Here is a 70,007-nt window from a genome sequence, read left to right as displayed (position 1 = left end):
CCTCCCACCCCCACGGGCGCACTCACGTCTCTGGCGCTGGGTGCAGGTCAGGCCTGGGACGAGGAGAGAAGAGCAGCCACGACAGAGCGTCCTTTTCACCGACGGGTCCCTGCGGGCGAGGGGAGGGTGGTCCGCGCGTCCGCCCTCCGTCCCGCCCGCCCCGCCCGCCGCCCGGCTCCGCGCCTCTCACCGCCGCAGGACGAGCCGCCGGGCGACCGTCCTCTCCGTGTGGCAGTAGAACCTCGCCAGCGCCTGGTTCTCGGGGTCCTGCGCGAGCACGCAGTGGGCGGCCTAGGGGAGTGGGAGGTCACGCGGGGCCTGCGGCACCGGTCCCCTGCCTGAGCGCCCCCTACGCGGACTCACCTGGTACAGGAAGCTGAGCCTCTGGAAGGCCTCGCGGTCCTTCACTGGGCCGGCCATCACTGTGTGCGCCGCGCGCGCCAGCGCCTGAGCAAGGAGGGCCGCGGGTCCCGCCCCTCGGGTAGGCCCGCCCCGGCGTCACCGCAAGGGCTCCTGGGAATTGTAGTTCCCGGGCCTGCCAAGCGCCACCCAAGGGCCTCACAGACCCATTGGTTTGGATTGCATTCTAAGCCAGTTTTCCTTTATGAGTTCTAGTCTTCAAGCCCATGATCAGTTATACTAGGTAGAGACTGGAGAGGCTGGTGGAACAGGAGAGGATCTCAAACTGCTATACATTTTCAGGACAGAAGACGGGTATGCAGCTAGCTTGGGGAGATGGCTGTGTGCTATTTATATCCAGATAGACCTTCTGCCCTACTCTTTGAAGCCAAAGGTGGATGCCTAGAAGATCTACAGATAGAAGGAACAGAAGTTATACATTACAAAAAAAATGTATCACTGGTACCAGTGGAAGTGAAATTGGAAAAGATCATGAGAGTAGTGGAGGGAAGGAACAGCGTTCTGGGCCCTCAGCACAGTTCTCTTCCACTTAACCAGACACATTTCCCGTTATGCAGTGCTAAACACACAGTAGGTGGTCCTCACCAACTCCTATTCTTAGGTAGTGGAGTACAGAAACCTGACAACAGCATCTCTTGCCCCTGAAACCACACTCCACCTCCAACACAGACAGACCTGGACCACAATCCCTCCTTCTGACCTATCTCCCATTTGTTTTGTTTGGCATCCTGTTTACACCTCTGCTTCATAGTTAATGACCACCAATTTTTGAGGTCAGAGTAGAGGGATGTGAGCTGGAGGGGCAGAACATGAATGGACCCTGAGACAGGGAAAGGACAGCCTAAGTCATGGGAGGGTGAAGCCTTTCTCCCTCTCAGACCCCATCAGGCTGGGTAGGGGACCAGGCCTCCAGCTCAGAGGAAGTGGCTGAAACCTCTTCCCGGATGAGTTTCACAAGTGTCCCTGACTCAAATGAAAGGAGTATGCTTAAAATGTAGATGCCCAGGCCTACAGACCTTGATCAATCACTCAGGGTGAGCCCAGGAACATGCATTTTCAACACCCAGTGATTCTTACACATCAACAGTGGTGGTCGTTAAATTACCACACAACACAGAGATCACTTCAGTGGATCCTTTGTTCCATATTGTTTTACCAATCAAAGCATCTTGCCACAAAGAACCACAGTCAAGGCACAAAGGTAAGAGAGTCTGGACAAAGTCCTGTTGAGGTGGTAGGAGGAACTGAAATGCCCTCACTAAACTGGTTTCTTGTCCCAACCTTCTGTGAACCCCATTACCCGAGCAGCAGATAGTCCAAGTCATTTCAGTATGGTTTGGCATGCATTGCTTTGCCTTTTGTGACAACATATGTAACCTACAGGTTATTTTGGCCTAACATTAAATGATTACATTCTCTGATAGGGGAAATGGCAAACGGCAAAGGATGGCAGCAAACAAGCAAAAGACTGGCTCTTGTGATCACTAGTTCCAGGCACAAGGAAGTTGCCCATCTGGTCCTTCCCTACACATACCACCCTCTTCTACCCTGTCCTCAGAGTAAGGAAGACTGCATTTCCTTTCTCCTTTCTGGCTTGGACACCTTAACCAGCTAATAAGGCTGACAACTTAGGAGTAACTATTTAGTAACATTCCTTAAGGCCAGAGCTTTGGATAGAAATAATTTTCTCTTTCCTTTAATACCTGACTCTCTCCTTTCCAAGTTCCCTTGGGAAAGCAGTAAAAGGGCAGACTGTCTTGCAGGATCTCTGGCACCTTGCCCCTAGAGCAAGGTGATAGACTTCTTGGAGACGATCAACTATACAGAGGCAGGCAATAAGCCAGCTCTGTTGAAGACGGAGACAGGGGCCTGGGTTCTCCTCTTCTTTCTTCTCACCGTCTCCTCCTCATATTGCTACCTCTGGTCAATGCAACTCACAATGGCAACCTTAATCTGGGAATAGAAGACCAAAGAAACTCCTTTCCCCTTCCCTAGTCTCTAGGAATCTGTTCCATTAGCCCCCTTCCCTGACCTTCTTTCTTACCTTCTTGATGCCCAGTCTCTGCCCTCAAAAAAACTCCTCATATCTTCTAGACCCATGAGAGCAACTGTCATTCATTTTTATTTCAATCTAGAGGTATTACATACCCTGTGCTCTTCCTCAAGAAACAGCTATTCTGGGTCAAAGTACCCCCAAAAAGAACGTATAGGGGTTTTCCTTCTCTGGTTTGAGCATGTCATATCCTCCCAGACTCTTTGTTTCTGGAAAAGCCTCTCCTTCCTTCCCAACCCATCCTGTGCAACAGAAAACCTGATGGGCTTCTGGGCAGAGAATCCCCTGGGAACCTGCTCCCCACTTGACAGGAGGAGACAGCTGTGCTCTCAGACCAGTCCTACCTACTCTCCCACATAAACCATTCTAGAAACCAAGGTGTTTCTCCCAGATGGTTCAGGACTGGAACCAGGCAGACACAAAGACGTTCCAGCAGGTCACAGGAAGGCAGGCCCATAGCTCTTGATCCTGCCTCATCCCAGTTATTCCCACATCCCTACCTGTCACTCCCAATCTGTTGGGGGCCTGATGGTGAGTGGTGCAGCATTCTTCCTTCCAGCCCGAATGCCTGGGTAGAAGAGGGGCCACAGTTTCTCAGTAAAAGTGTCAGTGAAGGTGTAGATATGGGAGCGGTCTGTGACATTGTAAAAAGACAGTGTGCCGGCCTCATAGTCTAGAAATATGCCCACCCGCTTGGGTTTCACCTTGATGTGCAAAGGAGTAAAAGGCGTGGTGGTGGCTGCATATTTGTCCCCGTTCCAGAGTCGCACCCGCCAGTAGCCAGTCTCAGGCAGTGGGGTCAGCTCGCCCTTCCGGCTCACAGAGTCCCGGCACACGCCCACTGCCCAGTGGGTCTTGTCGCCCACCTCCACCTCCCAGTAGTGTCGACCTGAGGTGAAACCCTCAGTAGCCAGGACACATGGGTAGAAGGTGAAACGCCGTGGTGTGTCAGGTAGATCCCGGAGTCTTGTCTCCACAAACTTGACGCTCTTACGATCTTCTGACAGGACTAGGTTAGGATGAGCAGTCTCAGGGTCCAGGGTCACATCCGCTGGCGGGAGAAGCCAGAGTGGGGAGCTAGATGAGGATGGGAATAGCTCAACGCCCCTGCCTCACTCTTCCAGCCTGCCTTACAGAGCCTGTTCCCTTAAAGGTCCCCCGAACACCATGGTTTGGTTAACTTTCTCCATCCATGGTGTCACCTAAGGGAGGGGAGGGAACACTGGCTTCACTTCTTACCCTGGCCCTAAAATAAGGGGATAATGCCCTCTTGCCTTCACAAGGGCTGGTGGTTTAGCCTCCTCCTGCCTGGTCTCTCCTCTTATTGCCTCTGACATCATCATCTGTCTCACTGTGCAGAGAAGAACCAGGCACAGTTCAAGGGTGAGAAGGAATGAAAAATGTGTGTTAAGGATACAGAGAAGACATCATCAGGGTCTAGAGATAAGGTGACCTGATATTTGTCTTCCTGGAACAGTCCTGATTTATGACTATCTTCTCTGAGTAAATATTAATGACATCCCCTTTCATTCTCAAGAGCGTACCACTTTTAGGCAAATTATTTAACCTTTCTGGGTTCCTATTCAGAAGTATGGGTCTAAGAGCAGATGATACCTGAGACTTTCACTGTGAGTTCTGTGACCTAGAGTGGCCCAAAGCCAGGTAAAGGGTGGGTATGGGCATGGGCATGGAAAGTGACAGCTGGGATAACTGAAGCCCAGATCAAGTAGGACCTAAAGCCTTTCTGCTCTCTGCTGATTCCCTCTGCTACTTTCCTTTTGGGAACAACTCACCAATTAGCTGTTTAAGGATTTTCCTTAGGGCAAAGTACTGTCGGGGGAAATTGCTGAAGTTCTTTTCAAGCTGTATGGATACTGAAGTCACCTCCATGGTCTTCACCTTTTCACATCTAGGAGGGACAGGGAGAAAGGGGAAGAAAGGGAGGGTCAGGAGAAGCTCCGTCCTCCCACTTTCTCCCTCCTTCCTGAGGACAAGCACTTGCATATTGCTTTCTTTTGCTAATCTAGGGAGAGTCATATGGTACCCTGGACAAATCCTTAAGAATGAATCTCAGAACTTTCCGGGGTTAGGGTTAGATTTCATGCAAGTTGGTGATTATCCTCCCCCCTCCCAACCCCTTTCTTCTTCCACCTTATTTGGACACAATTCCACATAAAGACACAAGCAGAATCAGGTTCTACATTATCTTGGTATCTTCCATAACAAGGAAGTCCTGATGCTCAAAGGGAAAATAAGGGGCTATTAATCCCAATGGTTTGCTCCCTAACTAGCTTCATGGATATAATAAACCTTTTCCCATATCCTACCCAGAAGCTGCATGACTGTCCATCCTCATTCCCCCAACTCCTTACTGTACCCTAAGTCTCTAAGCTAAGACCTAACTCACTTAAAGAGATGCAGGAATCACTTACTTTTCCAGGGTACTTTTGACATCCTAGAGGGAAGGAGAAAAGAAAGCAATATTGGTCCTGGTAGTCAAGGGTCCTACAGGCAAAAGGCTCCCCCTCCTCCCCAAAGTCCTAGATCTCTAAAATTGGAATAGGGCAAACTGAGGGTCACAATGCAAGAACTCCCGAAGGATCTAGATACATCTCTCCCAGCCTCATCCCCACTTTCAACTTCTGGTCATCATGAAGCTTGGCAATTTTTATCACTTCCAAATGATCTCTTGTATGTTTGTCTTTGCTCCTCAAGGACACTGGGAGCTCAATGCAGGGTACAGGGATTGTGTCTGCTCTTCACTCTGTCCCCCAAGTACCAACCACACACCTGTCTCCTTGAGGATCAGTAAGATAGCGCCAGATTGGTGGTATAGGAACAGGTCATACTTCCCACTATGGTTTGATATCCCCATCTGGTATTGATTAATAACATCAATAACTGTGTGCCAGTTCTGATTTGTGAATACTTGGGGTCCAGAAGACAAAGAAGACAAATCTCTGCCCCCCAGGATTTCCCAGTTTAATGTGGAAGGCAGAACACACATACATGAAAGGTCATAAGAATAAACACCAAGGAGTACATCAGCATGCGGATCAATGTACAACGGCGCCTCACTGATTCAAATGCTGTGGTCTGATCACTAAGGGAAGAAACATGTTTCCTACAGCCTTGCTAACACCATGCATCTGCTTAAGAGAACAAATGATTTCAAACATTATAGAAGCATTTACATATCAAAAACAATATATATATTTTTACACATAATTTCAAGTATCTTTCAAACTAGGTTTCTATTCTTTTTTAGCACTAGGTAAATCAAGTTCCAGGACTTAAAAGTAATTGTAACTGCATTTACACACTTTTTAATGCATAGTTTTTTCATGAATTCAAACTAGACTTCCCTCCTTTCAAAAGAGTGGATTTTTTTCTTTGGTACAAATTCAGCACATAATTGTTGACAAGACATAAGAACACAGAAATGATTAGAAGGAAATGGGAGATACCAGAGAAACCTTACTGTAGAAAAAGATCCTTTGAGTATGTCTAGAAGAAAGAACTGGGTTTAAAGAAGCAAAGCAGAGGAGTGAGCATCCTCGGCTGACAGAACGGCCTGTGCAAAGCTATACTGTGCCCGACCTGAGGGGCTACGCAGGGGCAAAGGTCGAACCTTAAGCATCTCGAAGCCTGACTGTAAGCATTTGCCCTCCACCTCGGCAGCCAAGTGGGCCAGGTCCCGGCGTTTGTCTCCAAGGTGAGCAGCATTTTCTCGGAGGCGCTGCAGAATGTCCTGTTCCTCCTCCTCCAGTCGTGAAAGCAACATCTGCTGCTCTTCGTCCAGCCGCCGATGAAGCTCTTCAAATTCCTTTAAGATCTGCTGCCTGCGACTCTCCACCAGTCTCTGAGAAAAGAGAGAGGGTGTTACATTCAGCAGGACCAGTGGGGCATAGGGCCCATTCCCCCACCTGCCATGTGTATGAATTAACACAGATTCTGGTGTCATTAAAAACAGCTTAATAGGACACTCATGTTTCTCTCCACTGCAGTTTCCTTCTATAAAGAATGGCTCTATCCCCGCCATCACTCTCACTGATGACTTGGGAGTGAAGACCACTGGGGAGATAAAAATCAATGTTTAAAAAAGTTTTAATTTTCTTTAATTATAGTAACCTCTAAAAAGCTGTGCTTTTATGTTTTAGGAAAAATAATGCAAGACATAAGAACTCAATAATATAATGAAAAACTATTTCAGATATGAGAAATATATGACCTATCTGATGATAAAGTTCTAGCTATTGTTAATTTGTTAAGAAAAAGAAAGTATAAATACTGGAAAATTAAGCAATAAGACTGTTATCATTTATATGTTGCAAGATATCTACCTCGTAAAAACATTACCAGACAGAACCAACTGGAAAAGTATCAGCATCAGTAAGATTTTAGTAATGGGCTGTTACAAATATATAGATTTCAGAGCTGCACCTATTAAGTAGTTACAAGTCACTTCAGAGAACTGGTAGTTGCCATTCCAGGAACAGGTTCCAAAGTTCCTCAGTGAGTTGCTTGAAATTTGAAGCATGCTTTCTCTCAGCAAGCACATAAACCTGAACCTTACCTTCCTGGAATTTGATAATACAGGATTCAAACACCAGCCATAACCCTTTCTGAGGATTATCAGCAAGCACACCCTCCTTCTGTACTTCCACTACTAGTGATCTCCCCAAATAAGACTTCTCTAAGCATCATGTGGCTGATGGGGAGGAATCAACCCAAGAGGGGAGCAAAGTGAGAAGCAGACACTAGGCCTGTGGAAGAAGGAAGTGGCTAGGGATTGAAAGGCAGGGCTGAGGGTAAACAGAGTGGGCCTGGGAGCCAGGGTGGGCCTCGAAAGCCTGCTGTTTCTGCATTTCAAGCTGGTTGCCAGGGGAGGCTGATTAGCTCCAGTGTGGAGTGTCTGATGCTCCATTTCACTGCTGCCTTCTCAGGCCCACATGGGAACAAAATAATTCCCACAACATGTACCCTTAGGTCAAGCACATCCTGGGTGTGTGTGTGTTTTGGGGGTGATGAATGGGTAGAATTTAAGATTCATAACTGTAATAAACAGGAAGCAAAATGGCTCTCCCTTGTGTAACCCATAACCCCTTCTTTTTTACTCTGTATTTGTAGTACAGTGGTTCTTAAGGAGGGTGTTACCTCCCTCTAGGGATATTCTGGAAATGGGGAGTGGGGGTGATTTTCTTGTTTGTGGTGACTGGGGATGCTCTTCCAATGTGAGACAACCCTGCAAAATGAACTGTCCGGCACCATTTTCTAATGTGCTACTGGATATTCAAAAACATAGGCCTGAACTTGAGTGTTATTTTACATATAAACACAGTGATTCGTATACACTTTTAATAATGCCTAAATTTTTCAGGAATAGCTGATTAAAACTATACTTTGTTTTTCTTAGAACTTTACCAAAAGTTATTTATCATTTTGAAAAATTATGTCACCAAGAGCTAAGTTGCTTGTGGTAGTTGAGTCCACATGACTACACAGCTGCCTCAGTCTGAACCTGTTCTTGTTGCATTGTGGGTGATGCCACAGGTAGGCGCAAGGACACAGCTACAATGTAGTCTTTCCGGGTGGTCATGTCCAAATATTACACAGCACATTTTTTTACACATTGCTTTTCTTCTCGTTGAATTATATTATACTATATTTGGACATGACCACCCGGAATTTTCAAAATTATGTAGATAATTTTATGAATAATTTTCATTTCAGCATGGTTAATTACAAATTATTAAAAGGGCATTACAATTTTATTTTTTAATCCTCACCCGAGGATATTTTTTCAAATATCTTCAGATAGAGTGGGAGGGGGCAAGAGAGGGAGAGTAAGTGGGAGAAAGAAACATCGATGTGAGAGAAATGCATCAATTGGCTACCTCCTGCATGACTCTGACCAGGGCCAGGGACGAACTGCAACCTAGGTTAAGTGCCACCCACAACTCTTTGGTTTGCAGGCCGACGCTGTAACCGCTAAGCCAAACTGGCCAGGGTGAAGGGCATTAAACACCACAGTTTTGTTTAAGTATTTAGAGGGTTTTAAAATTTTTATTCCCCTCTCTATCCTTTATCTTTAAGAAGAAGATCAACAGGAAGAGGAAGTTAATGACTGGGAAGAAGCTTCATTTTCACCTATTTTTAAGTTTCTCAGGAGCCCTCCAAAAGATCAAAGAACTTTTTTTTTTAAATTCACCTTTGCAATCAAAAGTAGTTCAATTAGCCCAGCCGGTGTGGCTCAGTGGTTGAGCGTCGACCCATGCACCAAGAGGTTGCTGGTTTGATTCCCAGTCAGGGCACATGCCCAGGTTGTGGGCCAGATCGCCAGAGGGGGGCATGTGGGAGAGGGCTAATCGATGTTCTCTCTCATCGATGTTTCTATTTCTCCCTTCCTCTCTCTCTCTAAAATCAATAAAGAAAAAAAAAAATTAGTTCAACTAAAAAAATTTCAGCCTGGCTGATTTGGCTCAGTGGTTAGAACATCGGCCTGCAGACCAAAGAGTCGAGGGTTCAATTCCAATCAAGGGCACGTACCTCGGTTGTGGTTCATACCCCGCCCTGGTCCGGCTGTGTGGGAGGCAACCAGTCGATGTGTCCTCTCATGTCAATGTTTCTTTCTCTCCACCCGCCCCCACTCCATCTGAAGATAAACAGACAAATATTCTCTGGTGAGGATTAAAAAAATAAAATTCAGACCTGGCTGGTGTGGGCTCAGGGATTAGAGTGTTGGCTCATGCACTGAAAGGTTGTGGGTTCGATGCTCGGTCAAGGACACGAACCTGGGTTGCAGGTTTGATCCTGGGCTCCGGCCAAGGCGGGTGCAGGAGGCAACCAGTCAATGCATCTCTCTCACATTGATGTTTCTTTCACTCCCCCTCCCTCCTTCCCATCCACTCACTCTAAAAATCAATGGAAAAAATATCCTTGGGTGAGTATTAACAACAAAAAATTCAAATGTTTGCTTTGTTAAAATGTATAAAGGACTAAGGTAACAATACTTGCTTTCTGTTGAAATGTCATTGTTAAGAAATTAGTGTTTCTACTATTTTCAAATATGTGTTTAATTTCTGGTGATCCCTATATCTCAACACCAAAAGCTCATTATTTCTTCTGGAATCCTTTAATGAGGTCAAATTTCTATGTTGTCTTTTCATGAACTTGCACCCATACTTTTCATACCATCTCATTATTTATTTTATTTACTTGTCTATATACTCAAGGAGGGCAGGGGCTGTTTTTGTTCACCATTGTTCCGCAGTGTCAAATACATGGTTTGACCTCAATTGGAAACTTAATATTTATTGATTCATGCAGAGCTAGCATCCCTAGTTTTGCTATAAATTGGTTGTACGATTTTAGACTACACTTGGACTATCCAAGTTTTGTCTCCACCTGTGTAAACTGGGAGTAATAACACCTACTTTACAAGGAACTAAGTTCACACTTGCCAAAGATGACCTCTAGGATTTCCTTCCCCTTTTCTGGCTTCTCTATGTTCCACTTGTGTCAACTCTAGCTGAATTCAGAATTCCAACCAGGGCAGAACCCTAAGACCTAATACAATTCTGTAAGCTTGTAATGTCATGAACACCCAATGAATTAGTGCACAGAATTCAATAAGTACTAGTTATTATTACTGTTACTATTAATACTTATTCACTGACTATTAGAAAAAATTAGATACCAAAACATCACGCTACAAATGTGTTATGAAAGAAATGTAAAAGTGTATGAAAATTAAGAAAGCTAATTTTTCAAGGGTCAGGAAAAACTGCATAGAAAGTGGCTTTCACGCTTGTGGTAGGACAGATAGGATCCTATCGGTAGAGGATGGGGAGGGGAAGAACATACTAGGAACATCACCCTGCATTCTTGAGCTTACTTGAATTAAGAGAATGTGGTCCTAAAGTCACTGGGCAGTTCTGGAAGCTCTCGGTCAGTTCCTTCTCCCTTCCTCCCCAGTGAACCTTCCCAACTCTTCTCTCCTCAATCCCGCTAAGAAATTCCAATCTCTGCACTCTCAGCAGAGCAGCCTCCTTCCCTGCTGTACAAAGAAAAGGAGACCAACAGGCACGAACTCCCTCAACTTGCCAGACGTAAGACATTCTGTCTGTCCATCACTTCTTCCATCTTTCTCCTCAGTACCTAATTCGTGACAAGTAATTTAAGTACAATATTTAATGACAAGCCTATGAAAATGCCATTGTTTCTGAGAGTACAGCATTTTTCTAATGAACCAGAACTGGTGGATTAAATGATGTGTGGCTAATGTTTGGTTAATTGCCTGCAGCGCAGCCCAAGTGGGACCGTCTGCCTTTACCTTGAGCTCTCCAGGCTTCTTCTCCTCAGAGGACTTACAGCGGGTAATCTCCTGTAGCTTCTGCTCCAGGGGCTCCAGGCACTTCTGCAGTTTTTCCTGAGGGGTCGGAAGTGGGAGAGGTGGCATCTGGGGTTGGCTGGCACAGCCTACATTCAGAGGTTAACCCATTTGTTTTAAACTATTTGTTTACATACTACCCGTCTCACCACCTCTTGATCCAAATCCCTTTCTTGCTTGTCATTTTCTATGTCAACTTCTTACAGGTCCCTCCTCCTGGCACCAGCCTGCCCCTATCACCTTCCTTGCTCAAACTGTCCTCTTACTGATCTCAGGGGTCCAGTGGTCACCAACCCTATCCATCTTCTAAATTGAGTAATGCCTATTACTGTCAATGTGACCTTCTGGACCCCGATGTCCCCTTTTAAATTTGTATTCCTATCCAACTCTAACCACTTGCAAATATAATAAAATCTTACTTATACTATGAATGACCTTAAATCCTGTTTCCAAGATTTCATTAACATAATTAAACAGAGTACTTGATAAAGTGCTAAGACATTAAAATCTCCGGTTTCTGTTACTAAATCATTTGCCCTGTGACCCAACGATTATTTAACCCAGATGTCATGTTATCCATTACCATTATCTGGGGAAGATGCAAATAACAGAGTGGCTCAGTTTCGTTTGGTGGCAATCAGTTTAAGTAGAAATGACACTATTCCCAATACCAATGGGAAGAGAAGGGGCATTCTGAGCAGCGGGGCAGAATGGGGAATCCAGATCACTTTTCAGTTCTTCCTAATGTTGATCTTTTCCATGTGGTCTCATTCATTTATAAAAATATGTTACAGCCCAAGACCACTCATACTCAAATGTGTTAGAAAGGTCAGAGAGAAATCTTAGCGCACTTCTCGCCATCACCCTTCTTCTGCTTGAGGGTAATTGGTCAAATGCACCACGTGCCCTCGAGTGCACAACTGCGAGGGACTATGGGTGAGAGCCAGATCCAGCCTCGCCCTCAGGAGCTTGTGATCCTCTACCCAGAGAGGCCCCTCCTCTGTGCTCCTCCCTTTTGCCCTACATTGACATCGTGTGTCTGGTTCCCCACCTTGTACTCCTGTGTGGCATCATCCAGTGGTGCGACGTTGTGGGCCCGATGGGTGTGGGAAATTGCACATATCAAACATACAGCCTCCTGGTCCTCATAGCAGAAAAGGCTGAGGGCCTCATGGTGCTGGGGGCAGAGACTCTCATCCCGAATCTTCCGTTTGACAGCCTGGAGCTGCTTGGCAATTTCCACCATACTGCCTAGTTGACGATTAGGCCGAAGACTACGGTAGCGAGAGGTCTTTCGACAGACAGGGCAAGGAAAGTCCCTCTCTAGGTCCTCCCACCAGCGGGTGATGCAAGCTTTGCAGAAGTTGTGCCCACACTCAATGATGACAGGCTCCTTCAGATATTCCAGGCACACAGAGCAACTCGCCTCCACCTGTAAGTTCTCCAGAGCTGCAGCTGTGGAGGCTGCGGAGGCCCCAGCCTCTAATAGACTTGTCTCTGCCATTATTTAACTTAGGGATAGGAAGAGGGTGGAGAAAAATGTTAGTTGGAGGTTTAACATTTTTTTTCCATCCCCGCCCCAATATTTACCCACATGTAAAATTCCTAATTCCAGATTTAGTCCCATGTTACTATTTTACATCTTGCTAGATTCAACCTCTTTTGTTTCTCCACTTCCAAAACTTGTGGCTCACAACCCCCAATCTCTTCTGTCTTTACCCTGCTTTCCCTTGTTAGAAACAGAGGCTCCCTTCGATTCCAGTCCAGCATGCACTTCTCCTGATCCAGGCCCATTCCACTCTATCCTAAAATTAATAGTTCTAAACCAATATATGTCTAGTTTGACATATATTTCTAATAGATGAGAAAGGAGGTTGGGAAATGCAAAGTGCCATAAAAGTCAAAGTATTAAGATTTCTTAAATTAGGTATATTTTAAAGTTTAATATTACAGAAGAATTTTATTACAATAGTCCACTGGAGCCTAAGACTGATTCTCTGCCACTGTTCTCTCACTCTTTCAAATGGTAATAAACAGAATTAGGGAAGGGTAACAACCTCTTCTTTCCAGGACAGTTTGATATTCTTCTTCCTTTTATCAGACTAGTCTAGAGGAAGTGTGCCCTCTTCTTGGAATGAGATTATTCACACAACATCCGATTTCTACTTGTGCATTTGGACATTTAGAACTGTTGAAAAGTGATAAATTCATGGCAACTATACTAAAGAGTGTATTACTGAGCCCAGGCCAATAACTTTTTGAAAAGAGGGCTGAAAGGTCTATTTTAAATATTCAGCAGTGACTGGAGTGTTATGAAATGGTTACTGATAACTAATTCCTTGGACGCACTGTGCCTTCAGCTAACAAGTACTGGAGTGGTTGGAAAGAAAAGTAAAGAGGCAATCAAAACCTCCCTTAAGAGAAGCCTCAAAAGAATTGGAAACGCATCCAAGAGATTTATAATGCAGAAGGCTAGTCCCCTAAAACAGCAAGTTTACCCATGAAATGGCTGATTTCTCTATGCCCATGACCTTTCCTGTCCACCCTCCCTCACCTCCAAGTGACCCAAAAGAAGAATAGTAGGTCTATGTGCTGAGAGAGAAGTGGCCCTCTAATGAGTTGGGTTAACAACGATTATTATTCCAGTATATATTGATGGCACACATGTTAATTTGTAGCAACGTATTTGGACCTCCATTTCCTCCCTCAACCAGGAGAGACTTCAGTCAGATGTTTCCCCACCTATGGGACCCCATGGAGTAAGTGACCCTGCCCCTTCCCCAGTCTTCTGGAAATCAGGTGGCCTCCTCACCTGGGGCGAGTTGAATCGTATGCAGTTAGGGAACTAGACAGGCAAACAGTGGTGTTAAAACAAGGGGGAAACGGTTAGGGAAGTATGGAGAGGACTTGGGGCCTTGGGCGCCTCTGGGTTGGTTCTTTCTTTCCCACTATTCCTCGTGTCTCTGCAGAAGCGCAAACTTCAGGCACGTCCTCATTTTGCTTCTACCACTGTCCGGGGTCCCACCTTGCGACCCTCTCCTCAGCGTGGTCCACAACTCGGTCCCACCCCCGTCTCCATCTTCTCCCGTCAGTCCGGCGCAGGGGGCTGGAGAGGGGGAGGCTGGCGGGGAGGGAGGGATGCGCGTCCAGGTGAGTGTGACGTGAAGGTGGGGTGCCCGCCGCTAGGACGCGGCCGAGACCCGCGGTGACGGCGTCGAGTTTCGCCGGGGAGGCGAGCTGCAGCGGGACGGGGGAACGGCGGGGTAGCCAAGCAACGCCGGACGCGCTGACGTCGCCGGGGCGGCAAAACGCCCGCCCGGGCCCGAGCGGGCGGAGGCAGCAGCGGTTAGGTGCCGGGCCGGTGACGCAGTCGCGGGGCGCTGGGACGCGGCGTGCGGAGCCGGCTGGCGGGGCAGGCCCCTGGGCCCGGGCGCGGCGGCGGGACGGCACCTACCTTCCCGGCCTCGGGTCCGGTAGTGCGGGGTGCAGAGCCGCCGAAGCGCTGCCTCCCTCCTTCCTCCTCCCCCCGCCCCCTCCCCGCAGCGCGACACACAATACTCGCCGGAAGCGGAAGTCGCGCCGGGAGGCTCGTGTCTGTGGGAGCCGCGAGTCAGCAGGCGGCCGCGCGAGGGCCCAGTGCTCGCTGCGGTGGAAGGAGACGGGAGGCCGGAGGTCGGCGGTGAGAACCAGCGGCAGGACTCTGGGGCGAGAAGCGAGCGGGAGGGGCAGGTGGCTGAAAAGTGGTCGTCCAGGTGACCCGAGGAAGCCTCCGGAGAGCGGGCCGCGCATGCGCGTGGTTGAGCTCTGAAGCCCATTGCCCGCCGGGCGCCGACGGCGTGCGCAGGCGAGGCTGTCCGGTCCGGCTGCAGGGGCTCGGCTGGGCTCGGCCCCGCTGGTTCCGGGCGGCGCTGGGAGCTGCCGGGGGTGGGGCGCGTGGCGGACTTTGAGCTACACTTATCTTCTGCAGGCCAGTCCGGGGAGAAGGTGGCCAGTGGAGGCGGCGGCCACTTAACGTGGCGGACCTGCAGGTCTGCGGAAACGTCACTTCCGACTACTTGGGGGCTAGCCTTTTTACCATTCAAGGCGTGAACTCTCCCGGCCTTGGCTTCAAGTGCTCCTCGCCCTACTCCTGCTAGGCGGGCGTGGAAGAAATGATCTTCGTCCCCGCCGGATGGGAACCCCGAGAGAGCTGGTACTGCGCCTCTGCTGCTCACCTGTGGGTCCCCAGGCCTCGCGCCGCCTGTCCGCCCGCCCGCGAGCGTCCTAAACGCCCGTTAGCTGCGTGCGAGCCAGGGCCGGTTCCTCCCACTGTTGGGGCTGTGACTTGAGCTTCTCCACGAGCGTAGATGGTGCTTGTGTGGACTCCAGACTGCATTACAGCGCCCTTGCTGCTGGCAGCTTCGCAGGCCCGTGACTTTGGAGGAAGAGGGTGTGATGAGGGTGGGAGGAGCTCGTGCTAGGCGTGTGGGACCCCGCCGGTTCAGAAGGCAGCTTGCCCCGCCTTCTCCCCCCCAGCGCTTGGCACGCAGAATGCTGACTGAAAGAGGAACCAGTTTTGGTGTATCCTCCGATGGCAATAGCCAATGGCTGACGTGTTCCTGTGTAAGTTGTGATGCTCTGTGCAAACACTTTGGTATTTAGCCTTTCATCCTGGGAGCCAGAAACTGTGTACTTACAGAAAATACTCAAATGTGTGAGTTACATAGATTTCTCACTACACATGCTAAATACAGGTGGTCTACTTTTTCTTTACTGTCCTTTTGCTTTTTGTTCATTTTTCTTTTTTCGGTAGCCAATGACTGAAGAGGATTAGATTTGAGAATATTACATTTATTAACTTTTTAAATTTCTTTTTGCTATTGGGCCGTTAGGAATTGTAGCAGCATACTTGTTCTGGTTCACAGAATGCCTCAGTTCTAAGGCAAGGTGATGGGGCAGTCAGCCTCTTTTAGCCTGGCTTCGCAGGGGGAGTGATGAGTGTTATAATGTTGATTTATACCAAAGGATTTTCAATACAGGGAAATGCAAAAAATGAATTAAAATAATCATATGATTTTTAATATGAAAATTTATAAACTTTCATTTTTAATATTGTTTTTATATCAGGAAAGGAAATAGAAGATGGCTTAAAATTCATGAGCCATCATAGAGGAAGTGAGTATATTAGCAGTGCCGGGAGAAAACTGGTGGGAGGCCATGTATAGTGGATTGGGATGGAGAGGGTTGAACTGTCCAGATTTCTGAGACTCAGAAAAAGGCAAGGCACCTGATTCCTCCACCCCACCCCCTTATTTTCATTTTTTAATTATGAAAAATTTCAAACGTAGAAAGACAGTCTTCAGTTTGGCCTTTTTATTTTTCATACTGTCTTCTCTCTTTTTAGTTCAGTAGCATAGAGCTACCTCATTCTTTTTGCAAGGCTGTGTTATTACTTCATTGTGTAGACATAACTTATTCAGCCATTTTATTTACAATACACATTTAGGTTCTGCCCAAGTCTTATTTAAAAAAGGCTGTAGTGAACATTCTTGTACATGTACTGTTTTTCCCCAGTTTTACTTAGAGTATTATTTAAGGTGTGTAACAGAATGATTGGATATATTTGCACATGCATGTTTCGATTGTCATGCCATATAGTAGTAGGACAGGTTTCTGGACAAAGGCAAGAAAATTTAAACGGCTAATAAGAGTCTTCCAGCTTCCTTTCCTAAGGTTGTACCTATTTATGCCCACACCAGCATGATATGAGATAGTCTATTTAACATCCGTGGAGCCAGTGCTGATATTTCAAATGTAATGTAAAAAATTTTTGCAAATATATATATTTTTATTTTTAAAATGTTTTTATTGATTTTAGAGAGAGAGGGAGAGGTAGAAACATGGATGAGAGAGAACATCAATTGGCTGCCTCCTGCATGCTTCGTACTAGGCATGTACCCTGGTGGGGAATCAAACCAGCAACCTCTTGGTGCATGGGATGACACTAAATCAACACTGGCCAGGGCGCTAATATTTTTCATATAACTTTTTTTTCCTTATAGTTTATTGATTTCTTTTTTTTCTTTTTAAGAGAGAAAGGAATGGAGAGGGACAGAGGGAGAAAAACATTGATGTGAGAGTGCAACATCTATCAGTTGCTTCCTGCACAACCCCTATTGGCGATCAAACCTGAAACCTGGGTATTTGCCCTGACTGGGAATCGAACCAGCAACCTCCTGGTGCACAGAAGGACTCCCAACCGAGTCATACCAGCCAGGGCATTCATTTAACTTTTTTTTTTTTTTTTTTTTTAGCTATCAGAATCCTTTTTATTTTTAAAAATTTTTTTAATTTATTTTTGTTACAGATGTTTCTCCTTTTCCCCCCACTGATTCTCCCTCCCCCTCCCTCCCTGCCCTGTCCCCAGCTTTGTGGCCCATGTCCATTGTTCATGCATACATGCATATAAGTTCTGTGGTTCATCCCCCCCCCTTTTCTGGGGATTGTCAGCCTGTACCCCACTTCCTCGTCTCTGGGACTACCCCATTCCTCAGACTGTTAATGTTCATTATATTCCACAAATAAGTGAGATCATGTGGTATTTGTCTTTTTCTGCTTGGCTTGTTTTGCTTAGGATAATACTTTCCAGGTCCCTCCATGTCCTCTTAAAGAATAAGATATCTCTTTTTCTTACAGCTGCATAGTACTCCATTGTGTATATGTACCACAGATTTTTTTTTGTGTTTTTTATCCTCACCTGAGGACATTTTTTCATTTTTTGTTCAGATAGAGCGGGAGGGAGAGAGAGGAAGAGAGAGAGAGAGAGAGAGAGAGAGAAACATCGATGTGAAAGGTACACATCAAGTGGCTGCCACCCACACAACCCAACCAGGGCCAGCCGGGGACAAACTGCAACCGAGGTACGTGCCCTTAGCGGGAACCGAACCCGGGTCTCTCTGGACCACAGGCTGACGCTCTAACCGCTGACCCAAACCGGCCAGGGCAGTGGCTGCATTTTTTAAAAGTAAAAAAGAAACAGGTGAAATTAATTTCACCAACTTAACCCATTATATAAACAGATATTTTTACATGTAATTAATTTAAAATAATTGTTAATGAGATATTTTATATTCTTTTTTCTTACTAAGTCTTTGAAATTTGGTGTATATTTTACTTATATGACATCCCAATTCAGACTAGGCATATTTTATGTGCTCAGTGGCTACATGTGCCTCATGGTTACTGTACTAAATAGGATGCATCAGATGGATTAGGTGAATGGATAGTTGTGCCAACTCCATTTATTAAAAAATCATCCTTTTTTTTCTTACTGAATTGAAGTAGCACACTTGTCATATGTGAAATTTCTTCGTAGTGAGATTTCTGGATTCTTGATTCTGTATTCTAATCTTCTCATCTGTTTATCTCTTCTTATAGCAACATCACACATTTCATATCATTAACTTTTTATTTCTGAAATCCAGAAAGGCAAGTCTCTCCTCACTGTTATTTTTATACTTTTTCTTAGATGTTCTTGGGCATGTATTCCATATAAGCTCTGAAATAATTTTCATCATTCTCTTTCCTCAAAGACAAGAATCTCGATGTGACTCTAAATGGAAAGTTTAAATATATAAGTTAATTTGGGTAGCGTTGGTATTTTTTATATTGTCTTCCCATTCAAGAATGTGATTTGCTTTCCATTTTTTTCATATCTTGAACAATTGGACATAGTATCTTCTCACAAGAACAAAAGAGATTACTTTTGTTTTCATATTCTGGCTAAGAGTTCTGGTACACTTTGTCTAGGAGAACAAAACCTGTTTTTTTTTTCCCTTTCACCCTTCACAACTAATTTGTTTCTGAGTTCTAAGAATTCTTTCAACCACTGCCCTTCTCTCCCTGCCCTTTTGTCCCTTTCCAGTTCAAGCACAGTTGATTTCTCCGTCCACCATTCAGTAGCTCTTTAGTGCCTTCAGAGTCACATCCACACTCCTTAGTAAAGCACCTGTAGCACAGTATATGCAGTGCGGCACCTCCGCTCACTCCTTTGTACCACATGCACCTGCCATGCTGAGCTTCCCATAGTTCCTCAAACACTGGCTCGGTTCTTATCATTTAAAGCTTTACACTGGTGTCATTTCTCTAATTCCTACCTGGTTACCTGAACTTCTCCAGCTCTCATAGCACCCATACCTGCACCCCCACCCTGAACCATGTTTTTGTTTACATGTCTATAAGAATAGAAATGGGCTTTTATCTTTATTCCTAGTAACCTAATACATTTTGTAGTACATATGTGCTTAGTAAATGTAGAATGAATTCCCCAAGTTATGATTCCTCTTTCCCATAGTAATTAGCAATACAATGTTCAAAATGAGAAGGAGCACAGTGTTTTTTTTTTTTACCCCAGGAGCAATAAGTGATTGGAGAAGGAATTTTTACCCTACAGTTTCTTGGCTAGAAAACTCTGAGTAAGTGGGTGTTACAGCTTTATCAAGGAAAGCAGACTGTCCCAACCAGCAAGGCTTGTGTCTTGCCTGCCTGCATTACATTGCTCTTCTTTGTGTGGATTTTCTGGCCTCTTGCATTCCACAGCTTCTGCCATTCTATTATACCTCTGAGCTTAGAGTTTTAGCACCTTGTTGTATTCTGAATTGTTCTTTTGCCCCCTCCCCTTCTGTAATTCTTTAACTCATTAAAATTGTAAGTCACTAACTTAAAAAATATTAATAGTATCACTTATAATTCTAAATATAGATAGTACAGATTCTTGTTGCAGGCTTTGTTGAATTCTAATGTATGTAGGAGGTCACTCCCTTGGTTGTCAGTGGCAAGAAAAGGAAAATAGTGAACTTTCCTCTGTGTTAGGAAATTTGTTAGTTCTTGTTATTTTAGGGCCAAAGTAAATAACATCCTCTTTTCTCCTGTCAGTTTCAAATGAGAGAGATATGGAAGTCAGACATCAAAATACTACCTTTTTCAGTTTTACGAGACTCCAGTTGGAGGGAGCAGCCCAGAACTTGCCAGCACTTGAGGTCTGCTCTTCCTGGCCCCTCAGAACTTGCAGCTAAGTGTCTATATGTTTGAGAACAGATGAGACATCATCCCCTCTGCACACAGATTTGAAGAGGAAAAGGGTGAGAAGCTGGGCCAGCATGCTGAGCTTCTGTTCCAATCCCCACTTCTTAGACCAGTCTTTACAAGGCCAGGGGGCAGGATGGAGGATAGTTTGGGGGAAATCTCTTCTCAAGGAAACCATGAGAATGAAGAGTAGTTGTTTCCCCTCATTACTTTAAAAATAGGTGGGTAGGTAGATAAATAGATATACTATTTTTTATTTACAGCATTTAAAAAAAGATTTTTAAATTGATTTTTAGGGAGAGGAAGGGAAAGGGAGAGAGAGAAACATTGATGTGAAAGCAAAGCATTGATTCCCCTACATGGGAATCAAACCAGCAACCTTTTGGTGCACCGGAGGATGCCCAACCAACTAAAGACACACTGGCCAGGGCTAGATGTATGTTTTTAAGTTGTGAAATTAAGACATTCAGAAAAGTCATAAAACTAAAAAGTGTGGCGCAGAGATATTTCTATTATGCTGTGGCTGGTTTGGCTCAGCAGTTAGAGCTCAGCCCTTGGATGGAAGGGTTTACCTATGACCACCTTTATCCAGCTTCCCCACCTCCAACTCCTGCCTCCAGTAACCACAAATGTGATCTCTTCTCTGTGAGTGTGTGTGTGTGTGTGTGTCTGTTTTAAACGTTCCACGTATAAGTGAGATCATACAGTATTTCTCTTTCTAACTTGTTTCACTCAGCATAAAGTCCTCAAGTTTCATCCATGTTGTGCACGTGGCAGGATTTTTTTTTTTTATGGCTGAATAACATGCCATTGTATGTTATATACCATAGTTTCTTTATCTAATCATCTGTTGATGAGCACTTAGGTTACTTCCATGTTTTGACTGTTGTAAGTAATGCTGCTATGAATGTGGGGGTGCAGATATCTCTTCAACATAGTGTTTTTGTTTCCTTTCTATATACTCGCAGAAGTGGAATTACTGGATCATAAGGCAGTTCTATTTTTAATTTTTTGATGAACCTTCTTACTCTTTTCCATAGTGACCGCACCAATTTGCAATCCCACCAAAAGTACATGAAGAAGGGTTCCCTTTTCTCCACATCCAACAATGGTCATTTGTTGTCTTTTTGGTAATAGGTATTCTAACAAGTATGAGGCAATGGAAAAATTAAAAAGGGGGGTGGGGGCATCTGTAATAATATCTACAATAAAAAAATGTGGAACAATACCAAATATGAGGTGATATTGTGGTTTTAATTTGCATTTCTCTGATGATTAGTGATTCTGAGCACCTTTTCATGTCCACGGTGACCATATATATACAGTCGTCCCTTGCCACTTTGCGCTTCAATGTTCGCAGCTTCACTCTAGCAAATAGTCTAGTATTTGAAAAACTGCCCTGGAGTGAAGCCATGAACGTGGAAGCACGAAGTGGAAGGGACGACTGTGTATAAATAAAGAATCCTACTTTGCGGAAATGCATTTATTGCGGTAGAGACTGGAACTGATTAACTGCGATAAACGAGGGCCGACTGTATATATATATATACCTTTGGAAAAATGTTCAGATCCTTTCCCCACTTTTTGATTGAAGGTTTTTTTGTTTTTTGTTTGTTTTTGCTGCTGTCAACGTAAGAAACATTCAAACCTGTGGAGAATTTTTGTGTTTACTTGAGCCAAACTGTTCACAATTGCTGGGAAGCAACTCCCAACAGATTGAGTAATGCTCTGGAGAAGGGCAGTTTTGCTCCTTACTTTATACATGACATCAAAAGAGAAGATGTAAGTGTGTTACATGAAATCCACTGATGATGGATCAGGGAGGTGAGAGAAAGGAAAGCAGGGAACCCTCTGGAGTTGGATGAAAAGTACGATAGACACACACATCTTTTACGTAGGTGGCACAGGACAGTTAATAGTCAACAATGAACTCAATTAACAATGAGGGAATTTGTGGTCTCCGAAGAGTGGTGCCTGTGCTTTACCAGGTCCGGAAAAAGGGAAATCACTTTGACACTCCACAGATAAGTTATCATAGATGCAAAAAGACAGCAGACAGGCTTATTAGTTAATGTATATCAGGAAGATTCTAGCCTGGAACATGACTACCTGCCATAAACTGCTTTTAGTTAGGAAGTTTTAACTTCAGACCATCCTGTGGTTACTTTAGGTCTCTTGAGTTTGAAAGGCTGCCATGCAGGCCTCCCCTGAGCTTGTCAGGTTTTGTATGTGGCCCCTTTTCATCCACAATACTGAGTTGTATGAGTCCTTTTTATTGATTTGAGACACAGAAACAGGAAGGAATAGAGAGAAACATCGATGTGAGAAAGAAACATCTATCTGTTACCTCCTGTATGTGCCCCAACCAGGGATCGAACCCACAACCTGGGTATGTGCCCTGACTAGGAATTGAATCCACCACCTTTTTGGTTCATGGGACAGTGCTCCAACCAACTGAGTCACACTGGCCAGGGCTGAGTTCTGTATATATTTGGGATATTAATCTCTTATCAGATATATAGTTTGCAAATATTTTTTACCATTCCTAAGATGTCTTTTTTGTTTATTTTGCTGTGCAGAAGCTTTTTAGTTTGATATTATCCTGTGTGTTTATTTTTTATTTTGTTGCTTATTTCCAAAAAATTATTGCCAAGACCAAAGTCAAGGAGCATTTTTCCCTGTTTTCTTATGGGAGTTTTATGGTTTTCAGTTTTACATTTAAGTCTTTAATCAATTCCAAGTTAATTTATGTTAGTGGTGTAAAAAAAGTTTCATTCACAGCACCATTTATTGAGTACACTATCTTTTCTCCCTTGACTATTCCTGGCTCCCTTGTGAAATATTAGTTGACTGTAGATTCGTGGGTTTATTTCTAGGCTCTCAAATCTGTTCTGTTTGCTGATCTGTCTTTATGTCTGTTTTTATGCCAGTACCACACTGTCTTAAATACTGTAGTTTTATAATAGTAGCTCGAAACCAGTGAGATGCCTCCCACTTTGTTATTTCTCCTGATTGCTCTGCAGTGTCATATAATAGTGAACAGTTATTCATATTTATCCACATGTTTGTGCCAGATACCTCACTGTTTTAATTACTGTAACTTTATCTTTATTGTTAAAAGTATTACAGATGTCCCTCATTTTTTGCCCCATTGACACCGTCCTCCCCAATTCCCCCCCCCCCCCCCACGTTCACTGCACTGTTGTCTGTGGCCATTGGTTATGTATGCGTGCATATTAGTTCTTTGGTTTCTCTCCTCCTGCCTCCCTTCCCTCTGAGGTTTGTCAGTCTGTTCCCCACTTCCATGTCTCTGGATCTATTTTGTCCATCAGTTTAATTTTTTCATTAGATTCCACATATAAGTGAGATCATGTGATACTTGTCTTTTTTTTGACTAGCTTATTTCACTTGGCATAATACTCTCCAGGTCCCTCCATGTCATCTCAAAGAGATCTTTCTTACAGCTGCATAGTATTTCATTGTGTACATGTTCCACAGCTTTTTTATCCACTCATCTACTGATGGGCACTTGGGCTGTTTCCAGATCTTAGATATTGTAATAGTGCTGCTATGAACATGGGGATACATATATTCTTTCTGATTGGTGTTTCAGGCTTTTTAGAGGATATAGTCCTAGAAGTGGGATCACTGGGTCAAATGGCAATTTCATTTTTAATGGTTTGAGGAAACACCATATTTTCCATTGAGGCTGCACCAGTCTGCATTCCCACCAGCAGCGTACTAGAGTCCCCTTTTCTCCACACCCTTGTCAACAGTTGTTGTTTGAGCACTTCATGAGTACTTTATGTATTTTGGAAATTCATCCCTTATCTGATGTATCATTGGCAAATATGTTCTCCTGTACAGTGGGTTCCCTTTTCATTTTGATGCTGGTTTCTTTAGCTGTGCAGAAGCTTTGTAGTTTGATGTAGACCCATTTATTAATTTTTTTCCCCTTTGTTTTTCTTGTCCTTGGTGATGTATTGGTGAAAATTCTGCTTCATGTAATGTCTGAGATTTTGCTGCCTACATTTTCTTTTAGGATTTTTAGGGTTTCATGACTTACATCTAAGTCTTTAATCCATTTTGAATTTATTCTTGTATAGTATAAAACAGTGGTGTAGTTTCCTTTTTTTTTTCATGTATCTGTCCGTTTTTTCCATCACTTATTGAATACACTGTTTTTATCCCACTGTATGTTCTAGCATCCTTTCTCATAGATTAATTAAGTATTTTTTTTATATGAATTTTTATTTATTTTTTTGTTACAGATATTTTACCTTTTTACCCCATTGGCACCCCCCACCCCACCCCACCTCCGCCCCGTCCCCGGCTTAGTTGTCCATGTCCATTGGTCATGCATACATGCATATAAGTTCTGTGGTTTATCTCTTCCCATCCCCCCCACCCCCCCATCCCTTCTTCTGAGGAATGTCAGTCTGTGCCCTACTTCCATGTGTCTGGGTCTACTGTATTCCTCAGACTGTTATGTTCATTATATTCCATATATAAGTGAGATCATGTGGTATTTGTCTTTTTCTGCTTGGCTTCTTTCACTTAGGATAATACTTTCCAGGTCCCTCCATGTCGTCTCAAAGGATAAGAGATCTTTCTTTCTTACCGCTGCATAGTACTCATTGTGTATATGTACCACAGCTTTTTTATCCATTCGTCTACTGGTGGACACTTGGGCTGTTTCCAGATCTTAGCTATTGTAAATAGTGCTGCTATGAACATGGGGGTACATATATTCTTCCTGATTGGTATTTCAGGCTTCTTAGGGTATATTCCCAGCAGTGGGATCACTGGGTCAAATGGAAGTTCAATTTTTAATTTTTTGAGGTAATACCATATTGTTTTCCATAGCGGCTGCACCAGTCTGCATTCCCACCAGCAGTGTATTAGAGTCCCCTTTTCTCCACACCCTCGCCAACACTTGTTGTTTGATGATTTGTTGATGGCAGCCATTCTGACAGGTGTGAGGTGATACCTCATTGTTGTTTTAATATGCATCTCTCTGATGATTAGTGATGTTGAGCATTTCTTCATATGTCTTTTGGCCATTTGTATGTCCTGTTTGGAGAGGTGTCTATTCAGCTCCTCTGCCCATTTTTTAATTGGGTTCTTTGTCTTCCTTTTGTGGAGTTGTATGAGCACATAGATTAATTAAGTATTTAGGCATGGGTTTATTTCTGCGATCTCTATTCTGTTCCGTTGATCTATGTGTGTGTGTTTATGCTGGTGTCATGGTGTTTTGATTACTATAGCCTGGTAATATAGTTTGATATCTGATAGAGTACTATCTCCAACTTTGTTCTTCTTTTTCCAGATTGCTGTGGTATTCAAGGTCTTTTGCAGTTCCATATAAATTTTTGGATTATCTGTGGAAAAGGCACTCGTATTTTGATAGGGATTGCACTGAATCTCCAGATTGCTTTAAGTAGTATGGACTTTTTAAAGATGTCAGGTTTTTCGATCTGTGAGCACAGTGTATGCTTCCATTTATTTGTATCTTTCTTTCTTCAATATCTTACGATTTTCCAAGTACATGTCCTTTACCTCCTTGGTTAAATTTATTTCTAGAGTTGTTTTTTTTTTTTTTTTTGAGGGAATTGTAAATGGGATTGTTTTCTTAGTTTATGTTTCTGATAGTTCATTTTTGGTGTGTAAAAATGCAATTGATTTCTAAATATTTGTTTCGTATTCTGCTTCTTTCCTAAATTTATTTCTCAGTTCTACTTTTTTTTGTGGAATCCTTAGAGTTCTCTTCATATAGTATCATGTCATCTGCAAATTATGTTTTACTTCTTCCTTTCCAGTTTGGATGTCTTTTATTTCTTCTTCTTGCTGATTGATTGCTGTGGCTAGGACTTCCAGTACTATGTTGATAAAAGTGGTAAAAGTGCAGGGTTGTGCAGGAGATAGCCAATCAATGTGTCTCTTTCACATCAGTGTTTCTCTCTCTCTCTCTCTGTCTCTGCCTCCCTCCCTTCTACTCTATCAAAAAAAACAAAAAAAAAACCAGTGGAAAAATATCCTTGAGTGAGGATTATCAACAAAAAAGTGGTAAAAGTGGACATCCCTGTCTCGTTCCTGATCTTAAAAGAATGCTTTTAGTTTTTACCCACTGAGTAGATTTTAGCTGTGGGTTTGTCATATTTGGCCTTTATTATGTTGAAGTATGTTCCCTTTGCTGAGAGTTTTTTTTTTAACCATAGATGGGTGCTGGATTTTATCAGTAGGTGCTTTCTCTTCATCTCTTGATATGCCCATTTTGGCTGCCTCCCTGTGTTTGTTTCTGTGTATCTGCTATGTCTCCAAGTCTTGGTAGGGTGGCTTTATGTGGTAGGTGTCTTGTTGGGCTCAGTGGTACAGTCTCCTTGATCGATCGCCTGAGTCAGGTTCTCCAGGAGTGTTCCTTGTGTGGGTTACATGTGCCCTCCTGTTGTAGTTCAGACTTGATTTATGTTGGCACAATGTGGTGGGGTTGACTCTCAGCCTGGCTGACCATGAAGATCTTCCCCAATCACAGTTTAAGAGCTGCTTGTGGGTGTTGACCCCAGGACGGTATTTGCTGAGATTTCTCTTTGTGTTGTGTTGCTTGTGGAGCTAATCGGGTGGTGCTCTGGTAGTTTGAAGACAGCCAGATATGTTGGTTCTGTGGCTTTTGGGAGGGAATCTGGTGAGGTCAATATCAGATCTTGCCTATGACTGGCCCTGGGCTACCTGTTAGAAGCCACAAAGGGATTTACGGGTAGTAGCTGCCTCTGCTGGGCACCAGTGTGTGTGGGAGGGGCCCAGCTCTGAACCGTGGCCAGCTGCCACCAGTACTGAGTCTGGAGCAAGTCAGCAAAAGCCCAAGGTAGTGCCAAGATCTGCCGCCACCAGAGCAGACCCTATTCCTTCCTTCGGTTAAACCAGAGCTGTTCTCAAAACACACCTACTGTCACCCATATACAAAAAGTTATGCAGGTATTTCATTAGCAAAGATTTTTTCTTTTTGAAAAAAAGCATTGGAGTCTTGTAATTGCAGTTATGGCAGGCCACATGGGAGTCCTGAGAGCAAACAGAAAGAAATTCCTTTTCAGGTGGGAAAAGGAAGTGTATGGGAGGGGCTGTTATAACCACAGAGCGATGTTTTAAACATGAGTTCTTCCTATAGGGCTTTCTGATGACATGGTGTCCGAGAGCTCCTCTCACAGGCCCTCCTTGATTCCTGTCTTGGTTAAAGTCTCTGTCATAAATTTTGACAGTATTAAAATCTTCTTGCTTGATTTAAAATTCAAGTAATTACATCATATCCTGTGACTTAGTCGACACTTATTCACTGTTTCAAAGACTACACATGTTGTCTCATTTACTATGAAGTTGATATAATTATCATCTCCATTTTTCAGTGAAAAAAACCTGTGACAATCAGAGGCTGAGCAACTTTCCAAAATCACACTGAGTGTGGTAGAGCGGAGGAGTCCAGCAAAAACTTGACTCCAAAGCTGAACTCTAACCAAGCCCATATATCTCTCTGGTTTCCAGCTGGTATACAGACAGGCCTGGAGGGTAGAGGAAGAAATATTGGCTCTCCTCTCAGAACCTTAGAGGCCAGGGTGTCTGAGCACCTAGCAGCTACAGGTGCACTGTGTGCTGCAACAGACTGCCTGTGACACAGCCTTCAGTCCCCACTCCACTGCACTTACTTGGACTTGAGAAGCTGCAACCATCAAGGTATAGTGTTGAGGCAGGACAGAAAGAAGTTAGGGGACACCGGACAAGTGGAATGAGGAAGTACTAGCATCACAGGCCAGTAGGCTGCTACGTCCTCTCACCAAAACCCACACCTCTGTGCCTAATCAAAGGGAAACAGTTCATGGCAGGAAACCCCTGCGGTGGTGGCAGAAGTCAACAACAACAGGAACTAGCCAAAGTCAGATCATTCCAAGATGGAGGCATAATTGACCAAAATGTACCAAAGCTCCTTATACCACCATTATAATGAAAACTGACAGCCCAAGTAGAAGGGGGTTTAGGGGGATGAATGCATAACATTTCTGGAAGGGACCATATTAGGGACAAGACCCCTCCCAACCAAAAGGCAGAGACTGGTATTGATGCCACAATGTTTGAGAACCTGAAACACTAAAATCCCAGGAACTGATGTTCTGGGCGCACAGCTCACTTGCCAGTTGGACCATGTTCACTTGAACATATAATGATTCTTTCACAGTGGGGCCCTGTGACACTTGCAACCGGGGGTTGGCGGGGCAGTGGGTGGTTTCAGCCAGTCCCAGGCTAAAGCTCTGATCCTGTCTCCAGGACCCCACGTCCTAGCCTCTTTTTTTTTTTTTTTTTTTTTTTTTATCCTCACTCGAGGACATTTTTCCATTTTTTGTACAGATAGAGTGGGAGGGAGAGAGAGGAAGGGAGAGAGAGAGAGAAACATCGACGTGAAGGGACACATCGAGTGGCTGCCACCCGCACGACCAACCAGGGCCGGGGACAAACTGCAACCGAGGTACATGCCCTTAGCGGGAACCGAACCCGGGTCTCTCCGGACCGCAGGCGGACGCTCTAACCGCTGAGCCAAACCGGCCAGGGCCTAGCCTCTTTCTTTTTCTGTACCTGAATAAAGCTTGCTTTCATTCTCACTTCAACACATTCTTGAATTCTTTCTTGTGTACGTCAAGAGCCTGGAGGTCACCTGACACACAAAGGTCCCAGACCGTGATGGGGCAGGGCCAGCTCCCAGCATGGAACCAGTCCAGTAACAGTGTGGAGGGGAAGTGTCTGACTGATACTGCAGCCAAGTACAGCCATATGGCTGTTAGAAAGCTTCCAGAAATTCCCCAGCAGAGCTCATTCGTTCAACATACATTTTTAAACAGAAGTGTGCACAGAAGACAGGTGATGTCTCCACTCTTACAGGGCTTACATTGGGGGAGGAGTGGAAAATAAACACACAAAGAAATGAACAAGAGTTTTTCAAGAAAATGATGACAGATGCAGAAAGTGAGTGATGCATTATGGGGAACTGATTTAGAGGAGGGTGGAAGAAGACCTTTCCGAGATGCCAGTTGAGCAGAGAGAATGTTACTGGACAGCAACCAGGCCTGGAGCTAGTCTGCCTGCTGCCAGCCGGTAGTGTGTGGGTTCTTGACTTCATGCAGGAAGGACTTCACAATTTGAGTCTAGGTGATTTTGAGAGGATATTTATTAAAGCTGGGGACAGTGAAACAAGGAAGGGCCAGGGTAGAAGAAACAACAGGAGAGAGCCTAGCGGGGAACTAAGCCTAGGTGGGGCTGCTTTGACTCACTGAGAAAAGTCACAGTGACAGAAGTGAGTCAAGGCAGAGCTGCTGTGGGTTCCCAGAGAAGTCAGAGAAAAGGGGGCCTTGGAGACAGGTTCAGGGGGTGATCCCAGGACCAGCTGCCGCTGCCCATTGCTTCCCTGGTTGCAAGTCTCATGGGGACCCTTTGAGTTTAGGAGATGCTTGCCTGAGAGGGAACAGTGTGGGCATGCTCCCAGGAGGGAGAGCATGCTGGGTCCTTTGTTTTTTAAAGGCTGTGAGTTTAGGGGAGGACCTCAATAGAATAGTCATTATCTTTATGTTGATGAACTAAAATAAGGTTTATTCCCCTGACTTTAATTGTCCTGGGGTTCACATGATTGGCAAATGGCACTAATTTATGTTCTGTCTCCCTGAGTAGGGTGATTTCAGCTGTTTACCCTTTGGATGGGGAGAAGTACAAACAAACCAGTTACTCCTAAGTGTCCTTGGTTAGGAAAGAGGATTTTCGTATTTACTAGGTGGCTGTAACCGTTTGGCCATTTCACTATCTGCCCCAGTTCCCTATTTCACTTGTCCTGGCTTACTAGCCTGTCTCAATGTGAATGACAAGAAGGGGCAGCCATGCAAGGGGCTAGGGCAGAGTTCCAAGACCAGAGGGATTGAAGAGCAGGGATTCAGGACAGGTGGCAAGACAGAGGTCAGTGGAATACAGTAAGCAAGGTGTTCATGTAAGCCCCTCAGGCCCTGCATAGGCCTTGTCCTCTCTCTAAAGTGGGCTGGGAAGAGAATTTTAAGCAGGGGAAAGGGGCCCCTACTGCTGGAGGACACAGTGCATGGTCTGTGGGTGGGGCACCTACCTCCCCCGGACTGGGAGAAAACAGATTAGTAGCAGGACTCTGAGGGGGCTGGGATCAGTAGGAGGGTGCCAATGGGGGGAAAACGGAAAAACATCTATAATGAAAATAAATAAGTTAATCATTATAATAAAAAAAAACAGATTAGTTGCAGGAAATCTTGTTACTGTTAATCCTCACCCCAGGATAGTTTTCCATTGATTTTTAGATAGAGTGGAAGAGAGGGAGAGACAAACGTCCATGTGAGAGAGACATCAATTGGTTGCCTCCTGCAGGACCCCCACCGGCTGGGGGCCGGCAGGGGTGTGGGGTGGGGGTGGGGGTGGGGAGTCCAACCGCAACCCAGGTACCTGCCCTTGATCCGAATTTCGAACCCGCTATGCTTCGGTCCACTGGCCGGCCAACCCTCTAAACTGCTGAGCCAAACCTGTCAGGGCAGCAGCGGAAATCTTTTAAGGAGCATTTTAAATACACATTTTCCCACAACACCAGCTAAAAGTACAGGTAGCTGGAGAGTCTAGAGTCTACTGAGACCACATCCAGAGCCCATACAGCAGTCTTGTGGGACAGGATTAGGTCCAAATTCCTCCCACCCAGGGAATCAAATCCCTCCGGTCCAAAGAACTGGGGCTATGAGTTACACCACTGGACAGAGAGGAGACAGGGTGTAAAACATGCGCGTGGGTTTCTTCCGAACCCCCGACCCCTCTACCACCACGCAATCAGTACCACTGACTAGTCACTTAAATTTCCTCCACCCCTGTGAGGGAGGGGTGGAGGCCGGGCAGGGTTTAGGGTTTAGGACCCTGAGTTCACCCCGTCATGAATACCCCCAACACCTGTAATCTATCTTGCCCCTGCTGAGGTGGGCGACCTGTGCCTCCACGTGGGTCTCCCGTCCGCCCTTCCTGCCAGGGAGCTACGGCCGGAGAACTGCCCGCTCCGCTCCGCTCCGCGCAGGGCTGACCCGGACAGCCCGGCTGGCCCGGGGACTGGGGTTCTGACGCCACGGTGCCTGGGACACGCGCTGGCGAGGCGGATGGTCTGCTGCCCGCGGGGCTGCCGGCAGAGCAGGAAGCGAGCGGCGGGCTTGGCGTGGGCAGCTTCCGGGCCAGGGGCGAGGGAGCGCCGGGGCCTCCGGAAACCTTCCGGGACCCTGGACCCGGAGTGCCGGCCCAGTGCTGAGGGGGCCGCCGGTCCGCGGAGCCAGGCCCGGCCCTAAGCTGCGGGAACCTGTGTCCCGTCTGTCGAGGGGGCCTTAATGCGCACCTGCTGGAGGGTGTCTGTGTAGCACCCCGGGGGCGCCGTGGGCGCTTCAGAAACGATGGTTAACTTGCGAAGAGTCCGCTGCGAAGGCTGCCTGCTCCGCTCCTGCCGGCTCCGCTCCCGCCGGCTCCGCTCCTGCCGGCTCCAGGAAGCAAGCAGGCCGCGGGCTGGAGCCCTGCCCGCGGACACCGCGCGAGCCTGCGGCCAGGGCGCCGGACCCCTCAGCGCGGGCGGGAACCGGCGGGGCGGGGACTCCGCCGCCCGGCGCCCCACGCAGGTCTCCGCGCTCAGAGCCGGCCTCCTCCGCCGGGACGCGGGCCAAGCCTGCTTTCAGTTTCCTTTCTGGGCCTGCGCCCGGGAGTCGCCGGGACCGTGACGTGGGGGAGCCTCCGGTTCCCATTGGGAGGCGGAGTTCGGCAGGGACCAATTCGGGCGCTGGTCCGGGAGAAATCTCGGTGCAGGGATCGCAAGAGCGGAGATTACCGCGGGACGCGCTGTGGGGCGCGGTGCGCGGCGGATCGCAACCCGGAACTGGCCCGGCGGGGGACGAGCGACGCCAGCCCCGCACTCCTGCCCGAGCTCCGCGCCGGCAAGTCGGTAAGTCGGGGCGTCCGGTGAGACATGAAGCAAAGCAGCCGCCACTCGCGCGCCCTGGTGCGGCGGGCGGGCGGCGCGGGGCGGGCGGGGTCCGCGTCCCTCCCGGCCCAACCCGCCCGCGAGCGGGGGAGCGTTCGCCCCTGCCTGCGGGTCTGCCTCTTCCTCGCCGACCCAGTCTCCCCGCCGGAGGGAAGCGGCTCGATGGAGGTCTGGTGCTTGGAGCCAAGCAGTCCGCCAGTTCCTCATTATGACCAAAGTCATGTTTTCTTTCATTTCCTTTATTTATTTATTTTTGGTCCGAATAAACCAGTTTAATCACGTGCACTTGGAGCTACGTGTCCCCTCTCTTCTTCAGCCCATGAGCACATTAGTCTCCCCCCCGCCGATTTTCTTCCTGATTTTGACCTTAGGAAGAGTGTGGACCTGTATCTGCGGAGCAGATGGCGGGCAAACACTTCCACATTTCCGGTGCGGTCCGGTTTTGACCCCGCAACTATTTGAGAAGGAAGTCCTTCATGCATGCAACGAGTATTAGTGTCTGGGACCACTGAGGCTCCTGTTCACTATTAGCAAAAAGCATAATCCCTAGATTTTGGTTTAAAAGCATCAGCCTTAAAAAAAATAGACTATGTTTTAGAACAGTTTTAGATTTACAGAAAAATTGTGAAGAGAGTGCAGAGTTCCCATACACCCGAAAACTTTCTCCCTTTCATTAATATCTTACATTGGTGTCGCACATTTGTTACAATTGATGAGCCAATATTGGTGCATTATTACTGACCAGCACAATCTTCAGGTTTCCTTAGTTTTTACCTAAGTACTTCTGTTCCAGGATCCCATCCAGGACACCACATCACATTTAGGTCCCACATCTCCGCATGCTCCCCTAGGCTGTGGCAGTTTCCCAGACTTTCCTTGTGTTTGATGATCTTACAGTTTTGAGGACTAGTCACATGTATTGCAGGATGCTCCTCTACTGGAATTTTTATGTTGTTTTTCTCCTGAGACTGGGTTTATGGGTTACTGGGGGAAGACCTCATAGATAGGTGCCCTTTTTGTCACATCCTCTCAGGTTACATATGTCAGCATTGTTTGGAATTCTTTTGCATGGGGAATTTCTTTCTCTCTTCTGCCTTACTTATTAACTTATTCAAGGAAGGGCCTCATAGATAAGGGGCATATCTGATTCAGGCCTTCAATATGAGCTAGGACTGAGAAAAGATCATGTGCACCAGCAAGGGGTGGGGAATGGGGAGTGGGGGCCTGAAGAAGGGTCTGTGCCCCTGGTTCACTGTATTTAGCAAGTGGGTGAGGCAGGATTGCAGGCTGGACAGGTAAGTGAGGGCCAGATTATCCGGGGCCTGTGTGCCCTGCTGTGAAGTTGTGACCTCAGGAGTTTTGAAGCAGGAGAGTAATAAATAGGTTGAGACCTGTGTGTTAGGTGACCCTGCAGCACTTGGTAGGAGATATGTCACATTTCACCAAATCTAAGATAAAACCAATGGTTCTGCAGAGAAAAAATTATTTTGCCAGTCAAATTATGACATGCCATTGATCACATTGATTTCAGAGATACTAAATGTAATGACTTGGATATTAAATTTAATGAAAAATAGTAACTCCCTAGCAGATAGCTTAGATTTTCCTTCCTCCAGGGAACGAATGGTTAGCAGTGCTCCATCTCACTAACCCAAGGATGTTGAGTTCACTGACTCCATTTATGATCTTGAAGAAACTAAATTTGACAAACTGGCATTTTCTTGCCTCATAGCCAATTGTCAGACACCAGCACAATGAAACTGCACACCTGACCAAAAGGTCCCAGCTGTGTTTATTGTGCTCTGGTTGCTCATAATAATAGTAGCAACTTCATGCCACACATTAAATATGCTGGTGTACTTGCCAAACCTTTAGTTCAGTTTGACCTGTTGTAATGGAAAAACTCAGCCCAACACTTATATTTACCAGTTTATTAAAGCGGATGATAAGGATTCAGGTGAATAGCCAGCTGAAGGGATATATAGGGCAAGGTCTGGGAGGGTCCCAAGTTCAGGTGCTTCTGTCCCTGTGGAGTTGGAGTGTATCACCTTCCCTGTGTGGATGTGTTCACCCACTTAGAGGCTCCCTGAACCCTGTACCATTGGAGAATTATGAACGCTTCCTCACACAGGCATGATCAATTATAACTCCATCTCTAGCCCCTTTCTCCTCTTTCAAATATGGGAGATGGGGCTGAAAATTCCATGGCTTCTATTCATGGCTTGGTCTTTTGGGTGAGCAGGCCCCATCCAGGAGCCAACCCAGAGTTGACTCAATAAAACAAAAACTGTTCCTAGTGCTCTTGCCGCCCGGGAAATGACAGGGGTTTCAGGAACCCTGTGTCAGGAGCGGGAGCAGAGACCAATATATGTTTTTCAATTATCCCTTTCACTCCCATTTCTTCCTGTTGATATTGTGACCCTGAAAGATCAGGAAATCCCACCCCAGGCTACACAGCAGAGCAGCTGAGGCTAGGTGGAAATCTGGATCCAGTCCTAACCAGGAGCTCTTTGCTTCAGGCTTCGGTTGGAATGAGAGCTGGGGTGGAAGCAGATTCTGCCTGTGCTTCCGCACTCGGAATGTGTGGGTGCTGTCGGGAGGCCCTGGTGCTGAGAGCAGGTTGGGAGCTGTCATAGCCTGGCAGGCGCTGGTCTTCAAGTGGGGGCCAGAGACGGAACTGCCAGTTGGTATTTACCTTTGTTAGGAGACCTTTGACTAGATAAATAGGCTTATCTCTCTGCACAAGCTCTTTCTGTATTTCAGCCTAGTAACCTCTAGTAACTTTTTCTGCATATCAGTCAGGACTAGATTCTTTTTTTTTTTCTTTTTCTGCAGATGACAGACAAGCCAAACTGGCTGGGCGAAAGGGGCATTTGTTGGTTCATGTGATGGGAAAGTTCAAGGTTAGGGTAGCTCCAGGGAATCACACGATGATCCTCATTTCTTTTACTTCACCTCTGGGTGTTCTTCATTCTCCAACAGGCTAATTCTCTGGTTAGCAAAACTGCTGTAGCAACTTCTAACCATATGACATCAGCTCTTGCAGGTTCTTGAGAAATCGCAAGAATCGTTTTCCTGGTTTCTCAACTAGGTCTTCTTGTGGCTGGCTGTAATGAGTCATGTTCTCATTCCCAAAGCAAGCACTGTGGCCAGGGGGCTTAAGGCTAATTCTCTTGCTCCAGTCCTGAGCTGAGGGAGATTTTTGCCTGCAGCACATGATCCCCAGAAAGGGATTGGAAGAATGGAAACTGGCTGGACCCCTCTCCCCAAAAGACAGACACTCACAGCACTTACTGGTTGGATCAAGCTGCACCTGATGTAGGATTTTGTTGCCTCTTATTGGGTCTCTCTTGTGTGGTTTCTTTATCCTTTTTTTTTTTTTAGTGTCTCACACACACACACACACACACACACACAGACACACACACACAGTGAGATTCTATTTCTCATCCACTAGATTGGCAGAAACTGAAAAGCTGACAGTACCGGGTGTGGGTGCGGCTGTGGCACACAGTGAGTGCTCCTTGCCAGAGAGGGAGCTGCTGGTGGGAGTGTGCACTGATACAGTTCAGAGACAGTTTGGCCTGAGCTAGTCAAGTTGAGGCTGCATCTACTTGCCTGTGTGTACTAGGACACGTGTGCCGGAAGGAACAGTGTTTGTAATTGTCCCAAACTGGAATCAACCCAGATGTCCATCAGAAGTAGACTATATCAGAAGTAGAATTCCATAGTCATAAGTCAAAGAAAATGGAACAAAATTAGCTCACAATCACATGGCTGAACCTCACAAACATGATATTGGTACCCCCCCCCCCCAAAACGCAATATGATTCCATTCTTCTGAAGCTCAAAGCCAGGAAAAACGAGCTCTTTGCACACCTAGATGTAAAACTAGAGAAGGAAGAGTGGGTAGGACCCCTGTCGAATAGACCACAGCAGCCATTCCCTCCTTTTCTGGTTCCTGGAGCAAACCTGGGCTCCATGACAGGTGGTGATTGCTCTTGTTTGCTGTGGGGAGTATGAAGACATCGCTTGTCCAGTAACATCACTTTGCCAGAGAGAAAGGGGTTTGCAGGAAGCCTTCTGTCGGCCTCGAACGCTCTGCCGGTTTCCTCTGCGCAGGCGCTGTGCTGGTGTCTACTAAGACAGACAAGCCTCTGGTTTGGGAAAAGCTGGTATTAAATAAGTGGGGACTTGCCCTCTCCGGTTTGGCTCAGCGGTTAGGGCGTCAGCCCACGGACCAAAGAGTGGCGGGTTCGATTCCCGTCCAGGGCACGTACCTAGGTTGTGGTTTGACCCGGCCCTGGTCGGGTCGTGAGGGAGGAAACCAGTCGATGTGTCCCTCTCACTCATGTTCCTCTCCCTCTTCCCCTTCTCTCCCACCCATTCTATCTGAAGATATTTAAATATCCTCAGGTGAGGATTAAAGAAAAGAAAAATAAGTCAGGACGAAAATAAGTCAGGACTTGACTGCAGAGAAGTACCACATCAGTGCTGGGGATTTTGGGCTTTGTCTGGGAGAGAGCCTGTGGACTCACTTTGCAGGTCAAGGACAGTTTGCCAGAGGAGGTGGCTCTCAGCTGAGACTCCACGCTGCGGGGAAAGGAGTTTGCTAAGCAGGAAAGGGGCGGAGCTCTGTGCAGAGGGGAAAGCACTTGTGAAGGGCTCCGGACAGGGGTTTGCTGTGGCTGTGGGGTGGAGTTGGAGGTGGGAGGTGGCAGGAAATGAACCTGGAGACCAGGGCTGGGCCCGCAGGGCTGGGGTGGGGAGTGCAGCTGTGGACATTCCTGGCAATGCCTCCCTCAGCTTGTTTGCAGCTCATGTAGTTCTCACAGTCACAAATTATGCATGGCACCCATGTCCTGAAGCGTGCTGTAGGAAATTACATAGTGTCTCCAGCTGTTCTGTGGACAGATGCCAAGGAGGTGTTTATGAGATTCAGTGAGTTCTGGGAAGGGGTGGGATGCAGGGAGAGGGGAACTCAGAAAGAGGGGGTGTATCTCCAATTCTGCCTGGTTCTGTTGAGTCACAGCCAGCTTGGTGTATTGGAGGGACAGAAGCCAAGTGCCCTGGAGCCAGGGGCTTCAGAACTCTTGTTTGGGTAAAGGGAGTGGGGTGGACCATGTCCTCCCTGAGGTTTTTCCCAGCTCTGGCTTTCTGCATTTTGTTTGCCAAGAACCAGGAATGGAGAGGAGAATAATAGTTTTACCCCTTATTGTGGAAACTCATTGAGATAATAAAAATATGCTGAAGGCATAAATGATAGGCAGAACCATTGGGGAGTATGGTAGTTAGGGGATGTTTTGGAGAGGGTCCGTTTTGCATTGGATTGGGATGAGCAGCTATTGAAGTCTGCCCTGTGTCCTGTACTCTCATCTTGTTTTCTGTCATTTGAGATAAGGTGCTCGAGGTCACTGTCAGCGGTAACACATACCCCTTTCCTATTGTCAGCACTCTGCAGCCTAGAAAGCCCTTCCGTGTAGTTGACCTCATCGAGCTTCTTGACCAAGAAGCTGCTGTTAGAGTCCTCTCACTGTTTGCCTGGGTAGGAAATAGTCCTGGAGTGGCCCTCGGCAAGTTGCTTTACCCTGCTGATCCTCAGCTTCTTTGGAAGAGAATCCTGACCACTGAATAACGTAAGGAAGGTCCTAAATAAATGCTGTCTCCAAGTTGTTAGTCACCTGGCTGTTGGGTTGCAGAGCCCAAACCTGAACCAGGATTGTCCACCTACAGGTTGCCACCTAGGTCTGCCATGTACCCGCGATGCACTGAGCTCTCTTTCAGTGAACATTGTAACGTGTTCAAGGGGGAGTCTGTGTAGCCCAGTGATGGACTTGAGCGTAGAAACAGCAATGCTTCGCTTGTCTGCTTTGTCTGGTTCTCGCAGACTCGCAGATGACGGCTGGCCGAGTACAGGTAGCTGTGTCCCCAGCTCCTCGGAACCCAGTCCCTGTGGCAGCACATGAGCCATGGTCTCTCTGTGATGGTTTTTACTGTCTTTGTTATCACAAGACCTTGGTAGAAAACACTAGAGCCCCGCTCCTCAGAACATTTTTCTAACGCCTGTTGTTGTTGAACTATTTACAAGTGAGTTGTAGTCAGGCAGCCCTAACCCGCAGCACACATCACCTGAAAATATGGACGTTCTCACAGTCTCAATGCCATTTTAAAAATTAACAATCATTTCACAATATGATTCAATACCTAGTCCTTTGTCAAATTTCCTTACTTGCCCCCAAACCATCTTTATAGCTTTAAACAAACAAACAAACACCAGAAGCCATCAAGGTATTTGCATTTGGTTGTTATTTTTCTTTAGTCTTTCTAAATCAATAAAAATTCTTTTTTATTTTTATTAAAATTTTTTTTTCTTTATTGATTTTTAGAGAGAAAGGGAAAGAGAGAGAGAGAGAGAAACGTTGATGAGCGGGAACATCAATTGGCCGCCTCCTGCATGCACCCCACTGGGGATTGGGCCCACAACCTGGACATGTGCCCTGACCAGGAATTGAACCGGTGACTTCTTGGTACATGGGTCCATGCTCAACCACTGAGCCACACCTGCAGGACCTTTTTTATTTTTTATGACATTGACTTTTTAAAAGTCCAGGCCAGGCCCTGGCTGGTGTGGCTCAGTTGGTTGAGTCTTGTCAGGTGCACTGAGAGGTCACAGGTTCAGTTCCCCTTCACGGCACATGCCTGGGTTTCTGCTCAGTTCCCAGTAGGAAGCAGACAATACATGTTTCTCATTCGTGTTTCTTTCTCCCTCTCCCTTCCTCCCTCTCTCTCTAAAATATCAATTAGGAATCTTTAATGTAAGTACACAAATAAAAGACCTGGAATGTCCTGTCTTCTAGCCTTGTCTGACTGTTTCCTCGTGGTGTGGTTCAGCTCACTCCTCTTTCCCTCATGTTTTCTGCAAACTGGAAGTTAGGTCTGAAGCTTGATTCGACTAGCAGGTCGAACATTTGTAGCAGGATTGCTTCAAGGTGATGTGTGAGTCCTGTGCCCCACGTGGGATGCTTGTGCCAGGTGGTCCTCTGTTGGAGATGCCGGCTCTGGTCATGGTTGAGGTGATCACAGAGTTGCCCCTTATTGAGGAGCATCAGGAAGTACTAACCCTTGGGAGGCACTTTGGCTCCATGGGACTGTCCTGTCCTCTAGCACCTTTCACCTCATAGTTTTAGCATTCAGTGAAGATCCTTGTCTCTGTTGTTCATCCTCACCTGAGGATATATTTTCCATTGATTCTTAGAGTGGAAGGGAGGGAGGGAGGGGGGAGAGAGAGAGAAATATCCATTGGTTGCCTTCTGCACATGCCCTGACTGGGGTGGGGATTGAACCTGCAACCTAGGTACCTGCCTTTGGCCGGGAATGGAACCCTCGACCCTTTGGTGTACAGCCAGCGTTCTAACCACTGAGTCATATCGGCTAGGCAAAGATCCTTGTCTTATAATGAGATTGCAAGATGGTGTTTTTCTAATCTGTTACCCCTCCTGCACTTATTCGCAGTGTCTTCTGTAACTCCTAGACGGTGTTACGTATTGATTACGTGTGTGCTTCAGAGCCAGCGGGCTCCTGGGCTGAGCACGCCTGCGCAAGGGGAGGGTGGGCGCTGCACCTGGGCTCTCCCCAGTCCTTCCGTCCTTCCAGGGACTGCAGCAAAGGAAACAGCCTCAGCTTTTCAACTTCTAAGCCCTGAACACAGTGACTGATGATGGACTCCAAGCCCAGGAGTCCCCTCTTCGCTGTTGCAGCTGAAACGCTGGGGCCAGCTGGTTCCCACAGGCAGACCAGGGAGCTGGCTCCAGCAAGTCCTAAGATTTTTACTAGCCTTAGTATCCTAAAACTTTTATTACCTCATTTGTCAGTTAAATGACTCAACCCTGCCTCCTTCATCTGAGCTTTGTGTGGACCTGTTCTCACGCATCTGGGCTGCGGTCTCACTGCCCCAGCCCCCTGCAGCCTGCAGCCTGCGTGCGCGGCACTCCCCTCTGCACAGCACTTCGAGGTGTCCCCTCAGACCCTCGCAAACTCCACGATGCATTTCTGCTTTGTGTTCCTTTGGGTCTTAGAACCTGGGGTCATTTCTAGCTCCTTCTTGTCACTAGGAGAAAGGGCACGAAGGCCATTGAGCCCTGCTGGATGGCTCTCACTGGACAGTCCTGATAGCTCTGGCTTCCTGTAGCTCCCTACAGCCTCGCAGTGGTCCTTGTGCCCTGCGGCGGCCCTCCCCGGGCGACTGCTCTGTCGTGGGCGAGTTCTCCCTCCCTCACTGCCACTGTGTGTGTCCACTCTGCATCTGGTGCTTTGAACACTCCTGGGTTTGGAATCACGGGTCCTGGTTCTCTCCTAGATCTCTTCCTGTGTACTGCACTTAGGCATAATCCTTTCCCTCAACCCACTTAGGAACCCTTGAAGGTAAGTATCATGCTCCCATTTTTATGGATGGATAAACTAGGGCTCACAGTACTTAAAAGAGTTCTGTATTGTTGCACAGAGTCAGGGGCAGGAGGCAGCTGTTGGGTCAGGAAGTGGGCCAGGATGACAGAGGTAAATGGACTGAAGTCCTCATGCTCAGCGTGTGTAGTCCGCCTGGGGCCAGGCCTTGCGGCACATCGCAGCACGGCCAGCTGGCAGTGCCGCACAGTTTCAGCGAGCTGGGCCGGGTCCCACCACCCTTGCCAGGGCAGAGCAGCCGGGCGAGTGCGGTGCGGCCGGTGTGTGCTCTGCTGGCAGGCCGGGGAGGGGCAGCTTCCAGGGGCGGAACCGAGCGTGCAGCGCAGCACAGCCAGGGAACCGTGTGAAGGGGGACGCCAGACTCCACTGCAGGTGCTTCTGGAGTCTTGGTGAAGGACCTCGATGCTCTGAGTCTTTGAAACCTGGAGGAGCAAACAGAAGGAGTCCCCTGGCTGTTGGGCCCTGACTAGGTGAGGGGCTCGCACGTGGCTAGCTGACAGCCCTGGACATGGCGGGCGTGGGAGACCGTGTGTTGGCTGTGAGTTTTCCAGCAGAGCTGTTGGTCCCTTGGTCTATCATAATTGTTATTCAGCTGATGGAAGGAAGGGGCCTTGAGGCAGGCCTGCTTTCTCCACCCCACAGCCTGGGCTCAGGCAGCTCTGCTTGCCACTCTGCTAAGCGGCCCACTCTGGCCTTGGTTTCCTCATCTGTGAAGTGAGGGTTGGACTAGAAGGTCAGTAGGTGCTCTCGTTCTGCTGTTATTGAGCCTCGTGAGAGCTGGTACGAGTCTGCTGGTTGCTGGGGCCGCCCCATGTGAGGCTGCCGGCTCTGCCCTCTGCTGTGTCTGCTCTTGACTCATGTCTGGTCTCCAAGGAGCAGAAGCCCCACCAGTGAGCTGAGGCCCCGCTGAGCTAAGGACTAAGTACACCATGGCCATGTCAGCACCATTGCGGAGCCTGGAGGAGGAGGTGACCTGCTCCATCTGCCTCGATTACCTGCGGGACCCTGTGACCATCGACTGTGGCCATGTCTTTTGCCGCAGCTGCACCACCGACGTCCACCCTGCCTCGGGGGGCCGCCCCGTCTGCCCCCTCTGCAAGAAGCCTTTTAAGAAGGAGAACATCCGCCCAGTGTGGCAGCTGGCCAGCCTGGTGGAGAACATTGAGCGGCTGAAAGTGCACAAGGGCAGGCAGCCGGGCGACGCAGCCCAGGAGCACTGCGACGGGAAGCTGTGCGAGCGGCACCGGGAGAAGCTGCACTATTACTGCGAGGATGACGGGCAGCTGCTGTGTGTGCTGTGCAGGGAGTCCCCGGGTCACAGGCCCCACAGGGCCGTTCTGCTGGAGAAGGCTGCCCAGCCCCACAGGGTGAGCCTCCTCACCCCGCACGGTGCCCAGCCCCACAGGGTGAGCCTCCTCACCCCGCATGGTGCCCAGCCCCACAGGGTGAGCCTCCTCACCCCGCACGGTGCCCAGCCCCACAGGGTGAGCCTCTTCACCCCGCACGGTGCCCAGCCCCCCGCACAGTGCCCAGCCCCACAGGGTGAGCCTCCTCACCCCGCACGGTGCCCAGCCCCACAGGGTGAGCCTCCTCACCCCGCATGGTGCCCAGCCCCACAGGGTGAGCCTCCTCACCCCGCACGGTGCCCAGCCCCCCGCACGGTGCCCAGCCCCACAGGGTGAGCCTCCTCACCCCGCACGGTGCCCAGCCCCCCGCACGGTGCCCAGCCCCCCGCACGGTGCCCAGCCCCACAGGGTGAGCCTCCTCACCCCGCACGGTGCCCAGCCCCACAGGGTGAGCCTCCTCACCCCACACGGTGCCGAGCCCCACAGGGTGAGCCTCCTCACCCCGCACGGTGCCCAGTCCCACAGGGTGAGCCTCCTCACCCCGCACGGTGCCCAGTCCCACAGGGTGAGCCTCCGCACCCCGCACGGTGCCCAGCCCCCCGCACAGTGCCCAGCCCCACAGGGTGAGCCTCCTCACCCCGCACGGTGCCCAGCCCCACAGGGTGAGCCTCCTCACCCCGCATGGTGCCCAGCCCCACAGGGTGAGCCTCCTCACCCCGCACGGTGCCCAGCCCCCCGCACGGTGCCCAGCCCCCCGCACGGTGCCCAGCCCCACAGGGTGAGCCTCCTCACCCCGCACGGTGCCCAGCCCCACAGGGTGAGCCTCCTCACCCCACACGGTGCCGAGCCCCACAGGGTGAGCCTCCTCACCCCGCACGGTGCCCAGTCCCACAGGGTGAGCCTCCTCACCCCGCACGGTGCCCAGCCCCACAGGGTGAGCCTCCTCACCCCGCATGGTGCCCAGCCCCACAGGGTGAGCCTCCTCACCCCGCACGGTGCCCAGCCCCCCGCACGGTGCCCAGCCCCACAGGGTGAGCCTCCTCACCCCGCACGGTGCCCAGCCCCCCGCACGGTGCCCAGCCCCCCGCACGGTGCCCAGCCCCACAGGGTGAGCCTCCTCACCCCGCACGGTGCCCAGCCCCACAGGGTGAGCCTCCTCACCCCACACGGTGCCGAGCCCCACAGGGTGAGCCTCCTCACCCCGCACGGTGCCCAGTCCCACAGGGTGAGCCTCCTCACCCCGCACGGTGCCCAGTCCCACAGGGTGAGCCTCCTCACCCCGCACGGTGCTCTGTGCTTGCCTGGAGGCCGGCCTGGCTGAGACCCTGCTGGAGGCTTCAGCCTGAGTCCACCCTGCTTCCCCAGACCAGAGTGTTCACCTGTCCCCACTGCTTGTCTCTCTACAGGAAAAAATCCTGAACCACCTGAGTACTCTAAGGAGAGACAGAGACAAAATTCAGGGCTGTCAGGCGAAGGGAGAAGCGGATATCCTGGACGTGCTAGTAAGTGAGGCTTTCGAGGGGGAGCCCTGGGGCAGTGGGCTGGTGCAGCAGGAACTCCTGGGCTTGTAGAGGTGCGGCCGGGGGCTGCTGCGAGGCCAGGCCTGAGCATGGCAGCCCAGCCTGCCAGTCTGAGCCCTGTGGCTTCGGCCCGTTGCCTGATCTGACGAGTGAGGGGGTTGCCTAGATGTCAGCTAAGGCTCCTCCTCTGTGACTCGCCTCAGCTGCAGGGCCACCTCTGGCAGCTCCGCTGCTCTGTGGGAGAGCCAGGGTGTGGGGAGCGGAAGAAGGCCTGGCTCTGCTCTTCCTTTCAGAGAGGAGGAGGAAGATGTGGTTCCTGTAGGAGTGGGGAGCCAGAGGGCTTGGAAGGAGGGCACCGGCTCCAGGATAAGAACTGAGAGGAGGGAGGGCTGCGGATGCTGTCTGGGCCCTGTGCCCACGGCTGCCTGTCGCTGGGAACAGGCAGCGACCTTGAATGCGTCAGTAGACACGGTATCAGGAGGAAAACTGAGAAGCAGGTTCCAGTTTTCTGTGGGAAGCGGGCATTGCAGGGATGTTGGGGCCAGGCCTGGCCATGAGCTATTTATTGGTGGGCCCTGGGAGAGGGAGAGTGGGAAGCAGGACAGAGCTCAAGTCAAGGAGTATGTACAGGCCCTTGGTGTGCATGGATGCAGCCCAGCATGTCAGTGCGCTAGGGACCGAGGACACTGACCAGATCTCAGCTGGACTTGGCAGTGAAATTTAGAGGCAGGAAACTCATGGTCCCTGAGCACAGAATTGAACAGTCTCACTGAGGTAACAGGATAGCCCTGTGAGGCAGGGATGGGCGCACAGGTATTTTATACATAAAAGGGGTGCTGAAGAGAGGACTGATTGGTCAGGCTTGGGTGGGAATGATCAAAGCAAGCTGCCTAGAAGAGGTGACATACAGAGATTGGTGTTCAGGAGGAGAATGTGTTGGCTCACAGAGTTCCTCAGAGGGCCCGGGAACATACTGGTTTGCCTGGAACAGCGAGCGGGCTGCCTAGCCAGCCAGAGCCAGGGTCCTCATCCCGAGCTGGCTGCGTGAACTGAGCTGGTTCACTGTCTTCTTCGAGGAGGGGAGGTTGGCCCAGGAATGCGCGAAAGCACCGCCCCCCAGCCTGAGCACTAGTTTGTGAGCAGGGAGAAGACCCAGCCTTGTGCACTAACACCAGACCCTGGAGGGATCCCCCAAGACAGCTCACCCCTCCCCTCCTGCCCTGCAGAAGCAGCTCCAGGAGCAGAGGCAGCTCATCGTGGCTGAGTTCGAGCAGGGCCACCAGTTCCTGAGGGAGCGGGAGCAGCGCCTGCTGGACCAGCTGGCGAGGCTGGAGCAGGAGCTGGCGGAGGGCAGGGAGAAGTACCAGGCCAGGGGCGCCGGGGAGCTTGCCCGGCTGGCGCTCGTCATCTCCGAGCTGGAGGACAAAGCACAGCAGCCCGCTGCAGAGCTCATGCAGGTGAGAGCTGTCGGGGCGGGCTGGGGGCGGGGCACTGGATGGTCGCCTCCGTGAAGCACCGGGCTGATAGCCCTGTTCCGCCCACAGTCGCCTGGGCGTCAGATGAAATGCCTGGCACGTGCACTTCAAAGAGTACATTTTCTACCCCAAAATGTTTAAAAATATTGAAATGGAAGGGAAGGGAATTAGTATTTTTGTCACTGTCTTTCATCCTCATCACTGCTGTCACGAGCCTGTCTCCTGACATCTGACACTGCCCACGGACGCTCTCTGCGGTCTGGAGGGGAAGCTGCAGAGGGTGGGGTCGCTAAGGGAGGCCACAGGGCAGCTTCTCTCAGGGACCCAGAGGGCCAGTGCGTGAGGTTTGATCTGGAATCACCCTCGGGAAAAGCAGGAAACAGGTGCGTTGTCTCTGGACGCTTGCAGATGGAGGTGACTGATGCCGAGAGAGGAAGGTCCTGGCCAGGTTGCAGGTTGAAATGGCATCACAAATCCAGACTCCCGGAGCCTCCCTGAGGAGTCAGCCATGCTGAACGGCCCAGCGGCTGGGTGTGCTCAGCCTCTGCTCTTGGCCAGGGCAAGGCCCACGTGCTGGTCTCCTCCGCGTGTGCGGTTTGGGGTGGTTGGGCCAGAAGCCGGGCAGGTGGACAGCTGGCAGAGATGGCCGGGTACATGCTCCAGGGCTCTGTGCCAGCTGCCTCACGACGGTGGCTTCAGCCTGCCTCTCCGGGTGGAGATGCAGGGATTTCAGGATTCCTCCAGGTAGCCCACTCTGATGAAGTCACTGAGGGCCAGAGCGTGGAGGGGTCTGTCCTGGACCGTTTAGCAGGTTAGAGTTCGTCAAAGCTCCAGCCCCGGGGTCCTCACTCCCAGGTTTCTACTCTTGTTTTCTCTCTCATTTATCCAGTGTGTGTCTCTGGCTCTGTCCTTCCCTCCAGATGTCACTCTGTTCCCTCAAATTTCTCTCTCAGACTCTGACTGCATCACCTGCTGCGTCTTCCTTCCCCCCTGTCTCCTTCCCTCTAGGGAAGAGTGTGCTTCCTTCTCTGTGGCCGCCACTAGGGGGCCTGCTTGCGCGGAGCAGAGGGGAGCACGTGCTGGCCGGCAGGGGTGCAGCTGTGGGGCCCCAAGGGGAGCCTCACCACTGCGCCCAGAGGAGGTGCGTGGGCCAGCGGAGGCCTAGCCTTCAGTACCTCCAAGACCACTCAGATTGAAGACTCCCTGGGTTGGGGTGGGGAGAGTGAGTGTCTGCTTAAAACCAGGACCTGAAATTTTGTACTGGGGGGGTTGTTTTGATCTTTCTGTGAGGGAACTGGACAGCTAGTCCTCAGTGGTCATGGCTGCCCCGAGGTTACTGACTGTTTGTGGACAGTGAGAATGAGATCCTGTTAGGATAGGAGCCCTGATCCAAAAGTCTGGGAGAGAAACACAGGTGAGAGGGAAGCAGCAGGACCAAAGATGTAAAGCAGTCTTTTTGACAAGGGAATAGAAAAGGAAAGGAAGATCTCTGGACTGGGGATTTCGTGAGGATGTTGAAGGGGACCAGGGAGGTAGGAGCGGCCAAGAGACACTCCTGTCACAGGGTCGGAGGCTGCTCACACCTCTGCCTCGCCCGCTGCTGGCAGCCAGACCGAAGAAGCCCTTCCTGAGTGCTCTCCGTTAGTACCAGGGTGTGCCGAGCCGAGGGCCACTGTCCTTCCTCCAGGTGCCGCCCCTGCTTTGCGGCAGCCCGTGTCCGGGTGGAGGCCAGGCTCGCTCCAGGCCACTGCACTGGTCTCCAGGCCCCACCTTCTCCGGCCACTCACCCTCTTTGTCCCTTAGGTGGCTTTCCGTGCCCATTCATTTGCCCTCTTACACCACGTGCCTCTGCAGACACGTCACCCAGTCCTCCAGCTGGCTTGCACTTGTTTTGAGAGACAGATCAGAAGGATTTGCCAGAACTCAGTTCTGTCTGGGCTGCTCCCTGGTGCTGCGGTGCTGCTCTGGCCCCTTCCCTGTCCTCCGGGGCAGAGCCGCTCCTGGGTTCCCGAATCTCACCTTACCCAGTCCCCCTTAACTCTACTTCCCTCCCTCCCACAACACCTGTCACGGGCGCTCTGATAGACTTTATTTGTCATGCTGGCTGCTTGCTGTCTGCATCCCCTGCTCGGTCAGCTCTGATGAGAGCAGACATCTGTGCCCCTTGTTTTCACGGCTGTACCCCAGGCTTCTAGAGCAGTGCTTGGCCTGTAGCAAGCGCTTAATTCATATTTGTGAATGAGTGAAAGGAAGGCAGGACTTAATGCAGACTGTCACGAGGCATTCGGCTCACAAAAAGGGAATAACCGCATCTCACAAGAACCCCTCCCCACCCACCTGTCCCCATCCCTCACACAGCAGGCCCGGCCTCCTCGCCGCCCAGCCAGGCCCGTCTCCAGGCCCATGCAGCCCACAGGCTGTACCATCTCCTGCTCCAGGCGGCGGCCTCCCTCGCATGCTGTCTCAGAGGCCGGTCAGCGCTGGGGCAGTCGGGCTGTCGGGGACTGTCCGTGAGCTCATGAGAGATCTGTGTGACTTCCATCTAGTTGGTTCCACTAATGTCATGGGACGTCCTCTGCTATGTTGTCGAGTGGGGCTCACCACCAAAATATAAAAAGTTCAGCCAGGAAAGAGGAAATAGAAAGCAATTTCCTGTTTTGTAAAGGACATGGTCCCAAAATTGTAGTCAGTGCTTCCTTTTACATCCCATTGGCTGGAGCTTAGTCTCATGACCAGACCTGGATACAGGGGAATCTGGGAAATGTAGTTTTTTGCTGGGTCCTGTTATTGAAAGGGAGAAGGGGAGCATGGATCCTGGAATCAGCCAAATGAAAGCATATGGCTTGTCATTCCACTCCCTGTGCATGGAACAACGCTGAAACTCCCTGCTATTCCCCTTCAGCTCTTCATGACCTGCCCTGCCTCCTTTGCCACACCCTTTCCCGCCTTCCCCTTCTTCCCTGGCCAGCACTTTCTCCTTCAAATCTCAGCACAAATGTCTTCAGCTCACAGAAGTTGGCCCTGTTGTCTGCACCCCTCCCTCAGTACCCTGGACCTGCCGCTGTCATTTGTTTCTTTGTTGTTTTATCCAGTGTTCCCACTAGGCCTCAGCTGCATAGAGTCTCTGATACGGTGTTGGTGCAGGTGAATGAAATCTGATGCACATTGTTCCTTGTGCATAGAGACGGCACCGTGTCCCTGTCTCTGATACGGTGTTGGTGCAGGTGAATGAAGTCTGGTGCACATTGGTCCGTGTGCATAGAGACGGCACCGTGTCCCCGTCTCTGATACGGTGTTGGTGCCGGTGAATGAAGTCTGGTGCACATTGGTCTGTGTGCACAGAGATGGCACCGTGTCCCTGACTCTGATATGGTGTTGGTGCAGGTGAATGAAGTTGATGCACATTGGTCCTTGTGCATAGAGACAGCACCGTGTCCCCGTCTCTGATATGGTGTTGGTGCAGGTGAATGAAGTCTGGTGCACATTGGTCCGTGTGCATAGAGACGGCACCGTGTCCCTGTCTCTGATACGGTGTTGGTGCTGGTGAATGAAGTCTGGTGCACATTGGTCCGTGTGCATAGAGACGGCACCGTGTCCCCGTCTCTGATACGGTGTTGGTGCAGGTGAATGAAATCTGATGTACATTGGTCTGTGTGCACAGAGATGGCACCGTGTCCCTGACTCTGATATGGTGTTGGTGCAGGTGAATGAAGTTGATGCACATTGGTCCTTGTGCATAGAGACAGCACCGTGTCCCCGTCTCTGATATGGTGTTGGTGCAGGTGAATGAAGTTGATGCACATTGGTCCTTGTGCATAGAGACAGCACCGTGTCCCCGTCTCTGATATGGTGTTGGTGCCGGTGAATGAAGTCTGGTGCACATTGGTCCGTGTGCATAGAGACGGCACCGTGTCCCTGTCTCTGATATGGTGTTGGTGCAGGTGAATGAAGTCTGGTGCACATTGGTCCGTGTGCATAGAGACGGCACCGTGTCCCTGTCTCTGATATGGTGTTGGTGCAGGTGAATGAAGTCTGATTCACATTGACCCTTGTGGTTTCTTCCCTTCTAGGACACCAGGGACTTCCTGAACAGGTAAAAGAACTTCCTCTCTGGAGTGTGCCCCCCTCATTCCTCTGTGCCTGTGTGCCCTCCCCTTTTCCTTGCGCAAGGTCCACTTGAATGAATGGTGAGTGGAACAGTACAAAGGTGCCCACAGTGCGTGGTTCCTCCTGGGAAGCAAGATCATGTCCCGAACTGGAGCCCTGCTGTCTGTGGAGCACCACCTCCGTGGCCTGCTCTCCTTGTCTGAGCCGGGACAGAGGAGGCTGGGAGGGGCTGGGGGAAGGGCTGTGCTCTGGAGGGCGATCCGCTTCTGGTTGAAGTTCACTCAGCAGTGTCTGTGGCCTATCTCTGTGTGGCGGGAATGATCACACTTTTCCCTCCCCTCGTATTTGTATGAGGATTGAGAGATGCAGGAACAGCTAAGGTTGTGTCTGCATCTTCTCAGGTTTCCGCGGAGGAAGTTCTGGCTTGGGAAACCCATTGCTCGGGTGGTTAAGAAAAGGAGCGGAGAATTCTCAGAGAAGCTTCTATGTCTGCAGAGAGGCCTGAGGGAATTCCAGGGTAAGCCCTGGGGAGGCCGTGGGTGGGAGCAGGAGCTGGGCGGGCACTGAGAGAGAGCGCTGGCTCCTTACCACCTGTCCTCCTGCTCGGGGCTCTGAGGGCCTGCGTCTGAGTGGGAAGCCAGCCTGTGAATTTGCTGGGCCATTGCTGTCCTTTCTTTTCCCCAGGGAAGCTGCGGAGAGACTTGGAATATAAGACAGGTGAGTGTCCGATGAGCTGTTCCCAGGTTCTCCTCAAATAAAGAACACTTCCCACAGAGACTGTGGCTGCTGGTACCGGGCAGTCCCTTCTGTTACGCCACAGGGAGAATTTCCCAGCTACAAAGCTAAAGGCCCACTTCCGTTTCCGACCACTGCACTGCCCTTCGCTGCAGTAGAGGTTCCTCTTCTGCCCGTTGGGTTATTCCAGCCTCACTGGTCCTGCAGTCAGCCCCTTCCCTGCACCTCGGCACTGCATAGCCCCAGGGCCCTGTGCACAAGGGCCGCTCTGCGAATGGCCGCAGACTGCGGCGTGGCGGCCCTGCACGGACACTGGGGACTGCTGGCCCTCCTGGCCCACTGTTACCTGTTCTTTTGTTCTCACAGTGAGTGTCACCCTGGACCCACAGTCGGCCAGTGGGTACCTGCAGCTGTCAGAAGACTGGAAATGCGTGACCTACAACAGTGACCTGTACCACGGTGCTTACCTGCACCCCCAGCAGTTTGACTGTGAACCAGGGGTGCTAGGCAGTAAGGGTTTCACCTGGGGCAAGGTGTACTGGGAAGTGGAGGTGGAGAGGGAGGGCTGGTCTGAGGATGAAGAGGATGGGGACGAGGAGGAGGAGGTGGAGGAGGAGGAGGAGGAGGAGGAGGCTGGCTATGGAGATGAACACGAAGATGACTGGTTCGGAACAGATGAGGATGAGGAGTCGCTGGGGGACGAAGAGGAAGAAGAGGAGGAGGAGGAGGAAGAGGAGGAAGTCCTGGGAAGCTGCATGGTGGGGGTGGCCAGAGACTCTCTGAGGAGGAAAGGAGAGCTCTCCATGCGGCCAGATGATGGGGTGTGGGCGCTGCGCCTCTCCTCCTCCGGCGTCTGGGCCAACACCCACCCCGAGGCGGAGCTCTTCCCCGCAGTGCGGCCTCGGAGAGTGGGCATCGCCCTGGACTACGAAGGCGGCACTGTGACTTTCACCAACGCGGAGTCGCAAGAACTCATCTACACCTTCACTGCCACCTTCACCCGGCGTCTGGTCCCCTTCCTGTGGCTCAAGTGGCCTGGGACACGCCTCTGGCTGAGACCGTGAGCGCCTGCCCCTCCGCACTGGCCCTGCCACCCCATGTCTCTTCTCTGGAATCCGAGCACTGGGGGGAGGAGGTGCCTGGCCGTAGCACCTGAGCAAGGGGGAGGAGGGACCCCACAGTGCTGCTGGTCCCCTCCCTGGGACTGTGGCCCCCATGGCCTCGTTCAGGGCTGCTGCTCCCTCCACACTGCTGTGGCCGGCTCCTCTGCTGTAGCCTGGGGTCCTGCGCAGACTTCCAGCCTGCAGTCCACGCGGGCTGCTCCCTCCACACTGCTGTGGCCGGCTCCTCTCCTATAGCCTGGGGTCCTGCGCAGACTTCCAGCCTGCAGTCCACGCGGGCTGCTCCCTCCACACTGCTGTGGTCAGCTCCTCTCCTGCAGCCTGGGGTCCTGCGCAGACTTCCAGCCTGCAGTCCACGCGGGCTGCTCCCTCCACACTGCTGTGGCCGGCTCCTCTCCTGCAGCCTGGGGTCCTGCGCAGACTTCCAGCCTGCAGTCCACGCGGGCTGCTCCCTCCCTCCTGCCCACTGCCTTCCACCCAGCCCTGCACTCCGCTGAGTGAGAGGCCAGGCAGCGTTTTCCGGCCCATGTAGCCTCCCACACCATATGTCCTTGGGAAAGATCAGTGGACTGTCCCACCCCAGCCATTTTGCTGTCCCCAAATCCCATGGCCTCCCCCTCACCCAGATCCACCTGCTATCTTGCCTGGCACTTTATTTTTTTTTATCCTCACCGTAGGACATTTTTTCTTTCTTTGTTCAGATAGAGCGGGAGGGAGAGACAGGAAGAGAGAGAGAGAGAAACATCGACGTGAAGGGACACATTGAGTGGTCACCAACCGCATGACCAACCAGGGTCGGGGACAGATTGCAACCGAGGAACATGCCCTTAGCGGGAACCGAACCTGGGTCTCTCCGGACCACAGGCTGATGCTCTAACCACTGAGCAAAACCGGCTAGGGCTTGCCTGGCACTTTAAAAAGCTGCCCCGGCCCTGACTGGTCTGGTTCAGCGGTCATAGGCTGGCCTGGCTCAGTGTGTCACCGGTTTGATTCCGGTCACAAACTTAGGTTGCGATTTGTCCCCACCCTGGTCAGGGTTGTGCCGGAGGCAACCAGTCGATGTTTCTTTCTCTGTTTCCCTCCCTCCCACCCTATCTGAAAAGAAAAAGAAACAATAACAAAACAAATAAACAAAAAGCTGCCCCAGCCCGGCTCGTGTGGTTCAGTGGTTGAGCATTGACCCATGCACTAAGAGGTCGCTGGTTCGATTCCTGGTCAGGACACATGCCCAGGTTGTAAGCCTGATCCCCAGTGTGGGGCATGCAGGAGGCAGCCAATAGGTGTTCTCTCATTGATTTTTTTTTTTTTTTTTTATCCTCACCTGAGGACATTTTTCCATTTTTTGTTCAGATAGAGTGGGAGGGAGAGAGAGAGAGAGAGAGAGAAACATCAATGTGAAAGGGACACATCGAGTGGTTGCCACCCGCACAACCCAACCAGGGCCGGAGACAAACTGCAACTAAGGTACGTGCCCTTAGTGGGAACCGAACCAGAGTCTCTCCAGACCACAGGCCGACGCTCTAACCACTTAGCAAAACTGGCCAGGTCATGAAGAGAGTTTTTAAAAGAACCCAGAATGTCTTGCTCTTGTTGGTCCATATAAAGACACAGCGAATGTCCAGGCAGGAAAAGCCCCCCTCTGTGGGAGTTGTGACTGGTGGGTGCTCAGCTCCTGACACTGCCCTTGCACTTCCTGGGACAGGCTGGGGAGGGTGAGGCAGGCTGTGGGGCACGCGTCCACTGCCCTTCGCGCAGTGAGAGGAATTAAAGCGAATCTGCTCCCTTCTGCCCAGGCTGGCCCGAGTCCGTAGTGCCCACTGGGTAACAGACTCCCTGCTCCAGCCGAGTCCCCGTGCAGCCATGTCCTTATGTTGCAGGCCCCTGCCGTCCTCAGTGTGTGAAGGCCGCTCCAGCAAAGGGCTCCCAGTGCTCCCTTGGCCCAGCCTGCCCCACGCTGCCTGGGTCGCGCACAGGTGTCTGCCTCTCTGAGCTCGGAGGGCGGGTACCATGTCTTATGTTTCTCTTGTATTCTCCATGGCACCTAGTGCAATGCTTGGCGCAGAGATGCTCAATAAAATCTTGTTGAATGGACAGCCTGCATTTACATATATTTCATTATAACTCGGATGTCACCAGGCCGTCTCTGTGACTGCAAAGGTTCCACTGATACCAGCAGCCCAGGGCTTTCCTTCGGGGTTGCCCAGAACACTGCAGCTCTGCTTTCTGTCCTCTGCACTCACTTTGCAAATATGCCTGTAGTTGCTGGGAGTCCCCACAGGGCCCCCGGGACCCAGGCCACCCAGCGCCAGGGCCAGGCTTGTGCAGGTGACGGCTCTCGGGGGAAGCGAGTCGTGGACCACAGCATCCCCCAGTCCTTCCGTGGACAGTGGGCAGTGACTTGAAGGAAAGATGACCTAGCGACTCCAACTGTCTGACTGTTTTTTACCTCTGATTTTTTTTTCCGTTGCCATGTTAAAGATGGAAAACGGGATATACAACATACATCTGAGATTCTCCACAAAGGCCACACTTCCTCCTGGGACTCTCATTTGTGACTCATGTTTTACCTTTTTAATTATTGTTTCTTTTCTAAATACATATTTGCAAAGTGTGTCCATTTTTAGAAATAAGACATGCATTATCAATTACAAGGCCTGTTAATCTACCTTTGAATCTTGATAGACAATAATTACTAGCATATTCCTGAATATTTAAATTTATTTTGATTGGTATGGATTGCTCCCTAAAATTATACTTTACCAATCTTTTATTTATGGACTAATTTATAATTCTCAAAATGCCTTTTATCCTTTCTTGGAAATAATTTTTTTGTATAATGAGATTTCTGAAACTTTAAGGTATTCATTGTATAATTAATAGCTGATAATTATTAAATAAGGAATGTTTCCATTTGAACAAAGTATGAATGTTTTCAGGTCATTTTTGCTTTAATGAGTTTTATGAGCATCATACTTCCAAAATAAACTGGAGAAAATAGGTTTCAACATAAAAGACCCTTGCAAAATAATAAAAGTATTTTCTGTACTAGTGTACCACCTTAGTATAGAAATTTGCTAGTAAAATTTATTCAATAAATTATTTTGAAACTTTACTTTATATTCACATTTTCAAAGTTGTGTTGTTGTTTTTTTAATGAATTACAGCTGCAGATATGGTCGCACATATCGACAATGCTGCTGTTAAAACTGGTCTCCCGTCCCGTTTCTCTCCCCAGAAGCCCAGGTTACCCTTGTGGCAGACTGTGTTGATGTTTATCTTCATTTATTTCCAGTTAATATGAGTTTGGGTCATTATTCTCTGCTTCCCCACTGTGAAGGAGGAAGATGAGCTCCGTTCCTGTCTCCACCCGCCCCTTCAGTCTGAGTCCTAACATCACATGAGGACTTCGTAGGTTCATCATGTCTGTCAAAACTACACCCGGACAACTTTATCTTCCCTGGAGTCAGTGATGCCTGTCCCTTCTTTCTCTTTGTTTCCTTCACACATAACCAGCTGTCCAGTCTCAAGTGTGCAGTCCTCAGGTGCTCTGAGCATTGTCCCCTGAGCACTGCCTCCTGACGGGTCTGCACAGCTTCTCAGGTCTCGCTTCACCTTCAGGTCTGGAATGTTGGGTTGATCTATTTCTTTATCCCATGTTTTCCCTCTTCTTTTAAAAATTATTTTTATTTATTTATTTTATTGTTGACACTATTTCGCATGTTCCCCATTTTCCCTCCTTTGCTCACCTCTACCTCCGGCCCTCCTTTGCCCTCCCCATACTATTGTCTGTGTCCATGGGCCATGCATATATGTTGTTTAGCAAATCCCTTCACCATCCTTTCTCCTGTCCCCACGAGCCTCCCCTCTGACATTTGTCAGTCTCTTCTATGTACTTATGCCTATGGTTCTATTTTATCAGTTTATTTATTCATTAGTGAGATCTTATGGTATTTGTCTTTTTCTGATTGGCTTATTTCACTTAGCATAATAATCTCCAGGTCCATCCATGCTGTTGCAAAGGTTAAGAGAGCCGTCTTTTTCACAGCTGCATAGTATTCCATTGTGCAAATGTACCATGGCTTTTTTATCCACTCATCTATTGATGGACACTTGGGCTGTTTCCAGATCTTGGCTATTGTAAATAACACTGCTTTGAATATAGGGGTTTACAGTTTCTTTCTGATTGCTGTTTTGGGATTCTCGGGATATATACCCAAAAGTGGGATCACTGGGTCAAATGGCAGTTCCATTTTTTTTAAATCCTCACCCGAGGATATTTTTCTTTTTTATTTTTTCTTTTTCTTTTTCTTTTATTTTTTATTTTTTATCCTCACCCGAGGACATTTTTCCATTTTTTGTTCAGGTAGAGTGGGAGGGAGAGAGAGGAACAGAGAGAGAGAGAAACATTGATGCGAAAGGAACACATCGAGTGGCTGCCACCCGCACGACCAACCAGGGCCGGGGACAAACTGCAACTGAGGTACGTGCCCTTAGCGGGAACCAAACCCGGGTCTCTCCAGACCGCAGGCCGACGCTCTAACCGCTGAGCCAAACCGGCCAGGGCGCCGAGGATATTTTTCAACTTATCTTCAGATAGAGTGGAAGAGGGGGTGGGGGAGGGGAGAGAGAGAGAGAGAAAGAGAGAGAAACATCAATGTGAGAGAGACACATCGATTGGTTGCCTCCTGCATGACCCTGACCAGAGCTGGGGACCAAACTGCAACCAAGGTATGTGCTCTTGACCAGAATCGAACCCATGACTCTTTGGTGCATGGGCTGACACACTAACTGCTGAGTCAAACCAGCTAGGGTGGCAGTTCCATTAAAAAATTTTTTTCTTTATTGATTTTATTTTTTATTAAAAATTTTTTTCTTTATTGATTTTTAGAGAGAAAGGAAGGCAGAGAGTGAGAGATAGAAACATCGATGAGAGAGAACATTGATTGGCTGCCTCCTGCATGCCCTACACTGGGGATTTGGCCCACAACCTGGGCATGTGCTCTGACTGGGAATCAAACCGGTGACCTCTTGGTGCATGGGTCGATGCTCATCCACTGAACCATACCGGCCAGGTGGCAGTTCCATTTTTAATTTTTTGAAGAAGCTCTGTACTATTTTTCACAGTGGCTGCACCAGCCTGCGTTCCCAACAGGATACCTAGGGTTCCCTTTTTCCCGTGTCCTTGCCAGCACTTGTTTATTGATTTATTGATAACAGCCATTCTGACAGATATGAGGTGATACCTAATTGTAATTTTTATTTGCATCTCTCTGATGATTAGTGACCTTGAGTATTTTCTCATATGTCAATTGACCATCTGTGTGTCCTCTTTGGAGAAGTCCTTTGCCCATCTTTTAATTGGATTGTTTGTCTTCTTGGTGTTGAATTGTATATGTATTTTTAATATATTTTGGAGATTAACCTCTTATCAGATGAATCATTGGCGAATATGTTCTCCCATACAGTGGGTTCCCTCTTTCTTTTGTTGATGGTTTCTTTGGCTGCGCAGAAGCTTTTTAGTTTGATGTAGTCCCATTCGTTTATCTTTTCCTGAGTTTCCCTTTCCCTTGGAGGCATATTTGCAAAAATATTGCTATGAGAGGTGTCTGAGATTTTACTGTCTCTGTTTTCTTCTAGTATTTTTTGGGTTTGTGACTTACATTTAAGTTTGACTTTTTCTTGTGTATGGTGTAAGTTGGTGGTCTAGTTGCATTTTTTTTGCATGTACCTGTCTAGTTTTCTCAAAACCGTTTATTGAAGAGACTGCCTTTACTCTAGTGTACACTCTTGCCTCCTTTTTCAAATATTAATTGACCATAAAGGTATAGATTGCTTTCTGGGCTCTCTGTTCTGTTTCATTGATCTGTCTGCCCGTTCTTGTGCCAGGACCAGGCTGTTTTGATTACAGTGGCTTTGTAGTATGACCTGATATCTGGAATTGTGATCCCTCCAACTTTGTTCTTCTTTCTCAAGTTTGCTGAGGTTATTTGGGGTCATTTTTGGTTCCATGTAAATTTTTGTAATATTTATTCTAGATCTGTAAAATACATGATTGGTAATTTAATAGGAATTGCATTAAATCTGTAGATTGCTTTGAATAGTATGGACATTTTAATTATATTAATCCTCCCAATCCATGAACACTGTATATGCTTCTACTTTTTTATATCTTCCTTTGTTTCTTTCTTCAATGTCCTATAGTTTTCTGAGTACAGGTCTTCTAACTCGTTGGTTAAACTTATTCCTAGGTACCTTATTTTCTGTTGCAGTAGTAAATGGGATTGTTTTCTCATTCTGACGATTTGTTATTGGTGCCACCAATTTCTGGATATTAATTTTGTATCCTGCTACTTTGCCAAATTCATTTATTAGATGTAGTAGTTTTTTTGGTAGAGTCTTAGGGTTTGTTATGTACAGTATCATGTTACCTACGAAAATGACAGTTGTACTTCCTCCTTTTCAATTTGGATGCGTTTTATTTCTTCTTGTTTGATTACTGTGGCTAAGACTTACAGTACTGTGTTGAATAAGTGTGGTGAAAGTGGACATCCCTGTGTTGTTCCTGTTCTTAAAGGAAATGCTTTAAATTTTTGCCTATTGGGTGTGATATTGGCTGTAGGTTTTTCATATATGGCCTTTATTATGTTGTGGTATGATCCCTCTATTTCCACCTTGCTGAAAATTTTTATCATAAATGGGTGCTAGGTGTTATCGAACACTTTTTTTTTTGCATCTCTTGATATGATAATGTGAATTTTATCTTTCATTTTGTTTAATTGATACATCACATTTATTGATCTATGGATCAGTACCAGACTTGTATCCCCAGAATAAATCCCACTTGGTCATGGTGTATGATCTTTTTAATGTATTGCTGGATCTAATTTGCTAATATTTTGCTGAGGATTTTAGCATCTATCTTCATCAGGGGTACTGGCCTATAATTTTCTTTCTTTGTAGTGTCTTTTCTGGTTTTGGAATTAGGACAATGCTGGCCTTGTAAAAGGAATTTGGAAGTCTTCCCTCCTCTTGAATTTTTTGGAATAATTTGAGAAGGACATGTGCTAGTTGTTTTTTGACTGTTTGGTAAAATGTGCCTATGAAGCCATCCGGTTCAGGACTTTTGTTTCCTGGGAGCTTATTGATTACTGCTTCAATTTCATTAGTTGTTATCAGTCTATTCAGCTTTTGTGATTCTTCCTGATTGAGTTTTGGAAGATCGTGTATTTCTTGGAATTGGTCCATTTTTATTCAGATAGAGCGGGAGGGAGAGAGAGGAAGAGAGAGAGAGAAACATTGACGTGAAAGGGACACATCAAGTGGCTGCCACCCGCATGACCCAACCAGGGCTGGAGACAAACTGCAGCCAAGGTACATGCCCTTAGTGGGAACTGAACCTGGGTCTCTGTGGACCACAGGCTGACGCTCTAACCACTGAGCAAAACCAGCCAGGGCTCTCTGGGCATTTCTTATTGTTCTCTTTCTAGTTCTTTAAGTCATAGGATAAGATAGTTTATTAGAAATTTTTCTTATTTCTTGAGTAGACTTATAATGCTGTGAACTTCTCTCTCAGAGCTGCTTTGGCTGTGTCCCATAGATTTGGGATTGTTGTGTGTTCATTTTTATTTATTTCCAGGTAATTTTTTATTTCTTCCTTGATCTCATTGGTAACCCATTCATTATTTAATCACTTGCTATTTAGCCTCCAGGTGTTTGTGTTTTTGTTTTTTATTTTAGTTGATTTCTAGTTTTATGCCACTGTGATCCGAGAAGATGCTTGACATGATTTCAGTCTTGAATTTCTTAAAACTTATTTTGTGTCCTAGCATGTGATCTCTCTTTGAGATCGTTCCATGTACATTTGGGAAGAATGTATATTCTGCTGCTTTGGGATGAAATGTTCTGTAAATATCAAGTGAGTCCATCTGATCCAGTGTGTCTTTTAAGGTCACTGCTTCCTTGCTGAAGTTTTGTGTGGAAGATCTATCCAATGATGACAATGGGGAGCTATGACTGTATGGCCGCTGATCTCTCTCTAAAGTCCACTAAGAGTTTTTTTCTTTATATATTTAGGTGCTCCTATATTGGGTGCATATGTGTTTACAAGGATTATATCCTCTTGTTGGATCGATCCTTTTATTATTATCTAGTGACCTTCTTTGTCTCTTGTTATGGCCTTTGTTTTGATGCCTATTTTGTCATATATGGGAATTGCTGCCTCAGTTTTTTGTTTGTTTCCATTTGCATAGAATATTTTTTTTCCATCTCTTCACTTTTAGTCTGTCTCTGTCTTTTGTTCTGAGGTGGGTCTCTTGTAAAGAGCATGTATATGGGTCATGTTGTCTCACCCATTCAGCTGTCCTATGTCTTTTGATTGGAGCATTTAATCCATTTACATTTAAGGTTATTATTGAAAGGTACTTATTTATTGCCATTCTATCTTTATACCCATGTTCCTCTCTCTATTTTTTCTTCTTTTTTAAAAAATCCTCACCTGAGGATATTTTTACATTGATTTTAAGATAGAATGAGATAGAGGGAGGGAGGGAGAGAGAGAGAGAAACATGGATGTGTGAGAGACACTTTTATTGGTTGCCTCCCGCACAACCTTTATTGGGTCGGGGACTGAACAGCAACCCAGGTACATGCCCTTGACTGGAATCAAACCCATGACTCTTCGGTCCATGGGCCGACTCTCTAACTGCTGAGCCAAATTGGCTAGGACCTTTTCTTCTTCTTAAAGCAGCCCCTCTAGCATCTCTCCCAATGCTGGTTTGGTGATACTGAACTCTTTTAGCCTTCTTTTGTCTGGAAAGCTCTTTGTTTTGCCTTTCATTTTAAATGATAGCTTTGCTGGCTAGAGCAGTCTTGGTTGCAGGTTCTTGCTTTTCATCACTTTGAATATTTCATGTCAATCTCTTCCAGCCTGAAGTGCTTCTGTTGAGAGATCAGCTGCCTGCTTATGGGAGCTCCCTTGCGGGTAACTCACTGTTTCTCTCTTGCTGCCTTTAAGATTCTCTCTTTGTGATTAATCTTAGCCTTTTAAATTATGACGTGTCTTAGTGTGGGTCTCTTTGGGACTTTCTGTGCTTCCTGGACTTAGGTGACTTTTTTCTTCACCAGATTTGAGAAGTTTTATGTCACTCTTTCTTCAAGCACCTTTTCTATCTCTTTCTGGTGCCCTAGGTTGGGGATATTGTTATATTTCATAGTGTCTCAAAGTTCACTTAAACTGTCCTCATTTTTTATTTTATTTTATTTTTTGTTAATAATCACCTGAGGATATTTTTTCATTGATTTTAAACAGAGCGGAAGGGAGGGAGGGGAAGAGAGAGAGAAACATCCATGTGAGCGAGACACATTGATTAGTTGCCTCCTGCATGACCCTGACCAGGGCTGGGAATTGAGCCTGCAACCCAGGTACATGCCCTTGACCAAGAATCGAATCCATGACCCTTTAGTCCACAGGCCGATGCTCCAACCACTGAGCCAAACTGGCCAGGGAAAACTCCTCATTAAAAAAATTTTTTTTTCTTCTTGTTGCTCTGGTTGGGTGTTTTTTTTCTACCTTGTCTTCCAAATCACTGATTTGATCCTGTTTCATGCAGCCTACTTTTTTTTTTTTTTTTTTATCCTCACCTGAGGACATTTTTCCATTTTTTGTTCAGACAGAGTGGGAGGGAGAGAGAGAGAAACATCTACGTGAAAGGGACACATCGAGTGGCTGCTACCCACATGATCAACCAGGGCCGGGGACAAACTGCAACCGAAGTACGTGCCCTTAGCAGGAACCGAACCCGGCTCTCTCTGGACCGCAGGCCGATGCTCTAACTGCTAAGCCAAACTGGCCAGGGCCATTCAGCCTATTTTTAATTCTTCCAGTGTATTCTTGACGTCAGACATGATGTTCTTTATTTCCAACTGGTTCTTATTCATAATTTTTGTCATCTTTCATGCTGATGTAGTTCCCACTAAGTTCCTTGTAGTTACCATTAAGTTTTTGGTAGTTCTGCCTGGCCAGTGTGGCTCAGTGGTTGAGCGTCGACCCATGCACGAAGAGGTCACTGGTTTGATTCCCAGTCAGGGCACATACCCAGGTTGTGGGCCTGATCCCCAGTGGGGGGCATGCAGGAGGCGGCCAATCAATGTTCTCTCTCATCGATGTTTCTCTCTCTCCCTCTCACTTCCTTTCTCTCTAAAATCAATAAAGAAATAAATAGATAAATAAATAAATAAATAAATAAATAAATAAAACTGTATCTTTAAAAAAAAAAGTTTTTTGTAGTTCTAAGTACCTTGAGCATCCTTATAACCATTACTCTGAAGTGTATGACAAATTGTTTACCTCCATTTTATTTAGCTCTTTTTCTGGAGCTTCCTCCTTTTCTTTAATCTGGGGATTGTTTCTTTGTCTCCCCCAGTTTAGCTGTCACCTTGTGTTTGTTTCTATGTATTATATAGGACTGCTGTGCCTGTCAGTCTTTGTGGTGTGGTCTTATGTGTCCTGTGGGACCCAGTGGTGTGGTCTCTTTCATCTTCTGAGCTCTAGGAATGTTCCTTGTTTGGGTTATTGATTGTTGCTGTCCTCAACCCTGACCATGCTGTGCTGTTATACAGGTGCCGACAGAACAGAGCAAAACAAAACAGAAACATACAAAAGACCCCAACAACAGCAAAGACAACCACATGGAGGGACCTGGAGAGTATTATGCTAAGTGAAATAAGCCAATCAGAGAAAGGCAAATACCACGTGATCTCACTTATTTGTGGAATATAATGAACAAAAAAAGCTGATGAACAAAACAGACCCAGAGACATAGAAAGGAGTATGGTTCAGACTGACAGACCTCAGCGAAGGGGGTTGGGGGGAGGGGGAAGAGGGTGTCTGGCGGGAAAAGGAGAAACATCTGTAACAAAAATTAATTCAATAATAATAATACCACAAAAGATTATAGAATTAGAAAAGAGAACAACGAATAATTTAAGAAATCTGAGAAGAAAAAAAAAAGGGGAAGAAAAAGGATAGGAAAGGAGAGAAGAAAAAATAAGAATAAAGAACAGGAAATGGAAAATGGTGAGAAAAAAATATAAAAAGGAAAAATGAATAGAAAAGAAAAAATTAAAAGGAGAAACAGAAAGGAGAAAGAAAAAGTAAGAAAATGAAAGAGAAAAATAAGAGATATGAAAGAAAAAAGAATAACAAAGCAATAAAAAAGAAAAAGAAAATAATGAAAGGAAAAAAAACAAAGTGGAACTCATCTTGGCAGAGGTTAGTGCCCTCTGGGAGCTCCCTTTGGCCCCTGCTCTCGTGTTGACTGAGGCCGACTGTCCTGTGTGCTGTTTCTGGCCGCTGCAGGTACTTTGGTGCTAGCCACTGTCGGAAGCTGTCTGCATTGGGCTCTTGGCAGCCTGTTCACGCTTCAAGCCATTTGCAGTTTGTGGCTGCTTCTGCTGGCTTGGCAGCACCTGGGAGGGGCAAGGTGCACTCCAGGGCCAGCTTGTCTGCAAACGTCCCAGGACACCTCGCCACGGCCTCCGCCCACAGCCGCCTGCTGGCCAGCGGCCAGACTTAGTCACTGGAAAGGCTGCTTCTGAAAGGGCTTTGGTGGAATCCGGAGGATGAGATGTCTGGGTTTCCTGTGAGGGGGAGGTGCCTTTCAGACTCCAGGGAAGATGGGTGTGGCCCCCATCCCAGAGCCCCAGGTCTAAATCTGTCCGGAGCTCTTTTCCTGACTTGGCAGGGCAGAGCCTCTAGTATGCAGTCTCTGTGGGGTCTGCGGTAAGCTGGGGGTTTCTATCAGCTCTCCTGTGAGGGGGAAGTGCCAGTCAGGTTTCTGGGACATTGTGGGGAATGACCCCACCATAAAGCCAGTCACTACTGTCCCCTGAGACCGCCCGATCCTGTAGGCGTGGCCTCTGCTGCCGCCTCCTCAGCAGGGTCTGAGATGCAGGTGGGGCCAGCAGGCTGCGGCTGCGAGGAGGTGCGTGTGCCTCAGGAAAGGGCTGCTGTGGTCTGGGGTGGCGACTGAGTGCAGGTCCCCCCACGCCTTCCACCCCCCTCCCCTCCCAGTCTGCACCCACCCCCACCAAAGCAATGCCCAGGGTGAGTGGCTACAAGTGAAAATCTGGTACTCTGTTATTTTTTTGTTTTTTATCCTCACCCGAGGACATTTTTCCACTTTTTTGTTCAGACAGAGTGGGAAGGAGAGAGAGGAAGAGAGAGAGAGAGAAACATCGAGTGGCTGCCACCCACACGACCAACCAGGGCAGGGGACAAACTGCAACCCAGATATGAGCCCTTAGCGGGAACCGAACCCGGGACTCTCTGGACCGCAGGCCGACGCTCTAACCGCTGAGCCCACCCGGCCAGGGCTTATTTTGTTTTTTTTTTTAAGTGGTTTTGTCTTTGGCAGTGTCCAGCTCCTCACGGCAGATAGAAGCCCTGCCACCGTGCATGGCTGGATGACATGTGGGCCGCTCTTCCGGGCTCAGCTCTCCGGACCAGGGAGTCCAGCTGGGGTTCTGACCTCACTCCTCAGGAACAGCCCCTCCAGCCGAGACTTCCCTCTGCTGCCTGCCCTGCAGCCTGTGCAGCTGGGCCCGCCCCTCTGCAGACCCGCCCATCTGTCAGCTCCAGTGGTTTCTGACCGCCCCTGTTTACACATCTCTTCAGCCAGTCTGCAGTTGGAAATTCAGGGTGACGGTTCCTCAGTTTAGTTTTATTTTTAGTTTGGTTCTGAGAAGAGGTGCAAGGAAGGTCCACCTACTCTGCCGCCACCTTGAAACCTCCCTCTTCCTGACTTCATTTTGGTGGAACATCAATAGGTCCCTGAGAAGTGGTGTGTGGAAGTTGAATTTTTGAACTATCTGCAAATGTCTCTCCTACCTTCACACTTACTTGATAGATGCCCTGAGTCCGGAGTCTTGGTGGAAACAATTTTCCTTCAGAATTTCAAAGGCATTGTTCTGTTGCCTTCCTGCCCCCACTGCACTGCGGCTGTGCGAGCCGGAGTCCTCCGTACGTGGCCATGTAGGGGTCCTACTGTGTGCTCTTAATTTCTTGATATGCCTTCAGATGTTACCCCTCTCTTCCCATTGTGCTGATTAGCCCAATGGGCCCTGTTATTCTAGAAATTTATAACCTCAGTTCTGGGAAACTACTGAATTATTTCAATTATTTCTTATATATATATAATTTTGATTTATTCTTAGGAAAGGAGAGGGAGGGAGAGAGAGAAACTTTGATGTGAGAGAGAAACATCAACTGGCTGCCTCCCACACACATCCTGATTGGGGATCAAACCCTCAACCTGGGTATGTGCCCTGACCAGGAATCAAACCCTTGGCCTTTTGGAGTGTAGGGTGATGCTCCAACCAACTGAGTCAGGTTGGCCAGGGCCTGAATTATTTCTTGATGACTTTTCTCTCCTTCATTTTCTGTGCTCTCTCAAGCCTATTATCACCAGCCCTTGTCTCTCCTGAACTCCTTTACTGCGTACCTGTGATGTGTCAAAACGTCTAGGTTACGACAGTGGCAAGGTAAACAGTTTCTGTGCTCATGAGGTTTATATTCTGGTGGATAGTGAGAGGCAATGACTTAAAATAAAAAAAATAAAATAGTAATTTATTGCATATGCAAAGAACTAAAATAGGATTGTGGTGGATAGTGTACTTTATCATGGATGGTCAGAAAGGGTGTCTCTTCAAGGCTGAAATCCAAATGAGAAGGAAGGTCTGAGATCACACCAGCCAGAGTGAATGGCAAAGTCACAAGTCAGGACGAGGTGGGTACAGAAAGACTGTGCCCCTAGGGGACTTATGGGAGCAGGGCGAGCGGCCGGCGGGCGGAGCGGAGGCCTGTTGGCCTTGTGGAGCGTGCTGAGTTTGGTGCTTTCTAAGTGCCACCGAAGCGTCACAAGCCGAGGAGTAATGATCCAATCAGCAAGCACGAGCCCCTGTTATGTGCCAGGCCCTGTTCTTGTCCTGTGAGATGCATCACTGGGTTGTTTTGGTTCGGTTTTAGTTCCCCCTCAAGGAGCTTACTTTCTAGGAGGGTAGGCACAATAAGCATAGCAGACATAATCTATATGGTACATTAGAAAAGAAACACAGTGGACAGATAAATATGATTACTTTTTTCAAAGATCTGTTTAGAGAAATGCTTGCAGACGTGAAAGGAAGCAGGGTCTGCAGAGGCTTTGGGTCATTCAGGTGAGAACAGGAGAGGAGATAGACATCTGTAATGGGCTTGGAGGATCGAGTCAATAGCACTTGCTGGTTAGATGGAAACAAATTCCTGATAACTCCTGGATTTGGGTTCAGTCAAGGAGATGAAAATGAAAAGTAAGGATGATTGGGGAGGATGTTTGGAAGCAGAGGAGGTAGAACTCAAGACTTCTCTTTTGCTTGTGTTAAGTATGGGAGTATTGAGCACATAAACGAGAAGTCAAGCCGGGGATGGGTTAAGAAAGATACACAAAATGGAGCAGACAGATATTTGGGCGCGAGGGCTTGGCTCGTGCAGATGGGCCGGTGCCCAGTAGAGCTGAGCTCAGGGACTTAGACAAAGTGGAGAGACCAGAGGTCCCGTGAGAATCTTCCTGGAGGGATCATGAGCAGTTTTGAAGAAAAGCAGATTGAAGGATGAAATGATGACAGAAGCTGTGACAGGTGTGTTTCTTTCATCTCAATATTTATACTCCTTCTTTTTCTTTCTTTAATTACCCAGGACCTCCAGCGCTGAGTTGAATAGAAGGGATGATAGCATCTCTGTCTTGTTCCTGATATTAAAGTAATGCTTCCATTTTTCAGGTAGAATTATGAAGTATGTTAAATTCAATGTTTGGTGGGTGGTTTTGCAGTATATGCACTATAAGATAAGAAAATGTGATCCCCAGTTTATTAAGCATTTTCATTAGGAGCGACATATTGAATTACATCCTGTGCTTTTCTATTTCTGTAGAAGTGAGCATATTCTCCCCCTTTAATCTATTAATGAAAAACTGATGATTTTTTAAATATTAAACCAGTTTTACATTCTAGGGGTGAACATTGATGAGAGAGAAACATGGGGCATGTCCCCCACTGGGGATCGAGCCCACAACCTGGGCATGTGCCCTGACTGGGAATCAAACCAGGACCTCTCAGTCCATCGGATGATGTTCCATCCATTGAGCCCCACTGGCCACGTGATTTTAGCAGTGTTTTCAAAGAACAAGTTTTCAGCGGTACTGAACATTTTATTTCTTTCATTTCTATTTCATTTTTGTTCTTTTATCCCTTTCTTTAGGCTTGCTCTATTTTTTTCAACTTATTAAGTTAGACATTTAGTTTGACTCAGTGAGTTAGACATTAGTTTAATTTCACTATGTTTTTCTCTAGTATGTGCACCTGAGACTGAATTTTTATGTAATACTGTGGTAGACTGAAAGTTATGATCACAACATTCTTTGACGTTCTGCCCCTCGAGAGGTAGAGCTTCATTCCTCTGCCCTTGTTATGGGCAGGACTTGGGCAGTCACTGAACAAGTGGGCACAGAGGAGGGGACGTGTGTGAACTAGGAGCCGATGGCCCGGCCCGGCCTCAGGCAGTGCCGCTCCAGCTGTATCTTCACTGCAGCCTGGGGAGAGACCCTGAGCCAGAGCCCCCGGCTAAGCTGCTCCCAGATTCCTGACCCACAGAAACTGAGACAAGACACCTTTGTTGTTATAAATTGCTAAATGTGAGGATGATTTGTTATTATATTGCAATCACTAACTAATACAACTGCTTTAGCTACATCCAAACACTTTTGATGTTTTTACTGTCTTTTGGTTTTCATATTAAAAAAATTCAATTATGATTTCAGATTTGGTTTGTGAAAAATGTAGAAGTGTGTTTTTAAAGTTTTGTAAATATATAGGCTTTGAAAATTATCTTTGTTTTAGTGATTATGACTTTGTGCCGTTGTGCGTGGGGGGAGATGGGGCTTTCAGTGGACTTCTGATTAGTAAATAAATTGTGCAAACATTTACATTTTTCGAAAACATGTTTATTTAAATATTATTACCAGAGCAACTTTTATCAAGCAAGAAAATTGTTTAACAAAGCAGACAGCTTAAAGCATACGTTTTATTGGGTTCTACAGAGCATGGTCATAGTCTCTACAATTTAAGAATTTTGAAAGAATCTTTTGTTACAAATAACATTTGCAAGAACAGTTTTATGATGACAAAAAAATGAGCAGGGTGGTTATAGTTGAGTTGCCACAAAACTATGCCCAGGACTGATATTCTCATGGATGCCCTTGGCAGGACACCTTATCGGGACAAGCAGGAGAGAGCAGCACGCCCTGTGTCCGTGTGTCTCTCTGATAGTCCTCCTGCCGGCAGTTGCAGCTCAGAGAGCCAGCATCCATCCCAAAGACTAAACGCAGGAATGTAGTGTGTTAACAGCAGGAGAAGAGTCAGGCTGAGAAGCTTGAAAATGTACACATGGAAGAAGAAATTGGAAGACAAATTTAAACAAACAAAATAGGGGACATGTAGTGTTTTGCCTTGATGGTGATATTGCTTTGGCACCTAGGTCTTGGTCATTGTTCCATGAGTGCTCAGAAAGACTGCATTTTCACTAAGTTCAGGGTTTTGTGCATGCCCATTAGATGAATTTTATTTTGTCACTCAAATATGCTATGTCTTTATTAGAGGAATCTTATTTTGTAGTTCAAATATACAATATCCTTTTTGTCTTTAAATATTTTTTATTGATTTTTTTTTTTTTTTTAGAGAGAGAAACATTGATGTATGAGAGAAACATCTATGTGAGAAACATTGATTGGCTGCCTCCTGCACGCCCCCTACTGGGGATTGAGGCTGCACCTGGGCATGCGCCCTGACAGGACTTCTGAGTGGGTCCACACTCAGTCCACTGAGCCACACGGGCCAGGTTTTTTTTGTCTTTAAGTATCAATAACAGAGAGACATCTGCTACTGATTCTTGGTTTATCAGGGTGACTCTGACAATGAATCATTACAGTTTCCAACATTGTTGCTCTTACCAGAATGCTGTGTCCCTTCCTCTTCAGCTTGATAAAGCGCATCTTCTGTGATACTGATGCAGTTACATGGCCTTCCCCTTTGCCACCCCTGCCTGTCCTGTCCTGTTTACTCCTCCACTGCAACTGTTTCCTTGGTGCTTTTGCAGCCAGTATAGCCAGCTTCTTCTTCAGTCCAGAAGCCTGTATTTAGAGTTATTCTGTTTATATTTATTTTAATTATTGATAGATCAATAAATTTATAGCATTTTGTCATTTCTATTTCTCGTTATTTTTCTATGCTTTTTTCCTTTGTTGGGTTAAGCTTTCTTTAAAAAAATTTTTTTTTTACTTAAAAAAGGAGACTCCAGTCAGGATGGCGGGTAGGTAAATACGGTATCACCTTCTCCCACAACCACATCAAAATTACAACTAAACTACAGAACAACCATCATTCGGAACCATCTGAAGTCAAGCTGAATGGAAGTCCTACAACTACGGAATTAAAGCAGCAGCCATATCCAGACTGGTAGGAGGGGTGGAGGCGGACTGGCTGGTCCCACACCCACGTGTGGTGGATAAAATCAGGAGGACACCTCGGCTGGGAAGGTCCTCCTTGAGGAGTGAGGGGTCCCCATCCCACACCAGGCGCCCCACTCAGGGTTCAAGTGCCAGGAAGAGAATCCCCATCACTTCTGGCTGGAAAACCAGCAGGAACTGAGGCTCAGGGAGGCTGAGGCGGCTGGAGCCCCAGGCAGCTCCTCTTAAAGGGCCCGCACACGGACTTATCGGACTCACTCCCTCTAAGCTTGGAGGGGAGGCAGCTCGAGGGGCGCCAGAGACACACAGGGAACAACTGAGCTGTTTGGCCTCAGGACAAGGGCTGGAGAGGCAGCTTTCTCCTGGATCAGATGTGCTGGCGGAGGCTGATGTTCCTTTGGTGAGCCCTTCCCTGGGGCGGCAGACAGCCACCATATCTAGGACTCCAGGAACCTGGCTCACACTGTTTCCACTACCCTGGTGATTCTCTGAGGCCCCGCCCCACCCAACTTTCGGGCCCACCCAAGCTGTTTCCAAAGGCTTTACCATAGGATTGGCCTGTCTTGGATCCTGCTTCCGAGGTTCCTAAAATCTCTCAAACAAATGGCATCTGGTCTCAGCGAGCCCCATACCTCTGCTTAACTGGCCCCAGGCCTGGCACTAGGAGCAGCCAGCTTTGGTTCACAGCTTGGCTTTGCCTGGGCACCTCCAAGCCCAGCACAAGCAGCAGCCATCTGCACATGACTCTGTAGCTTATGCCTGGTGGCCCCAGGTAGAACACAAGCAGTGGCTGACCTTGCCCCAGAGCCAGCATACCCAGTGGACAGCTCCAAATCATGTCCAAGCACCAGCACCCAACCACCTCCACAAATGAAATACTCAAGGAGTGAACTCAGTGGGTACCAGAGCCCTGCTGAAGTAAGTCTTGCTCTGTGTGGTGGGCCCTGCGTAGCTGATCCTCCAAGGTAGTCAGAGGCCAGTGGGCAGTGGCCACAGCTGAACAGCCTGAGTAAATTCCTCCCATTGACGTACCAACAGCAATCAAGACTCAATTACAACAGAACGGTGTACAGTTCACATTAGGGGATGCACCTCGGGGGCCCAGCTGGGGTGATCAGGGAGGCTGTGCCACTGGATCTTACAGAACATCTACAATAATAGGCCACCCTACAAAGCCTAGGAGACATAGCAACTCTACCTAATACATAAAAACAATCACAGAAAAGCAGCAAAAATGAGGGGACAAAGAAACATGGCCCAAATAAAAGAAAAGAACAAAACTCCAGGAAAAGAATTAAACAAAATGGAGATAAGCAATCAATCAGATGCAGAGTTCAAAACACTGTTTATTAGGTTGCTCAAGGAACTTAGTGAGAACTTCAAGGAACTTAAGGAGACCTCCGAGGAACTTAGTGAGAATATCAACAACATAAAAAAGGACCAGTCAGAAATGAAGGATGCACTAACTGAAATAAAGAATAATTTACAAGGAATCAATAGTAGAGTAGGTAAAGCCAAGAAGCAAACCATTGATGTGGAATATGAGGAAGTAAAAAACACCCCATCAGAACAGCAAAAAGAAAAAAGAATCCAAAAAACTGAGGATAGTGTAAGAAGCCTCTGGGACAACTTTAAGCATGCCAACATTCGCATCATGGGGGTGCCAGAGGAGAAGAGAGAGAGCAAGAAATTGGTAACCTATTTGAAACAATAATGACAGGAA

At 47.9% G+C, this 70,007-nt stretch overlaps 3 protein-coding genes and 1 long non-coding RNA gene across 4 annotated transcripts in view; 2 read left to right on the top strand and 2 right to left on the bottom strand.

Annotated features, from left to right (window-relative positions):
• RPP21 (ribonuclease P/MRP subunit p21) overlaps window positions 1-438 on the bottom strand; it is a 4,775-nt gene extending 4,337 nt beyond the window's left edge. Inside the window, exons 1-3 of the mRNA XM_036247912.1 lie at window positions 364-438; window positions 191-291; window positions 27-109 (exon numbers count right to left, since the gene is read on the bottom strand). Of these exons, the coding sequence (XP_036103805.1) occupies window positions 27-109; window positions 191-291; window positions 364-420 (241 nt within the window). The 5' untranslated portion in view covers window positions 421-438. The remainder of the gene's footprint in view (window positions 1-26; window positions 110-190; window positions 292-363) is intronic.
• On the bottom strand, window positions 47-14,067 carry LOC118620864 (E3 ubiquitin-protein ligase TRIM39). The gene is made up of 8 exons (XM_036247903.1): window positions 13,678-14,067; window positions 11,917-12,376; window positions 10,809-10,904; window positions 6,105-6,335; window positions 4,906-4,928; window positions 4,267-4,382; window positions 2,974-3,524; window positions 47-109 (listed from the first exon to the last, which is right to left on the bottom strand). Exons 2-7 carry the CDS (start codon window positions 12,367-12,369, stop codon window positions 2,977-2,979), a joined length of 1,467 nt encoding a protein of 488 aa, XP_036103796.1. The 5' UTR covers window positions 12,370-12,376; window positions 13,678-14,067; the 3' UTR covers window positions 47-109; window positions 2,974-2,976.
• Window positions 14,068-31,635: 17,568 nt separating this feature from the next.
• Window positions 31,636-51,462, top strand: TRIM26 (tripartite motif containing 26). The gene is made up of 8 exons (XM_036247902.1): window positions 31,636-31,929; window positions 41,302-41,795; window positions 43,181-43,276; window positions 44,521-44,751; window positions 48,840-48,862; window positions 49,278-49,393; window positions 49,561-49,593; window positions 49,978-51,462. The coding sequence occupies exons 2-8, from the start codon at window positions 41,358-41,360 to the stop codon at window positions 50,673-50,675; spliced, it is 1,635 nt and encodes a 544-aa protein (XP_036103795.1). The 5' UTR covers window positions 31,636-31,929; window positions 41,302-41,357; the 3' UTR covers window positions 50,676-51,462.
• Window positions 51,463-63,397: 11,935 nt separating this feature from the next.
• On the top strand, window positions 63,398-67,497 carry LOC118620874. Its single transcript, XR_004957557.1, has 3 exons — window positions 63,398-63,571; window positions 65,461-65,959; window positions 67,026-67,497. It is a non-coding gene; the product is annotated as an uncharacterized LOC118620874 (long non-coding RNA).
• Window positions 67,498-70,007: the final 2,510 nt, after the last annotated feature.

The sequence above is a fragment of the Molossus molossus genome, unplaced genomic scaffold (genome assembly GCF_014108415.1).
Source record: "Molossus molossus isolate mMolMol1 unplaced genomic scaffold, mMolMol1.p scaffold_m16_p_8, whole genome shotgun sequence".
Classification (NCBI taxonomy): domain Eukaryota; kingdom Metazoa; phylum Chordata; class Mammalia; order Chiroptera; family Molossidae; genus Molossus; species Molossus molossus.
Note: the sequence above shows the minus strand (reverse complement) of the source record. Positions and strands in the feature narration are given on the sequence as shown.

Coding starts and splice junctions, on each gene's coding strand:
- LOC118620864 (XM_036247903.1), bottom strand. CDS start 12,369: ATGGCAGAGACAAGTCTATTAGAGGCTGGGGCCTCCGCAGCCTCCACA. Junction 4,929..6,104: donor CAGGCTTCGAGATGCTTAAG/GTTCGACCTTTG, acceptor CCTTCCCTCTAG/GATGTCAAAAGTACCCTGGA. Junction 4,383..4,905: donor GTCAAAAGTACCCTGGAAAA/GTAAGTGATTCC, acceptor TGTCCCTCCTAG/ATGTGAAAAGGTGAAGACCA.
- TRIM26 (XM_036247902.1), top strand. CDS start 41,358: ATGGCCATGTCAGCACCATTGCGGAGCCTGGAGGAGGAGGTGACCTGC. Junction 44,752..48,839: donor CCGCTGCAGAGCTCATGCAG/GTGAGAGCTGTC, acceptor CTTCCCTTCTAG/GACACCAGGGACTTCCTGAA. Junction 48,863..49,277: donor ACCAGGGACTTCCTGAACAG/GTAAAAGAACTT, acceptor GCATCTTCTCAG/GTTTCCGCGGAGGAAGTTCT.